The 64,050-nt window shown below is 44.2% G+C and overlaps 3 protein-coding genes, 1 non-coding gene and 1 pseudogene across 8 annotated transcripts; 1 reads left to right on the top strand and 4 right to left on the bottom strand.

The window, feature by feature from the left end:
- The first annotated feature begins 17,471 nt into the window (after window positions 1-17,471).
- Window positions 17,472-24,906, top strand: LOC133909267 (uncharacterized). The gene is made up of 2 exons (XM_062351627.1): window positions 17,472-17,678; window positions 24,256-24,906. Exon 2 carries the CDS (start codon window positions 24,284-24,286, stop codon window positions 24,578-24,580), a length of 297 nt encoding a protein of 98 aa, XP_062207611.1. The 5' UTR covers window positions 17,472-17,678; window positions 24,256-24,283; the 3' UTR covers window positions 24,581-24,906.
- Window positions 24,907-25,477: 571 nt separating this feature from the next.
- LOC133908240 (bifunctional aspartate aminotransferase and glutamate/aspartate-prephenate aminotransferase-like) lies at window positions 25,478-33,395 on the bottom strand (annotated as a pseudogene).
- Window positions 33,396-33,536: 141 nt separating this feature from the next.
- LOC133909266 (zinc finger protein STOP1 homolog) lies at window positions 33,537-36,653 on the bottom strand. Of its 4 annotated transcripts, none has more exons than XM_062351626.1 (2): window positions 36,546-36,653; window positions 33,537-35,402 (listed from the first exon to the last, which is right to left on the bottom strand). In XM_062351626.1, the coding sequence occupies exon 2, from the start codon at window positions 35,299-35,301 to the stop codon at window positions 33,775-33,777; it is 1,527 nt and encodes a 508-aa protein (XP_062207610.1). In that variant the 5' UTR covers window positions 35,302-35,402; window positions 36,546-36,653; the 3' UTR covers window positions 33,537-33,774. The 4 variants fall into 4 exon arrangements, with proteins under 4 accessions (XP_062207610.1, XP_062207608.1, XP_062207607.1 ...); XM_062351624.1 differs by having other exon boundaries at window positions 36,372-36,622; XM_062351623.1 differs by having other exon boundaries at window positions 36,455-36,621.
- Window positions 36,654-38,833: 2,180 nt separating this feature from the next.
- Window positions 38,834-45,131, bottom strand: LOC133909265 (uncharacterized). Of its 2 annotated transcripts, XM_062351622.1 has the most exons (14): window positions 44,563-45,129; window positions 44,232-44,321; window positions 43,596-43,663; window positions 43,444-43,526; window positions 43,032-43,121; window positions 42,637-42,759; window positions 41,724-41,801; window positions 41,265-41,350; window positions 40,492-40,540; window positions 40,129-40,185; window positions 39,862-39,992; window positions 39,698-39,781; window positions 39,502-39,568; window positions 38,834-39,416 (listed from the first exon to the last, which is right to left on the bottom strand). In XM_062351622.1, exons 1-14 carry the CDS (start codon window positions 44,811-44,813, stop codon window positions 38,958-38,960), a joined length of 1,716 nt encoding a protein of 571 aa, XP_062207606.1. In that variant the 5' UTR covers window positions 44,814-45,129; the 3' UTR covers window positions 38,834-38,957. The 2 variants fall into 2 exon arrangements, with proteins under 2 accessions (XP_062207606.1, XP_062207605.1); XM_062351621.1 differs by having other exon boundaries at window positions 43,444-43,663; window positions 44,563-45,131.
- Window positions 45,132-46,768: 1,637 nt separating this feature from the next.
- On the bottom strand, window positions 46,769-46,928 carry LOC133910327 (U1 spliceosomal RNA). Its single transcript, XR_009908499.1, has one exon. It is a non-coding gene; the product is annotated as a U1 spliceosomal RNA (small nuclear RNA).
- Between the last annotated feature and the right edge of the window lie 17,122 nt (window positions 46,929-64,050).

Here is a 64,050-nt window from a genome sequence, read left to right as displayed (position 1 = left end):
CCCCCCCGCCCCGCCCGGGCGTGCTGTCCTTGTGATCTTGTCCCTGTGCAATGACCGGCGCAGGCTCGCGGCGTCGCCTCGCACGGACGGGAAGGACGACGTTGCCGTGGACGCGCGTCCTTGTCCGGAGCAGTGCGCACGCACGGTTCACCGTGCTCTGCCTTGGATGTGGCCAGCGGGCCGGTGGACACGGAAGCGCGGACCGCGCACAGGTGCCACTGTGCCCATGTGCACATACTGGGCTTGGGGGTTGCCACCGCCGCGCCCGAGGCGCTTGCCTTTGCCCATGCACGAGGGGAAGCACTCCGTCGGTGCATGTATACACGCATGAATAAGTGGCCGTCATAGCTGACGAATCTTACTAGAGATATGATGATCGGTGAGAATATTTTCTGAACTCTGATTTATTGTGCGACTAGATAAAGCTCAGTTTATGCAATCAGCCTTTTTACGGTATATCGTGACCCAACTATCAATCCTGGTTGGTCACGAGATGTCTATATCTAATCTGTCTAATCACATTTATTGATTTTTCTACTTAATTATTTTTCTTCTCGAGACACATTCTTTAGCGAACAAAGTCGTAGCTGGCGCAGATTAGCAGTGCCCTGTCTCATAGCATTAAATGCTATGAAGTGAGATTTTGCGGATTGACTTGACGCTACACGATAGATGGGACAACATCTGCAAAATAATTAGATAAGTGGATGAGTTCACAAGCTAGTTCATTGAAAATTGGGACAGAATAGCTTGATAGATAAGCATGCGGTTCACAGCGAAGGGACAAATAGAGCTAATGAGGTAAAGTAAAAGTGGAGGCATCTGAGATGATGGGATGGGCCCCGTAATACGACCAGCGCGAGGAGCAGCATGCACGCTCTATGTGGTGATAGCCTGAGAAAAGAATATCTAGCTAGCTATAAATCTGCTGAAAGATGTTCATTTATAAATTCTTTTTTATATATAAAAGAGAGAAACAGGTCTAGATTGAAAGAAAAACTCATCTATAACAGTTCATAAATACTCATAATAAAATATGCAGGACGTAGTGCTGTTATCATTCAAGAGGGTTGAACTTAGATAACATCTGATGTTCTTGAATTCATTACAGTGTAAATATCGTTTGAGATTATCGTTTGAGATTAACCCCGATACACGTCCATTGAACACGACGCCTCTCAATCAGAAGCCAGGACTTATTGGGAAGCTTAATCAGATCGAGTAGGAGCTTGCTTCCACGACAAGTGCCTTATGCCACATAGACTAGTAGAAGTCAGATGAAGTGATTGTTCCCAAGCAACAGAACATGTGACAATTTGGAGACTACACGTTCTGCATTGATTAACATCATTAAGAGAAAACAAATGTTGTGAGCTATCGAGGGTTAATTCTAGACAATAATTTTAAGTGTATCGGTCGATGAATGTATGAATAACGTTTACGGTGTGATGAACTCAAGAACATCAGGAGCTATCCAGGTTCAGACCTTCTGAAGAATAACAATCCTACGTCCTGTGTATTTTGTTATGAGTGTTTGCAAACTAGTTACAGACGAGTCCCCTTTCTTACTAGACTCGTTCCTCTCTCCTTTATATACAATAGAAGAACTTCAAGTGAGTCCCTTTCAGTATACTCATACCTAGCTAGATATTATTTTCTCAGACCATCACCACACAGAGCGTACGCGCTGCACCCTGCGTCGGTGGTACTATGGGGTCCATCCCATTCTCTTGGATGCCTTCACTTTTACTTTACCTCGGTAGCTCTACCTGTCCACTCCCCGTGGCTGCAAACTTATCTACCAAGTCATTCCATCCCAACCTTCCGTGAGCCCGCGACGGAAGATCACAATATATCGCAAGGAGGTTGGTCGCACAAGCCTCGCGCTGGTCGAGCGAGCCTTGACCTGGTTGCACGATGGGCTAGGGTTCAGGAAATATCCCCTGTCGGTCGCTATATCCCTCGTGGGACCTGTTAGCTAGGACGTCCCTTTACTCAATACTTTGACAGTAGCCCTTAAGCTCCCTCGCGGATGTGATGGCCTGAGCGGTTTGCTGCGTGGTCATTGGTGGACCTGATCGTACCACCTGAGCCCTAGGTGATCATGAGTTCACCTCGAGAGTGGACATCGACGTAGTCCACTTTCGTGGTGGGCCTATAAAACCTCATCCTGAGGGGCGGTTTTAAACTTCCAGAGAGAGAGAAACATCATGGAAGAGAGAGATTGATTTTCATTGGACCTGAGGGAATTTCAGTTCTCCAAATGTGACCTTTCGAATCACGAGACGACTGGGCTCCGTGTGACGGTTGGGATATCGCGTAGGCCCTATAAATTGCAAAGCTTGCCCATGAATCTTTTCGTCATCCCCCACAGTCCCCAGGCCCTTGCGCTCAGAGCCCATCGTCTCCATCTTCACCTGTGCTCCTGCAGCAACTCCTATGGCATCGCGCACTGGAAAATAACCTGACTTTCCCAAGTCCAGTGCACTGTTGTGAAGCTGAAGCTGATATACGAGAGTCGTCTGTTCCTGCGCTACCTGTCTTTCGGGTATTGCCCTGGAGGACGTCCCTGCTCCCTGCCAGGGGGAGATTGTAATATTCGCCTCATTCTTCCTGGCCGGCCTCGTTCATTCTTTTCTCCGAATTCTTCACCATCGTCATCTTGTACTATGATATCTGTCATCTCCACCTTAACCCTAATTCCATTATTATGCTGAGCATCTTTGCTCATTTGTGCGAGAATTTCATCGGGTTCGAGCCATATCTTGACCTTTTCAGGTACTTCTACACAGCCAGTTTACAGACCGAACCGGCTACCGGATGGTGTTGTGGGCTCCACATTAAGATGGACCTCAAGTCATCATGGTCGGGTTGAAGGGAGGAATGGTTCTACCTCTCGGCCGAAGATTCCTTGGACAACCTCTACACGCTGGACGCGCCTCAATGAGAACTAGGGGAACTCCCCTATGTCAACTCTGGAATTGCTGGCCCTCGCCAGGCTGTCGGGATCAGACGTCGTCCGCGACTTCATCAAGCGTTGGCTGTGCCCCTTGCAGAGGAGAGCACATCCGGCCAATCAGTACACTAGGAGTGATGACGCCACTCGGGAGAGCCCCACAGGTAACGTCATAACCATCCTCATGGTGCTCAATGCTGTTCATGCGGTGTCTTAATATTCCCGTCATCCAGATCTCCCTGATGACGGCATTGATTTGCGGGTCAAATTACTAATGGCGGTGATCGCGAGGAATGGTGGCCCTCCGCGCGTTGCTCCTTCGTTGTGCAATCTCCTTTCGCCTGAGAGGGCTCAGATCATAATGGTATACTTGGTATTTTCTCAGGATTTATATCTCCAAATCTTCTCCTGGGTCAGGGTTTCACAGTTTGTGTCACCGCAGAATCTTCCTGATGTTGATCTATTGCGTGTGGTAATCGATGAGGTTACAGAAGTTTCCTGGGAGAGATATCTTGCTGCTCGCATGCCCTATCCACCGCCCAACACCGCCTTGGCCAGCCACCACTCTGTTCGCAACGTCAGCCCCGTTGGCCACAGACTTGACTAGACTGCATAGAGCAGGGTAGCGACTGCGAGCGACACCTTTCAACCGAGGGTCAGCCAGCATCATCCCGGCCAGACTCCTTTAGACCAGGCATGCCTTGACTAGAACTGCCCCGACTAGACTTGGAGCGGGGCTGTCGCTGGCCAAGCATCCATGGGGAAGAGACCGACGGAGGATTCATCAACCGCAAAAGACATCCAAACGTGTTCATGGGACACCAAGCACCGGCGGCTCGTTGGCAGGTTTGTCTTCCCTGACTTGCCGGTCCAACGTCTTTGCAAGGAACATACTCGTGCTCAGATCTTCGCTACCACGGTAAGTTCTCTGATTAGGCGCAGACCCTTCGAGTTTTCTTTTCCTTCTTGATTCCATAATTTTGTTGTTGATCCAGTTCCTCGACCACACCTACGGCCTCGATCGTAACTTTCCCATTGACGCCTCAGCATGGTGTTCCGGTTCCCCCGTCCGCAACAGCATCGACACCAGGAGCACCGGTCGTGGCTCCCATGCCTGCGAAGCTGGTCATCAAGCCCTTTTCAGCCTCTAACATTCTTTCCCTGGTCACCCGCTTCCCGACCTCTGTCCACAAGTTGATCAAGGACAAGGAAGAGGCGGCCAGCCGATGCACAGAATTGGAGAGGCAGGGCTCCTCCTTCAGCAGAAATATAGTGAGCTTTAGCGGGAAAAGGCCACGCTTGCTGTCGAGCAGTCTCAATTTAAGGAGGACTAGTGCACGAACCACGGTATTCTCCAAGAGGCCTTTAAGGCGCTGAAGGATCCCTTGGAGAGCCTCGTGTTGGGGGCCATCAAGCTGAAGGACTAGCGCACAACCCAGGTCTGGGCCTATGCTATTAAGGTTCTCTCGAAGAAGTTTTCTGAGCTCCTGGGTATTCTGTCAACGAGAGGTGTAAAGGATGTGGCACAGGCGGTGAGGGATGTGGCGGGTATGTTCTCCAGTGCTACCGCAACCGTGATCCTAACTTTAGCCTCGACCTCATTTGGGAGGGGGCCACTGTCATTGGACCAGAAGCAGAGGAGAGGTTACATGAGGAGTGCTGAGGGGCGGTGGATTACGTGGAGTTCGTCTTTCCGATGGAGGCCACCGAGGAGTAAAGACTAAACTGTAACTTAGGTTTTGTAATATATTTGAATGACGCTTTTCACTTCTCTGATGAGACTGCACCGGTGTTGTGGTAGTAGAATCCCTGAGTCGACCAAGACTCATCCTCGCTCTGAGTCCCCGACCACGCCTGTAGATGGAGTGCGGTCAGAACCGACCGGCCTACCTACCCGCATGGAGCCCACGACCATGTCGACCGATGACCTTGTTGACCAGTGTAGTCTGAAAGCTGTGGCCAAGTGAGAGCTTGGGTTTGCGGTCGAGTGAGAGATCTTGCAGAGTGATCTCAGAGGTGTCCCAATCCTACCATTCTTTAGTCATATGTAGTCTTCGGTTGACCAAGTGAGGCTCAATCAACTGATTCCTGCATAGCTTGCGACTTGTTTTCTTGACCAGCTTATCGAGAGGAGCTACTCGTGGCATAGAGAGACCTAGAGCAGATAACCCAAGACAACGACCAGCGGTGGGTATATTTCTACGATCACCTCAGCTGTGCTTTTGTACCCTTCGACTCGCTGCTATGAACCGCCGATGTTTAGGCTCGCCCTACTCCTAGAGACACTGTGACCGGTCACATCGACTGGTTTTTGGCAGCCTCCAAGGAGGCGAGTGGCCTTGAGGACAGGCTACACATGACAGTGGCCGACCACTTACTGAATCTCAGAACCACCGATGCCTGTCTTGCCCTAGACTATGTCCACAAGCACCTTCCAGATATTGACCTTATCCCGACGATCTCTAGGGGTTTTGGCGGATCCATGAAGACCACGGAGGAGCTCCACGACCTCGCCGATTCATATATGCCCACAGTACGCTCCCTTCTTTTGTCTGTTTGGTTCAAACCATTGCCCTATGTTTTTTTGCCCTGTGTGTACTAAATAGATTGTTTAGAAATAGTCTCCGGGAGCTGCTCGGGTGGTCGCTTTATAATGAAAGGACCAGTCTTCATGTAAATTTCTCATGTGTATGAGTGGCGAGTAGGTTCAGGGTGCTCGCTAGTAAAGTTTCTAACGCTTATGATGGTGTCAGAGAATGAACTCCATAAGCGGGGATCCGGTGGGACCCCCTTTGAGATTCGGCCAGGGGGATGATTCTGAGTTCGCCTCGTATGTGAAATAAATGGGAGTAAATGAGATGCAGGTGGAATGGATGATCGGATGCAGGAGGAAATAAATGCTCAGGGGATTTTAGACAGGTTCGGGCCGCACGGAGCGTAATACCCTACTCCTGTGTGTATGCTATAAATGCTCAGGGAATGTCTTTCTGAGGATCTCTCGTGTTACAAGGATATTTGTCTAAGTCTAGAGCTTCGTGCTTCTTCCATCGTCGTCGTCCAGAGTTCATTTCGTGTGTTTGGTCCTTTTTCCCCGGGGAGCCCGCCCCTCTTTTATACACCGTCAGGGCGGGTAGCGTGCCCAGAAAGGATGGCGTGAATTCTAAGGCGCCATAAATGGAAAGCAACTATCATGGGCTGCTGCTTGAGGTGACGGGAGGGTTGAAAACGCGCCCCCGTCTGGTCCTATCGTTATCATCCCGCTTTTTAGCGGGTGCTGCAAGGACGGTCCGCTGGGCAGCCACCGAGCAGCCCCGCGTGGCAGCCCGGTCAGAGTGAGTCTGACACAGTAGGGCGGCAGGCGTTACGTCTCGAGCCCTGCGACGTTATCCCGAGGCACGCCGGATGACGCGCGATGGGACCCGCACATTAAATGTCCCCACGCCTCCCTACTAGACCGTGGCAGGGACTGACAGCAGGCGTGGGGGAGTGGTTGGAAGTGACAGTCCACGCGCCCTCTTAAATGCAGCATCGGGCCTCTCACCAATTGACACCTCACCGCTGAGCCCTTGTGGGGACCACCGGCGAAAGACTTCTCAGGCCCTCGGGGAACTGTGAGTGCTTGGGGACTACTGTTCACAGCCCCGAGCACTCTTTCCCGGATATGCCATTTCTTGGTCCTCAGGGAACTCAGGTGCTCGGGGACCACTGTTCATGGCCCCGAGCGCCCTCTCCCGGAACTTGACTGCTCGGGTCCTGGGGGAACTCAGGTACTCGGGGACCACTGTTCATGGCCCCGAGCACCCTCTCCTGGAACATGACTTCTTTTGTCATCGGGGAACTCGGGTGCTCGGGGACCATTATTCATGGCCCCGAACATCCTCTCTCGGAACTTGGCCTTCTCGGGTCATCAGGGAACTCAGGTACTCGGGGACCACTGTGCATAGCCCCGAGCACCCTCTCCCGGGACTTGGTCTTCTCGGACCTCGGGAGATAACCCCCGATGGAGGGCGCCACGTGGCACTCTGCTGTCCTGGCCTCGGGACTCGGGGACCCCTGTTTCCCATGTCACCGACAGATGGCCCTTAGCACAACAAGCCCGAACTCAACACGATATAGGACTTGTGGCCTCATGGTTGTCATCCCTCGGATGCCCATACCTTTGACATTGCGCGAATAACAATTTTGACTCCCACTCAATCGATATGATCAATCGGGTAGAACAAAACCTGTACGCTGCATAAAAACAAACTACCGATCCTAAAAGCTCTAGTCCCTGATCGTCTGGTCAGCCAGAAAACTACCGACCAGACGGTCAATCCTATGAACCGAAAAAACTTACAATTTGGTGAGACCGTTCATACCCGAGTTATCCTGCAAAACATAGTCTGGTTTTTGAATTTGTAAAAACTTATAAGCCATGTTCCACGCTCGTCTGGAATATTATGCAAAATAGAAAAATAGGCTTGTCTTCAAGCTATTGGAGACTTCATCTATCTCAAGGTCTCTCCTCTCAGAGATATGTCGACCGTCGTCGGTGTGAGCTTATATTCAATATTGGAGACATCATCTATCTCAAGATCTCTCCTCTTAGAGGAACGCAGGATTTTCAGATAAAAGGAAACTTGGCTCTTCGTTATGTGGGCCCACTCCAAATTATTGCCTGGTGTGGTGAGGTTGCTTATCAGCTGGAGCTACTTCCACCTCTCTCTGTCGTGCACAATGTATTCCATATCTCGCAGTTGAAGAAATGTATTCGAGTTCCAACCGAAGTCATTGAAGTGGCAAATCAAGAGTTGCAACCGGACCTTTCTTATTGCGAACATCCAATTCGCATCCTTGGTGAAGTCGAATAGAAGACGCGACGCAACACATTCAAATTTCTCAAGGTGCAATGGAGTAATCACTCTGAAGATGAAGCGACATGGGAACGGGAAGATCGACTTTGTGCCTGCTATCTTGAGTTTTTCTCCGATCTGTGAGTGTTACTTTAGTTTCTAATTCCCACAGTGTGGTTGTCGCGTAAGCCATGAAGCTCCTAGTTTCGCCATACTCTCCCCTTTTCTCACCCAAATCTTGGGACGAGATTTCTTTAGGGGGGGGGGGGGGTTTGTCACATCCTAATTCCTAATCATGTCATTAAGCATAATTTAGCATCATAATCATCATGTTCAATTGTTAAGCATTTTGTATTTGCTTGTTAAATTGATTTGGTGGTTTGGCTAGTGCTATGTGTTATCAAATTGACCGACGTTAGAATTTTCGTTAATTTTTGTCTCGTCTAAGTTTTTGGGTGAATCGAATTTAAAATTAGGTTCATCTTGTTTTGTATTTTGTGACACAAAAATTCGTAGAATTTTTCGAGCTCTAGATCACCTTTTGGGTTGGGGGGGGGGGGGATAGACATTAGAATGCAGCTGAACTTTTCTTGCTACTCTTCCACATGGGCCCACCTAGCCGGCCCCACACCTCACCCTCTCTCCCTTGGCTGCACAAGGCAGCAACTCCACCCTCTCCCTCCCTCTCCCTTAGCTCACTCCCTTCTCTCAGTTGTAGCAGCTCTCTCACTCTCTCCCCTCCCACCCGAGCTGCCTAAGAAAAGCAAGGCAGCAGCTCCTTCTTCCCCCTCTCCCTCAAACTCTCTCTCTCTTTCACCCAAAATCTCCCTCAATCACTTGAAAGCAAGGTATGCATGTGTTGTCATGGTGTTCACCACCTCTCTAGCTTCCCATCCATCTAAGAATCACTCACATGCATGAAGATTTGAAGGATTTGCAAAGCAATTTTGTCACACTTGTTTTTCTAAAATTTCACCAGTTGTTCATCTTTTCTCCAAGCCTAGTTCCCTCCTATTCTTCCTCAAACCAATGCCCACCGACCTCCACGAGTCTTTGGGTGAGTCTCCTAGGTTTTATTGCTGTGAATGCATGTTTTTGCTTGGTTAGATTTTGAGTTTTAGAGCTACAAATCGAGTAGTGCGAAACACCTCATGTTCTTGATGAAATGGATATGGTAGGAGGAGAATGGATGAGATAGCTAGCGAATCAAGTGTGGAGAGCGAGTAAATTAGGTTTAGAACCATTGTATTAGTGACATTACATGTTTATGCGGTTTAGATTTTAACATGCAAATCAAATCGACCCAAAACTTTGCTTCGCGAAGTGCTCTTTAGAACAACCCCGAGTGTCTGTGTAGAACTCGAATAGTCCGGGTGAGCCCAGTTGAGTTTACCCAAAAATAGTGTTATTTAGCGAGCATTTTGAGTCTAGAATCCTTGAATTAGTGCTTATACATGCACGTTACATGTACGCTGAATTGACCGAGAAAAATAGTCGGGAAGTTCAAGTCTGCCCGAACCTAAAGTATCTGGGTAACCCAGAGGTTCCAGATAATTCGGTTTAAAATTAATCGAGCACCTCCCTCGGAGTAAAACACGAACAATCCAGCCCAACCCGGAGGTTCAGGCCTAACCCAGAGGTTTCGGGCGACTCTAGCCAATAATACCCGAGGACCCCCACCTGTAGGTTCACCTAGAGACTCCGGAACCCGGAGTGTCCGGATTACACTATGCATCAGGTGTTTTTTTTTTCTTTACTGAAGCTTGTAAAATTCATAATAAATTCTTTATACCTCCAAAAATTATGAAACCAATTTTATTTGTTTCATAATAACCTCTTCTGCCCACTAAAAATATCCCCAGCCATAAAATAATTAATTAAAATTTTGAGATAAATTAATTAGGTTAAGGCTTTATTAATTCATCGTTAATTCTTTTTCAGGTGTAAAATTAGTGAAACTAATTTTGCTAGTCTTGTTATGTCTTGTTACAACTAGGAAAAAAATATTTTTTCATGCATTATAAAGCATATTTTATGGCATTTCATCATATGCTTATTGTGATGCAGAAAGGCAAAAAACTAAGCATATTGCATCATTTGTTCAAATTAAATGGAGCCTTAATTGATAAATTATGCTTTAGGTATGTTTGCATGTTTAGCGAGTCGATGTTTAGCTTTGTGGGTAGAACCTATATTGTTGCATTAACTCTATCTTGATGTGTTGATGATTCTTATTCCTTGTAACCTAGGATGATATTCTCGGTGTCTAACTACAATAGTTAATCAAAATGCTTATCAATGCTTAGGCTCTCGGTAGAAGTTGAGCGACGATGCAGCCGTTGTTCACAAGTTTAGGGCTTACTTACTATTGTTCACATTTATAATTATGATGTCGGGTTGGATGAGATGTGAGAATAAGGCGAGATGTGGGCGGTGCTAAGGGTAGGTCGGGAGAAGAGCCCAGATGCTATAGACCACTTGCATCGTTTAAGCATCGTTTGTCGGTACCGTTAGCTTTAGCACTTTTTCGTGCTCACCACATACCCGAATATGGGACGAATAAGCCAAGTATCGTAAGTCATCGTATCCATTTGACTCATGCGCTCGAGGTGTGAGCAAGGGCTTGTAGAGGTACCTAAGATACGCCAGTAGGACGTCGTGCGCATGGGGTCTAGGTGGCCTCTACATGCGTCTGGCATGGGAAGAAAGGTTTGGGATGGGTACGTGAATGGTTGGTACGTGAATCATCACTCGCAACTAATGGGTTGTGTGGGCGATGACCTCATATCAGGTGGGTTTAGGAGTACTTCCTTACAGGGTGTAAAATCCATTCGAATTATCGCACTATCAGTTATGAGCAAGCCTTTATCCATCCGCATCGGTCCTAGAGTTACGAATGCGGGATGTTTGGTATGGAGGGTATGTTGGGTATGGTTGTTGGTGATCCTTGGTTATATGAGATGGATCTTTTACATTTATGTGCAGGTTGGTGTTTACAGTGTAGATTGGATATGTGTTTTGGTTAAGTATAGGTGTTCACACATAGATATTAGGTTGCTTACATATATGAATATTTACTTAACTTTGTGGCCTTTTTCTTGCTAATAACTCAAATGCATAACCCTTGGAGTTGAGCTATTTATACGTGCCTTATATGGTTTAAGTCTCGCGAGTACCTTTGTACTCACGCTGCTCTTTCAGGTTGACAGGTGAGGAAATGTTAGCTTCTAGCTACTTCATGTCCTTCGGTGCCGACGGCGGGCAAGAGTAGTGTCGTCTTCTCATGCGGCGAGGGTTAGGTGGAGCCTAAGGGCATATGGCTCCACCAGTCTTTTTGTTGTTGTTAGGTTTTAAATCTTCTGCTGCGTAGTTTTATCTCTTTTGATGTAAATTATTGTGAATCTATTTTTGCTTAAGAACTTGTAATATAATGTTAATTACCCGCTCTTTGTTAAGCTGTATTGTGATGTTGAATATTGGAAAGATATGTGTTCCGATCTTAAGCACAAAACACGTGCCGGGACTACCGGGTTGATATTTTGATTGATCGTTGTAGTCGTAATTACCCAAATGATCAACTTAATTATTAATTCCTCACAACGTGGCATCAGAGCTTGGTTTAATGAAGTAGCCTAAATATAATTAGGATCTAACCCAAAACTCGACATAAGAATCATTGACATGCAAACATATATAAGGCATAACTTATCAATTGACTCAATATATGATCCAAAGTAATTGGATAAAAATGTTTAGATACAAGCAAGTGAAACAACTAAGAAGAACGCATGCAATGATGAGCATGAAAGAGATACTATGAAAATACTACAAAATTTTAATGGGGATATTGTACTACGTACTGGACATAATGCAGCAAAAAAAGACTCGAATTGAAGCACATAGGCTCATGGTATACTTAACCATGATTTAATTAAGCTGAAACATAATTAATTAATTAATTATCAAAAGTATTTTCTTGAGTTCTAAATTTTTAACATATAATTATACTCATACAAAGCTAACGCAACTAGTTTCATGATTTTTGGACTTTGCATGAATTAATTATGAAATTTACAAGCTATTAACAAAGTAAACGAAAAAGAAAAATACCTGATAAACAGTACAATCCAGATGCTCCGGGTTAAACTTGGACCCTTCGGGTTCCAAAGTATCTAGGTGAACCTTCGGGTGGAGGTCCTTGGGTATGTTTGGTTAGGATCACTCGGAACCTTTGGGTTGAACTTAGACTCTTAGGGTTTCAGAGTATCCGATAAACCTCCGGGTGGGGGTCCTAGGGTATGTTTTGTTAGGATCACCCGTAACCTCCGGGTTGTGACTCGGAGTCTCCGGGTTCCTACATAATGTGAGTTTTTTTTATGATTCTTCGACCGATTCGACTTGCATATTAAAGTCTAACCCACATAAACATGTATAAGCACTAAAACATGGATTCTAAACCTAATTTATCCCCTCTATCAATTCGAATCATTAGCTCTACTCATCCAAACCTTCCTTCTATCTCTAATGCCTCAAGAACACGATGCTACTTCGTCATTCCTCAATTGCAGCTCACAAATCACATCCAAAAGCCAACTAATTCATGCATCCTCACATGGAAAATCTAGGAGACTTACCTAAGGTGTTTTCCCAAGGTTTGTGGCCGTCGATTTTGGGAAGAATCAACATGAAAGCTTGGAGAAGAGGGATGCCAAGCTGCTGAAATTGCAGTGAGGACCAAGTGACAAAAATGGATTGAACTCCTCCAAATCTTAATGCATGCGAACAAGAATTAGATGGATGGGAAGCTAATGAGCTAGAGAACACCATGGTGTGACATGCATACCTCAGATCTTGTTCTTGAGGGCAGATTTTTGAGGGAAAGTGAGAGAGAGTTTGAGAGAGGAGAGGGAGCTGCTGCCCTTTCTTACTCTTTGACTGGTTGGAGTGAGTAAGAGAGTGTTTGAGAGAGGGGGGGGGGGGCACGTGAGGGAGTGAGGAAGTGAGGTGGAGCTGCTGGTCTTGCACCCAAGTAAGAGAGAAAGATGTGGTGGGGCTGGCTAGTGGGTCCCACGCTGTAGAGTAATGATATATTTTTGCTGAAACTCTATTCATTCTCTCCCATTTTCCCCCTCTTTTCTATTTACCCAAAAAGATGCTCTAATACTCTGTAAATTCTAAGAATTCTTATGTAGCGATAACGAATGAGATGAGCCCAATTTAAATTGGACTCACCCACCATACCTATGCGGGATATAAACTAAAAGAAAGTTTAGCGTCGGGTACTTTCGTAACTCTAAACATAAGTTAAACCAAATTTTTTTTAACAAGCACTTAACAAATAAAAGGATGCTCATGATGTATGCTTATTCTTAATGACATGATTACGGTTTTAGGGATATGACCCGAGGTGTACCGGTCGATGGACGCGCGAACGATGCTTACGGTGTGATGAACTCAAGAACACCAGTGGCTATTCGGATTCAAGCCTCTCGAAGAATAACAACCCCATGTCCTGTATATTTTATTATGATTATTTGCGAACTGGTTACAGATGAGTCCTCCCTCCCTCATTAGACCCGTTCCTCTCTCCTTTATATACATGAGAACTTACAAGTGAGCCTCATTCAGTAGATCCATATCTAGCTAGGTATTTTTTTTCTCATGTCATCATCACGCAGAGCGTGCGTGCTGCACCTTACGCCAGTGGTACTGCAGGGCCCATCCCTTCCTTTTGGCCGTCTCCACTTTTACCTTACTTCGTAGCTCTGTCTGTCCCCTCATTTTGAGCCGCAAGCTTATTTGCCAAACCGTTCCGTTCTAGCCTTCCGTGAGCCCGCCGACGAACTCATCCACTTGTATGGTTGTTCTGTAGACTCTACCATATCTGTCGCGCAGTGCCAAGACGATCCACAAAAACCCACTCTATAGCATTTAATGCCACAGGACGGGACACTGCTCATCTGCATTGGTCATAACTTTGTTCGCTGAAGGAGGTGTCTCAGGAAGGAAAACACTTAAGTAGAAATCAATAAATACGATTAGACAGATTAAATATGAACGTCCCACGACTAGTAAGGGCTGGTCGCGGGATCACAATATATCATAAAGAGGCTAGTCGTATAAGTCTCACGCTGGTTGAGCGAGTCTGGACCTTATCGCATGATAGATCAGTGTTTAAAAAATATCCTCGGTCGATAGTTATATCCATCGGACCGCTAGACATTACCTTATATAATACTCCGATATGACCTGTGAGAGATAGGAGTAGGGGTGTGCATGAAAATCTCGGATCTCATGAGCAAGCTGAAGAGTTGGGAATCAGATCTATTCTCTAGATATTCGTCCAAAATTGAAGAGGCGACATTTCCTCGTTCCGTTTCTTTTGTCTTTGTTAATTGCTCGTACGGTTATCTACGCATTGTGGAACTGACAGTGCATGAAAACTCGTTCGCTCCATACAGAGACAGGTTTGGTAAAAAATGCGAAGCCATGACCATTGACTTTGCAATTTTTTAACCAGCTGTAGAATCAGTTGTAACCCAAAATAATTCTTGGACCAAAGAAGACATTAATCATGCCACGAGAGTGGGACACACAAGAGACAGCTCTAGGAAGATCTTAGCTGGACCCATGAGGCTTGTATAATGGTTGAAGATGCTATAAAATATTTGCTAAAGACGTATAAAATATCTTCATCTGATTTTTTAAAAAAGTAGTATCTGCAGAGGGCTTAGAAAAAGAACCCCCCTGAAATTCTGTTTCGAGCACGCCTGCTTTACCCAGAAGTTGATGATTTCATAAATACCACAATAATTGGTCCAAATAACGAAATTTTAAGTTATTCCCTACATTTCAAGTTTGTATACATTATGTGGCAGGGACTTTTAAAGCATATCTTTTTCATCAGAAGTTTCTCATGCACCTTTTTTTTTCTTATATCATATTTGCACAATTGTTTGTATTTCATAATTTGTTTTTTGTTGTACATGAAACAAATATGGACATGAGCAACTTTGAATCATACAATATTGATGATTCGTTGTACTCGTCATCTGTTATGACTGAAAGCAAGGAGGTATATAAATATGACTTGTGCTTTTGTTTTCTTGTTCAGTGTATGCGGTTGTCATTCTTCTGATATACTTTTTTCTTTTTGGGATTTATTTCCTTGCAACAGAAAATTTTCAAGTTAGAGATCAGCTACACAAAAGCTTTCAAGACATGTGCATTGGATGTCTGAAATAACATCTTCCTATATTCTTTTTTTATTTGTTACGGCGCAGAATGTGGTGTTTTAAATATGTGATTTCTAACAATGTCATTTATCAAGAGGAAAGACACATTGTTCAGAAACTCATACAAATGTGTCTATATTGTATTTTTGTTCTTTATTTCTCTAACAAAGTTATCCTGAATAAGGTATATTTTCTAGGTATTGTTACAAAATTATCCTAATAAGGTATATTTCTCTAACAAAGTTATCCTAAATAATTTCTAGGTAATATTTGTATAGATAAGTTATCCGACAAACTTATACAAATAAGTTATATCGAATAAGTTATCAACTTTTAAGGTTTATGAATAACTTTTTTTAGTAGACGTTATATCTAATAAGGTATATTTTGAAAAGTTATCCTGAATAAGTTTCCTAGGTAATGTTTACCTAAATAAGTTATTTGACAAATTTATTTAAATAAGTTATCGACTTTAGGGTATGTACAAGGTTTTCTAGATAACTTATATCGATTAAGTTTTCTAGATAACTTTCTTTGTAAAACTTATCCTATTAACTTTGTATTTAAAACGATATGCTGAATAAGTTATGTTCAAACATATTTGAAATAAGGTATGTCAAATAAGTTATATCATTCTTTTTGAATAAGTTCTCTCTGAATAAGTTTCCTATATAACTTATAGTGAATGAGTTAATCATATTTTATAAGTTTTCATTTTTGTTTTTTTTACTTCTGTATGTAAGTTATATTTTTTTTGTTCCCATACAGGTTTTAGAGAAAAACGTAGATCAAGAAGACATTATTTTCATTTAAACTATGTTCTGGCTTGAAATAGAAATTTCGCATGTTGTGTTTTTTTGTTTTAATTTTTAATTTAATGCACACTGAATATTATTTGTAATATGAAAGTAAATATACAAATCAGTTAAAAGTATAATTTTACTCCCTGCCCTTTTCTTACCCTCGTATCCACGTCCCAAAAATGATTCGTGCTTCACATGAAAAGAGAAACGCCTGTTGCTGCAAAAAGGAAATTAATTAGTCTTAATCACATCTAGCTATAAATACATTTTGCCAGGTAGCTGTCTAATCGTTTGCGCGCGTCTGCGAATTAGCGTCGCCCCCCCGCCCGGCCCGACATGCATGTTGCCGTTGTTGCAAGCTGGTATTGAGAAACATCGTCCTGTATCTGAGTCTGAGTAGCTTGTCTGGTTCAGCGTCTGACTCTGACGGCAGCACAACGTGCTCACCACGACTCGCTGCTTCTGGCATGTCGTGTATGTTTTCCTAGTTCCATATGGCGTGTATGTGCATCAATGAACAGACAGTTAAGCATAGGGGAACTTAAAAAGAAGTTCATATATACAGCAAAATAAGGGAAGCAAAGTCGTATGGCAAACCCAACAGAAAATTCGGTCTTGTACAGGATGGTTGCAAATTTGCAATGACATCTTAACTATCTACGTTTTGGTTTCCAGTGCAGAGATTAAAATCCATGGTCTGAAGATGAATCATGCCACCAAATATAACAATTGAAATAGCTAAGTAAACTTTTAGATTAACTATGACCTACGCCCAATGGACCCACTAATTCTATTTTTAGATGCAGGCCAGTGCATGTTAAAAATCCTAGTTTTATTTCGTATAAACAAAATTAAACAATAGTGAAGCACCCTCATTATATCCACATTTACGTATTTATATTTTATGTCCTCGAGTCCCAAGTATTCACCCAAAACCTCCGTTTCGCTTTCAGGGATTTGCCTAAGCAACATCAATGCCAGAAAAAAAATGAGATTTTATTTATTTATTTGCTCCTCCTCGTTTCAATTTGCATTCCAAGATTTGATTTTTACAACCTATTGTTGTAGCTTGCTTTTGTGATTTAGTTTCTTAGAGACGACTCTTTTTTGATAGGGTTGGAAAACCTTTTGGTCAAATCTTTTTAGAAATGACCAGGTTTTATTGAATTAGTTTTCTCAAACTAAGGGGCGCTTCCTTCTTGTGGTACTTCATTTTACAATGGAACAAAATTTTATTTTTAATTAATTTATATATATTATATTTTTTGTTTGAGTATTTTAAAAATGAAAAGGTAAAAGAAAAATGGAAGTGTAAAGTGGTTCATGCGATATGGCCGTGTTTGTTTTAGATTTAGACTGTGGCTTTCAGCTTTTACAGTTCAAAACTGAAATAAACTGATAGTTTTTTTTAAAGCTTTTTATAATCCATTTGTTAGATCTTAGAAATCTAAGAAGCCGGTTTCTCTAAATTTTTTATAGATTGTGAAAATTTATTTTACTAAACTATTCATAATTTTTTTAATCTACCATATAAAAACTTCTCATAATCCAATTTTTTACACCTACAATTTACGAACGATTTTTCAAAATCACCGGCTGAAACAAACAGCCTCCCGCAGCAGCTGCATTCGGCCTCCGAGAGTTCCACAGTACTTCCGCTCGCTCCTCCACGAACTTCCGCCCAGGATTTCAACCCAGGCCTCCCTCACTCTCTCTTCCAACGCATCTCCTCCGAGCACAACGCCGCCGGTCCCTCCTCTCCCTGCCGGATCCTCCACCCGCCACTCCTCTTCCGGTCCAGTGGGAAGAGGAGATCCATTCGAGCGAGGACTGATTCCTTCTTATGTTGGTAAGTGATCTTTGCTTGTTTGGATGAATTCCTTTGTTCTGAAAGTTGGTTTTCCTGTTTACTCCCTGATGTGGATGGCAGGAAGTTTGTAATGCCTTTTCGGCCAACAAATTGTGTGAATTCCGTTAATAAAAGGAGACACAGGGGACTACCCTTAATCGAAGAAAAAGAGAAATTGTTTTGCTCTCGATCATACTCAGCTTCCTGTTAGTAGTGGATTTATGTGCTGCGTCGTGCTCTACTGTTCCAATGGACCTATCCATGGTTCGATTAGGCTACTCTTGAGTTTTGAGTGCACAAGACCGAGATTAGTTACACATTACAGCACTTCTTGGTACCTAATTGAGGTGCGGGTGTATTTTATTTTACAAAAAAATCGGGGTTCAATGGAATCCCCATGACCCAAGTGAAGTCCACCCTGGTCTCAAGTTGCTTCCAGAAAATCTTTTGTCATGGACAACTGCACCTACACGTCTTATGGTTCTTCAATGAGGATTTTGTTGTTAATTTTCAAGAGTGCGCAAGTGAATCGCCCATAATATGGATAGAAGTAAGATTAAAGGCACGAAAAGACCAATTACGCAGGCACTCTAAGGAAAGGATCATTAGGACTTGCACCAGAATATCATATTCAGTTTAGAGATTTTATTCTTAGTCCCAATTTTTTCCTCGTGTAACAGTGTAACACTGCGCTGATTATGTCATGCATGTTGACGTGAAAATATTTTTTGGGTTGATCTGATACTTGTTTTCACAGAATTCAGATAAGTTTTATCGCACTCTCCTATTCTATTTTTGTCATCTTGACTCTTGGGAATGGGATAGTTTATAAACGTGTGACATCTCTTCTGTTCATTGTTATGTGGGGCAACAAGTATACAAGGCGCAACAGGAGGTCCAGCACGGCGTGATCATCTGATGGAAGATGTTTGCCATAGCTTTGCACTTAGTTAGGAGTTTGTTCAGAGGTTAGGTTTGTTAGGCTTAAATCTAAGAGTCTGTTAGGGAGTTGTTTAGAACCGCATCTATATAAGGTGCCGGCACCCATGAAATAAAGGCAAGCAAGAACTTTGTTATCTCCTTCCTCTCTCTCGCTCTCTTTCGGTTCCAGCCACCCCAGCTCCGGGGAGACGAGGTGGCCATAGCCTCGCCTTCCCGTCGAGCGACACGCGCAGCCCCCACCCACAACATCTGGTATCAGATTCAGACGATCCTCTACTCATCATCACCATGCCGGGCAACACCTCCGCTGCCACCGATGACAAGGTCGACACCTAGGCGCTTATGCAGGCCATCCTTGACAAACTTGATCGCCTGGAGACCGTGGAAGGCTAGCTCCGCAACATTGATCAACAACAGTGTGCACACAACCTCGCCATCAGCCGACTCGAGCTCGATCAACGCGAAATCGTGCCCCTCGACCGTGGCGGAGATCCCCTTCAGCGAGCGCGTGGTCGTATGGGCCACACGTGTTTTCACAAGCTGGACTTCCCCAAGTTCGATGGCCAGGGCGACCTGCTGCCGTGTCTCAACCGTTGCAAACACTACTTCCGCGGCCAGCGTACCATCGAGGAGGAGAAAGTATGGCTCGTCGCATTCCACCTCACCGACGCCGCGCAATAGTGGTATATGCGAGTCGAACGGGAAGAGGGCACACCGTTGTGGAATCGCTTCGCCGAGCTCGTCAATCTGTGCTTCGGCCCGCCGCTTCGCTCGAATCCTCTCGGCGAACTGGTGGCGTACTGCCGCATCAGCATAGTGGTTGACTACCAGGAACGCTTCCTAGCACTCCTTCCCCGGGCAGGGCCGCTAACCGAGAGCCAACAAGTACAACTCTTCACCGTGGGCCTCCTGGAACCCATGAGCCTCGACATTCAAATGTAGGCGCCGCAAACACTGGAGATCGCCGTGAATCTTGCTCGCTCTTTTGAACGCAACGAACAGGCCGTGCCCACAGCTTCTCACGGTCAGCAATCCTTGTCCGCCCGGTCCGCGCCGCCATTGCTGCCAAACCCTCTGTCGTCCGCGACACATGAGCCTTCACCAGCGCAAACAACCACACCAGGCGCGGTACTAGTGGCAACTGGGATAGTCTAGGTGGCGGGCCGCACCGTCAAGCGCTTGAACCCGGGCGAGATTGAGGAACGACGCTGCTTGGGACATTGCTTCAACTGCGACGAGCGTTATGTCCGGGGTCACAACCGCTCCTACAAGCGCCATTTCCTCCTCGAGATGGCGGACGATGACGAGGACGCCGACTCAGCAACCGAGAACGACACAGAGGCGTCGCAGATCTCCCTTCACGCCATCGCGGGCATCCGAATGGGGGACATGATGCAAGTTTGATGCCACATAGGCGCAACCACGATGACGTTGCTCCTCGATTCGAGTTCAACGCACAATTTCGTCTCCGAGTCCGTGGCGACGTAGTCCCGGCTACAATTTTGTCTATGAAACAACCTCTACATCACGGTGGCAGACGACGAGCATGTTCCCTATGCTGGAGTATTTAGACGCACGCGCTTCGCCATCAACACCGAGCATTTTGTGGCTGATTTCTACATCATTCCCCTGGGCGGCGTCGACATGGTGCTCGGGACACAATGGTTGGCCACACTAAGGCCAATCTTGTGGGACTTCGACCGGTAGACAATGTCATTTTGGCATCAAGATCGTCGTGTCCAATGGCTAGGCGTGCCAGGATCGGTCAGTCCACAGCTGCGATCCTGCACGGGCCGCGAACTGCTCGATACGCTTCTTGATGAGTTCCAGGACACGTTCGCCGAGCCCACGGGGTTGCCACCGGCTAGGGCTCAAGACCACCATATCCATCTGCGCCCAGGAACCGATCCAGTAGCTGTACGCCCCTACCGCTGCCCAGCGCTGTAGAAAGATGAGCTAGAAAGACAATGGCGCACGCTGGAAGAACAAGGGCAGATTCGGCGCAGCACGTCGGCGTTCTCCTTGCCGGTGCTATGGGTAAAGAAGGCGGACGGGTTCTGGCGCATGTGCGTGGGCTACCGAGCCCTCAATGAGCGAACAGTAAAGGACACCTTCCCGATTCCGGTGGTTGACGAGCTCCTCGACGAACTATACGGCGCCATCATATTCACCAAGCTCGATTTGCGTTCAGGGTACCTCCAGGTGCGCATGTACCTGGAGGATGTGGCGAAAACAGCGTTTCGCACCCACGAGGGACTCTATGAGTTCTTTGTTATGCCATTTGGGTTGTCGAACACGCCAGCAACATTTCAAGCATTGATGAATGATGTCCTACGGCCGTACCTTCGTCAGTTCGTACTGTTGTTCTTCGATTGGTTCGACCATCTTCGACATGTTCGTGCTATTTTCAGCACTTTGCGCTCCAACCACCTTTTCGTCAAGCGATCCAAGTGCTCTTTCGGCGAGCCATCGGTCACATATCTTGGACACATGATGTCGGCTGCCGGTGTGGCGATGGATGCCAGCAAGGTGCTGGCCGTGGTCGACTGGCCAACGCCACAATCACCTCGAGCGCTTCGGGTTTCCTCGGGCTCGCCGGCTACTACAAGAAGTTTATAAAGGATTTCGGCGCAATCGCGGCACCACTGACGCAGCTACTCGAGAAGGAAAGCTTTAGCTGGCAATCTCAGGCGGAGGTTGCTTTTCAGGCACTCAAACGTGCCCTCACGACGACTCCGATCTTGACATCGCCAGACTTTATGCGGCCATTCACAGTCGAGTGTGACGCGTTGGGATCGGGGTTCGGCGCGGTGCTTCACCAAGGCGGTGGACCGATCGCCTACTTTAGCTGCACCATAGCTCCACAACATCGCGCATTAACGGCTTACGAGCACGAGCTCATTGGGATGGTCCAAGCAGTCAGGCATTGGCGGTCATATCTATAGGGGCGCCAATTTGTTGTCAAGAGGGACCATTACAGTCTCAATTTGTTGGCTATGATCCTTTAACACCACTGGGTCAACAAGTTGCTTGGCTTCGATTTCTCGGTCGAATACATGCCAGGGCGCCCCAACCAAGCTGCCGATGCTATCCCTCGCCGCGATGAGGACACATCCGCTCTTCTGGCAATCTCAGCACCCAGCTTCACCATCATGAAAGAACTCACAGCAGCAGTAGCCGTGGATCCGGCCATCACCATGCTGCGCGAGAATATTGAAGCAGACGAGTTGCGCCTGCCGTGGGAGTTAAAGGACAGCTTGGTCACCTTGAACCACCGGGTGTATGTGCCGCTGTCCTCACCATTGTTTCCGACACTGATCGCAGCTGCTCATAAAGAGGTCCAATAAGGGATCCAGAAAACACTTCACAGGTTTCACAGGGATTTCCACACACCAAATGCTCGTCAGGTGGTATAGGAGCATATCAAGGGCTACCTTACATGCCAGCGCAACAAGACGGATCGTCTCCACCCCGCGACCTTCTGCTTCCTCTGCCTGTGTCGTCGGGGATTTAGGCGGATATTGCGCTTGATTTCATCGAAGGATTGCCGAAAGTGGGAGGTAAATCGGTAATACTCACCGTCGTGGACAAGTTTTCAAAGTACGCACATTTTATCCCTCTTGCGCATCCATATTCGACGAAAACAGTGGCAACAACCTTCTTCGCAGAAATCATCCGATTGCACGGGTTACTAGCCTCCAATGTCTCGGACCGAGACCCGGTGTTCACGTCTACATTTTGGCAGGCGTTGTTCCACTCCATGGGGACCAAGTTGAATATGAGCACGGCATTTCATCCTCAATCGGATGGGCAATCGGAGGCAGTTAACAAGGTCATCACAATGTATCTTCGTTGCTTCATTGGTGACCGCCCACGCAATTGGGTTAGATGGTTACCTTGGGCCGAGTTCATCTACAATTCTTCATATCACACAGCTCTCAGGAACACACCATTCTGCGTGGTGTACGGGCGTGATCCTCCAACATTACGCTCGTATGAGGTTGGAGACTGCAGAGTTCCTGTAGTAGCGCAAGCCATGGAGGCACGGGATGAATTCCTTGAAGAGGTGCGGCATCGTTTGGAGCAGGCTCAGTCTTTTGCAAAGAAAGCTTACGACCGTATTCACATGGAGCCGTCCTTCAAGGTGGGTGACTGGGTTTGGCTTCGGCTCCGCCATCGCAATCCAGCGACCCTCCAGCAAGCCACCAAAGGGAAACTTGGTCTCAGGTTCTATGGACCATATCAATGAGGCCGCTTTCTGTTTGGACTTGCCGCGAGAAGCCGCCTTCACAATGTGTTCCATGTCGGGCTACTGAAGAAATTTGTGGGCACACCACCGGCTACTCCACCGCCTCTGCCCCCAACTCACAATGGAATGGTATTACCCACTCCGGAGCAGGCTTTGAAGGTGCGTCTTTCTAGGTGTGTACACCAAGTATTGATCAAATGGCTTGGCCAACCTGACTCATCAGCGTCCTGGGAAGACCTCGACAAATTCCAGCAGAGCTATCTGGCTTTCCAGCTCGCGAACAAGCTGCTCATCGAGGGGGGGGGGGGGAGATGTTATGTGGGGCAACAAGTATACAAGGCGCAACAAGAGGTCCAGCACGACGCGATCATCGGATGGAAAACGCTTGCCGTAGCTTTGCACTTAGTTAGGAGTTTGTTCAGAGGTTAGGTTTGTTAGGCTTAAATCTGGGAGTCTGTTAGGGAGTTGTTTAGAACCGCATCTATGTAAGGTGCCGGCACCCATGAAATAAAGGTAAGCAAGAACTTTGTTATCTCCTTCCTCTCTCTCTCGGTTCCAGCCACCTCATCCCCGGGGAGATGAGGCGGCCACGGCCTTGCCTTCCCGTCGAGCGATGTGATCAGCCCCCACCCACAACATTCATAGACATGGAAATGTTGTTTATTTTGAATAACTCTGCTTTTATTACTTTCTTTCTTAATTAAAGGGTATATCTCAAGTTTTTCTGTAGACACTGAGGTATTCATGTTTTTTTTCCTCGGGTTAATTTGTCCAGGGCTACTGTGTGTGCTGGGATTGCTTTCTGAAATTTTCCAATGTAGTGTGTGCACGATTACTGATTGCATAACTATAACTTATTAATTGCTTATTTGGTACGAATTTGGTCATGGACTACCACTCTGCAATTGTTGGGCTCATGCAATCTGGAACCGGTGCTGACACCTATGCTGCATAAGAAGCATAAGTTTCATTTCGGGGAAATAATGTAAAATCATGTGTTTTGCTTGCTTATTTAAGTAACAATGTTGCTAAAGGAAGATCTTGAAGTCGCTCCTTTTAGCTGGCTCTGTCTGTTTCACGGCTAATCCCTGCATATTGCAGTGCTGGAGCTTCTGTAAAGAAAGAAAAAAGAAAAGAAAAGGAAGAGTTAAGCCATTTAGAATAATGAAATTTTAGTCATGAGGAGAGGATCATTTTCAAATTATTTACTATATTCTTCAATAAAGACTAATAAATTATTGATGAATTTTGCTACTGTACAGAGCATATCTTGTTTTCATGAATATATCTCCATCTACAAAAAAAAAAGTTTATTATGGCTTGCTTTGATAGAATTTGTTCCTTTTACTCAAATCTTTTTCCTAAGAATTACCCCCTTTTTTGCAGTAACTGGCAATTCAGCTAGACCATAATTATGAGTCTAGCTTGTCTAGTATGCTATGGCATGAACAGCCCCTCACACTCCTTCAGAAGCTATTCGGTCTCAAGCTCAGAGGAGGAAACCAGGTGTGGAGCTGTGGTTGCCTGCCTATCTTGGAAAGCAATGGCTACTGGAACTGCTAATGGTGTTGGGACATCAAAGGTGACCCCTTTTCCCCTAATGGCTGCTGGTAAGAGCACCGAGGGTGCTCCTCGCCTTCAAAGGAGCCATGCTGTTTCGAGGGACCTCGTCAGAAACTGGAACTTCGATGAGATTGTTGTTGGAAACTAGATCAGGGTGCCAGCGGTTCGTTCCAGGTTGGACATCAAGCTATCATCTGGCAGGAGAGTCAGCACTTGTTGTAAATTTCCTAGTATACATCTGGGTATCCATGTACTATATCAGTACCTACTCAATTGATGAGGAAATATTAGAAGTGTACCGGTACTTCAAGAAACAATATCTTGTTTGTTATATAACTGCTAACTTGTGTAGTTACATCATTTTTTAGTGTGTTCTTTTGCTGTTACCAGACATGAACAATAAGCTAAGATTATTTATGTACCTCTGGATAATACCTATTTAGATGGTGCCATATCAAGTCAAGTTTCAGGGAAGTTGAATTGTGCGGCTTTTTTATGTGTTGGCGTCAATTGTCAACCTATGAGAGCCACGAGGCACCTAGGTGTTCTGATTTTAAGCTAGTTCTCAGAGGCATCTATAGCTCTGTTTGTTTCTACGTATCAGTAACTTATACTTCTCATAAAAGCTAATAAGCTAAAATAAACGCTAAATTTATTATTGGCTTATGCTTTTTTTATAAGCTAGCTTGTAGTGAAATGATCTAAAAGTTAATAAGCTGATTGAACTAGGTTTTTTGAAAAACTGATGTGCTGAGAACCTAAAAATTAAACCTATAAACTAACAGCTTTTCTCAGAAACTATAAACAACTTTTCAGATAAACAATTTTTCAAAAAAAAGCTCATAAGTTTTAGTTGAGTCAAACAGGGGCTATGTTCATAATGTTAATATGATTACATGTTGGCTTGCTTAAATAAAAGATTCCTGGTTGAGAAGCAATTGATGACTTGATACGTTCCTGCTGCTCTTTTCCATCAAAATGTTGCAAAACTGAACAGACTCCTGCTCCTGCAACCAAACTTCTGCACAGGAGGTAACTCATCATAGGTTCACCAATCTTGCTTTATTACCCAGAAAGGAGCAAATAGTTTCATTTGGTTGAAGTTACACGTAATAAATCCTTAATACTGAAGATACAAACAATATGATCAAGTCTTTTTCAAAAACAATGCAAAATTGTGCGTTTAGCCTTTTGATCACTCCGCACTGCAATTTAGTTATCCCACTAAGCCGCAACACAGGGCTTCAGCAGAGCAATCGCTTCTATTTTCGCCATAGCAGTTTGAAGTGTAGATAACGATGCAGCATACGAAATGCCGAATGCAGCTGTCATCCCCAAACGCATCACATGGGAGAAGTGCGACCTACAGTGCAATCCACAAATAGCCGTTATGGTACTTCAATAATCTTAACCAAAGAATATACAAAATTAACCGATGGTTCATACCTGTGCTTTCTCTAATAGGAACATGCAGAGGGACTCAGAGTCCTTGATAATGCCAAAACCCTCTACTTCGGACCCATAGTAGGAGCTGAAGTCAATAAACAAATAAAAGGCGCCCTACAAATTTAAAATTTAGCCATGTTCCTGGAATGTAGGACTAGGTTTCAGCACAACTACTGTAATCTCAATCGCTACCTGAGGCTCTGATATTTTCACAATTGGCAGTTCCTTGAAGCTTTGCACAAGGTAATCACGACGCTCCTGGAATGCTTTGACCATAGTTGATACTGCTTCACCACAAGCATAGCTGAGGTTCAGAGCTGCGAGCCCTGCCTTCTGCGATATGCTACTGGCACCTGAGGTGAACTGTAGTAAACATAGAAGGCATTGATGTCAAGACAATCAGAAAACAAGATTGACATTGTTTCTCCAGGATGCTAAGTTTGCAGACGTGAAAAGTACCTGCGCAGCAAAGACTACAACATGAAAAGGTTTGCAGACTTAAGTCACTTAAGGTGATAGTTTTACTAACATGCAGTATCGCATACCTTAGATATTAGACATACAAGAACAAGGAAGATGAAGTGTTCACATGGCTTTGGATCTTTCCGCATGCTGCAATCAAATGTTTAGGGGCTGCCAGGTATCCAAGCCACCAGCCCGTCATAGCAAAAGCCTATAAAATTTACATCACCAAATATTTCAGCCAGCTTGATTGTACACCCAAATGACCAACTTTTGATATTGAGCTTGATTGTATACCCAAATGACCAACTTTTGATATTGAACATTCGATGTTGCATATAACTAAATTAGGCACGTCTATTGCTGCTATGGTTCTGAAGAACAGCACATTTTACAATTATGGAAGATCCATAAAGCTAAAAAAAGTTACTATTTTTGAAGAGTGAATAACACTAGTTTACCCTAGAAAAACCATTCACAGTTAATGTTCTTTCCCACATTCCAGGAAGTGTGTGTTGCAGGCTGATAGATAATATCATGGTTATCATGGCGTCGCCATATCGTCGCCATAACGACGATATGGCGGCATGGCGGTATTTTGGCCCTCGCCACGGCGACGCCACGGCGCCGGCGTCTATGGCGTCCGCCATATCGGCATGGCGTCGCCGTGGCGCCGATATGGCATCGTGTGGTGTCCATTTTTCATGTGGCGGGCGCCATACTGGCTAGGCGGAGGGGATTAGAAGGGGAGGAGAGATCGAGTGGGTCTGAGAGGGAGGCAGACTTCCATACTTTTTTCTTGCCGCCGCTGCCGAGATCGCGCGTCATCCGCCGTCTCCGAGACCGCGCGCTGTCCGTGCTCCTCGCCGCCCTCAGATTCGTCCGCCTGCCCGTCTCCGTCGACCCGCTTGGAAGTCCGCCGCCCCGCCTGGAAGTCCGTCGACCCGCTTGGAAGCCGTCGACCTGCCCGTCTCTGCCGCCCCCGCATGGAAGCCGTCGGCCTACCCCTCTCCGCCGCCTCCGCTTGGAAGTCCGCCGACACCCCTCTGCTCCAGCTGCCCTCCGCCACCCCTGCGTCTGGTTGGTCGCTGCTCTCTCTCCTCTCACTTCTCTCTGCTGTGTGCTGACTGCTGATGTGCACTGTACATGTGTGTTGATGTGCTCTGTACATGTGCTCTCTCCTCTCACTTGCACTTGCACTGCTGGTAGCTGATCAGTGATAACACATTGCACTAGCAGAAGTGTTGAAGTAGATATGTCAGCACTTGCACTTTGCACTTTGCACTTGGCACTTGCAGAAGTAGATAAGTTTGCTCTAGCTCTTGTACTCTTGCTGCTCTAGTACACGTGTGGGATGACCGGGATCTTGCTGCTTCTGTAGTGTTGGCTTGCTGCTCTAGTACATGTGTGGGATGCCTTGCTCAAGTGTTGGCTTTGCATCTTGCTCGCTGGGAAGCTAATATTCACTTGAAGCATGATATCCTGTTAGTGTTAGCACTTAGCAGTGGCACATATCCAGTATAGCACAATGGCTTTGCATCTTGCTCTAGTACATGTGTCATGTGTGGGATGCCTTGACTTTTCAGCTAGACTTTTAAGAGCTGTCTAAGAGCGTCTTTGTTGCACAAACTCAATCATGTTATGGTGCATTTCCTTGGGGGGTTTGGTGCGGAGAACGTGGATGCTTCTAACATCTCGATGAGTTTATATTGGATGACTTTTGAGAGATGAGAGATTTGAAACTTTGAAAGATGAGAGAGTTCTATGTCTTTTATACTACATTTATATTTCCTAATATCCTAGATTATAACTGTCGAGCTACATTTACATTGTCATTTGCTAATATCCTAGACTATAATGTGTGTATTCACCACGTGTGTATGGCATCGCCACGCCACGCGCCACGTCGCTGTAAAGTTGTGAAGGTCGTGGGTCGCCACGCCTCGCCACGCCGTCGTAACAACCATGGATAATATGCTCATAAATCTCATCAGATAAAACCTGAAAAAATAAATAAAGAAAATATGTCATAATCACCATGCGGTGAAAATAGAAATCGTAACAACAGATCTCAACTTGCTAAAAAACCATATAATCAAAAGCACTTACCAGAAGCCTAGGATGCCTCTTGACTATATCAACTATTTCTTCAAGCAACTTCTTTGGATATACCGACCCTGTTGGATTAGATGGAGAGCAGAGAATCAAAAGCCTCGATTTCTCATTGATCTTCTCGGCAAGCAACTCTGGCCTTAACAGGAAATTCTCTAAGGATCACTGAAGTTGCATCAGCCAATCTAGCCATCTCAGAATAACTGACCCAGTATGGTGCTGGTATCAAAACCTAAAACAAGGGGAGCCCTTACTTTGTTCAGACTTACGAGAGACAGCAGCACTGTGTATTTTTATTGTAAGTGCAAGTATCCATGAGCACTGAGTATTTTCAGAGACACACACACACAGCAACATTCTTGCGAAATCAACAACCTTAGTCACTAGGCACTGTGTTTTTAAGACACGGTTTGATCTGGATATTCAGCATCCCAATATAGGCTGCAAAAACACAATCCTAAAGTATACCACAATTGATGACTAAAAATAAAGAGAAGCACAGAAAACCAGTGCTCTTACTCTCGCGGATGCTAACTATTAGAAGTTTTATACATTACAGTGTAGCAAATCAAGAGGACTGTGACGCCTATTTTCTAGCCAGCCCGGCCCAGCTCCCCGTGCAGCCCAGCCAGCCCGCTCCTCCCTCCCTCTCTCTCCCGGACACGCCAGGCCCACCTATCAGTCCCTTTCCCCAATCTCCCGCGCTCGCTCTCGCAACCGCTGACCGAAACCACGCCCACGTTCCGCCTCCGCGCTCCATGACTCCGCAATAGCCCCGCTCCCTCTCCGCGCTATAAAATGGCCTCCGCGGCACCCCGCCACCCTCCCATTCTCCCTCACCCTGTCGCCCAAACGTGCCGAGCGCCATTGCCGACGCACAAAGCACTGTTGCGCGTTGTCCGCCGCACCCGAGCCCTCCCCGTTGCGTTTGAGGACACCGTCGGCATCGCAGGAAGCCTTCTTCGCCGCTCCTCAATGTCGTACCACCATCGCAAGCTGTCTCTCTTCGAGCTCCGGTAAGCATTACCATCATCTCGCCGTCGCCGGACTTCTCCGTTGTGCCCCGAGGCCCACTGACCGGCTCTCTAGCACTGCAGGACCCCCAGAAGCCTTCCCACCCCTCGGATTCCTCTTCCCGTCGCCGTAGCCAAGTTCCCGTTGAGCTCCTACCTCTGTCGCTGCTTTTCTCTCCGCCATCATCTCTTTCAATTGCACTGTTCTCGTCATGTTTGGTAGCTTGTAGCGCTAGATCATGTGTCGTCAGCGATGCTCCGGCCATTCCTACGGTGGTGGCACCGTTTTCCTGTCGCCGACGGCTGCCAAACCCTCCCCAATCGCCCTCGGTGGTCCGATCATAGATGAACAGCCAAGATTAGAAGCCACGTATCCCTTCGCCCGGTTAGATCATGACCGTCGAATTTGGGGTCGGCGGTGTAGATTTAAATAGATGTATCCTAGTTAACGTTGTCACGTGTGCATGCCACGCGTGCACCTTCGTCCCACGTGGCACGACCACGTTAGCCCGTGTAGCCAAGTTTGTATGCTAACGTCATTAATTAGGATTTTCAATACAAAAACAAATTTTTTTGTTCTCTGAAATTAGGTCTTATTACAATTTAACCCCTAGGTTTTCTGTTTTCACAAAAGGACCCTATCAGTACTGTTTATTTTACATTTAGCCCCCTAAAGTTTTACAAATTACATACAGGCTCCTAAACTTTTACAAATAAATCCCTGAAACCTTTCTGTTTTTACCAAAAAACCTTCATTCTTTTTACAGAATGACCCCTGTAACTTCAAATCTTTATAACTTTTTTCATACGAGCTCCGTTTTAGGTAATTCTTGCGCTCACACGATCGTAGTAACGAATACTTTCCGTTAGTAGGCTTTTAAAGTGTTTTGCTACTATTTGGTGTACTGTTCTTATATGTTTGTACTTACTTGTTTTCGGTGTTCACGAATGCGATAAGAGACGAGCAGTTCGTGAACCTGCAAGACCAGACTTTTGAAGAGTTTGAGCAACCCACTATTGAAGGCAAGTGTCATTGATCACATTGACCCTATTGTTGGAAAGTGTGTCTTTTACTTTTAGTTGCCTACTTGTCAATATGAATCATATTGCTAGGGTTTACTAGATTCTTTCATGATTATCCTTGTCGCTTGTGTTGTAGTTTGGGTGTCAATGGTAGAAATACTTAGTTATGTTGTCGAGTCGGGTGATTTAAATGTTAATCTATTAAATAGTCTATACAACATAAACCAGTTTAGGTAATCTTTTATAGCAACATGGATCATAGGGATCTAGGCAGGTTGGTTTGGTTGGTATGGCTGCTGTGTGCGCATTGGGTGATGTGCAAGTACCTGCTTTAGATTCTAAGGATCGGTTCATGGACATGTAACCCAGCACAAGAGCACGACGACGAGGCTTATATAGGTACGGCCTGATCAAATAATTAGATGTCCTACTCATTCTGTACGCGCCAGTTAGTTGTTGAGTGGCACAAGAGGGGCCCTCTGCAGTGGATGGAATCTCTGTTAGCGATGAAACCTTAGTGAGTGTACATAGATTTGGAGACGCTTTGTAAAGGTCTTAGTGAGACCCCGGCTCTACAGCTCCAAAGTGTGAAGCAACACGGAAATCACGACTCGTGAGTAAAGTATGCAACATCTGCAGAATGTAAAACTGATATATCAGTCGTTCTCACTATCAAGAGCGAGCTTGGACTTCTTCATGATTAGAGGGGGATTTTGGATGGTTGGTTCTGGTAGTCGGGTGGGGGTAACCCGATGAGTTGGTAGCTAGATACGGAATATCTAATGAGTTTGGTAATCGGATGGAATCCGATAAGCTGTATCTTATAAAGTCTTAGTGTCACACATATTAAATAGGACTGCTAAGTCTTTTTGAGTTATAGGATAGGATGACATAGAAGCAGTAGACATGAGTTAAGTTTTTCTTGATTTAAGCCCCCACGTCATACCTTCCCACACTTGCAGGGTACTCTATGTACTCACGCTTGCTTTCTCCCGACCACTTGTTACTACTCAGAAGGTGAAGACTTCAAGGATCTCCCGGGCGATGGAACTGAGTTTAGAGACGATGTTTTAGGCTGATGCTCCCCTGTACAACGTTTGTGGATTGATGAAAGACCTACTACTGTTGGTTTATCTTAGTGTTCTTCTTTAAGATCTACAAGTCCTTTCGTATTGAACCTTATCGTTATGTAATGACACTATAATAATTTCACTTATGACGTCACCGTATGTATGGAAACTAGATCCTGACATACATATGGAATGCATCTGGTTTGTTTCTTTTGAAACCGGGTGTAACAATGACTCGCCTCATCACCAGGTGAGCAAACTGCAAGCACAGCTTGTGTAATGCACTGCTTAGCTCCATTGCTCACTAGCACCTGATCTGGGCTGTAGGATATCCCATTCTCCTCTGCACAGTCATAGTCATAACAAACAGGGTCAATCAATCTTCTCAACCTAAGTGGTAACTCTGCAAACAAAGAAATCCATGCATACATCCACACACCCTGGAGTTTAGCGCAAATAGCCTTTCTCAGCTCCAAAGTCCCGGCATTAGGAGTGTACCTTGTATGACCATCCCTAATTGCATTCATCCCAGGCTGGATCAAAGCAAGCAACCAGATTGCTTATGTGAAAAGATCCCAATTTGTTAATAACAATGTTCGTATTTTCATCCAGATCAATCATAATGTGATCAAGTCTAATTGCACAACGCTTTTGCAAACTCATAGTAATGCGGAACTGACTAAATAGCAAGAGCACGCACCCCCACCTCGGCGATCACGGGCGGCGTGTCGAAGTCTGGCTCCCCCGCGGCGAGGCCAATGACCGGCACGCCGGCCTGCCGCAGCGCCGTGGCCTGGTCGGTGATGGCCATGGTCTTGGACGGCCGCAGCGCGCTCACCCTCGGGCTGATGGACGTGTCCACCGCCTCCGCCCTCACCACCGCCATCCTCGCCCTCGCCGCGGGCCTCTTCCCACACGCCCTGCGAGGCAGCAAGAAAATGATCCGGCGAGAAACGAGGAGAGGTGCTTCCGATCGAAGCTTTGCAGAGGCCGGTTGCTCACCTGGCGAAGCAGACGGAGTTGCGACCGGAGGAAGCGGGTTTGGCGAGGGTGGAGAAGGACGGGGCCGAAGAGGAGGTGGTGGTGGTGGTGGTGGCGGCGGCGGCCATCGAAGAAGGTGGTTGCACTTAGCTTAACAGCAGCCTGAGCAGTGGGCCTGCCGTTGTGTGGGGTGATTTGTTGTGACCCCTACTAGTTCGCACTTCGCAGTCGAGCAGGGGAAGGTGGTGCGGCAATGGTGGTGGTAGGTGGGCGCGTCATTGGCGCGGTTTGGTAGGTGTTGGAGCCTCGGGGGTCGGAAGAATAGGCTTCGATTTCTTCTTCAACGTGCCACCGCAGTTCCAACTACCCACTCAAGCTCCATTCTCACTGTAGATTTGCAGTGTTTGGTATTCAGAGAGGGAGACGTCAGAGAAAGAGCAACACGCATTTTTGTTATCGATTGTCATTGTCAGGTGCCGGTTTGGCTACCTTACCTTGTGTGCTCGCTGTGTCAATCAGTTCGAACTTCAATTTGTTATCATCTGGTAGACTGAAATGCAGCGAGTGACCCCTGTTAGGCTGTTACTCATGTTCCACAGCACAGTTCTAGACTTCCAGAATTTCCTCGGTTAATCGGTCAGTAACACCATGTATTCATAAAATGCATATCTAGTACACTGATGTTTTGGGAGAAATGCAGATCACTTGCTAGTAATTGATGCAACTTCTTACAAGTAATACTAGTATGTGGCTGTTATATGTGAGAACAAGATAACAGCTGAGCTTGCTTTCTCACCGTCTAGGGGTTTCACTCAACTTGTAATATGTGGGAACCCTTACATTGTTTCATGTAAAGAAAAGGCATTACTTGGAAAGAATTTTTCATTGTGACAGCTAAATACTATAGTGTCCATTTGTCCTGTTACCATAACTTCTTGGCGCTGCTACAATCATAGCGCCAATTTAGATAAAAATGAATACGTTATTCTTGCATATGTAACACAATTGGGGCTATCTCATTCTATATGGAATGATAAAAGTGCTTGATCATTATTGATGACCACCAAATGGAGTACACTTTAGAAAAAGGCATAACCTAACATGACTCCTTGAACAGAGGACAAACGAGACTAGCATCGTCCATAAACATACATAAAGGTCGCCAAGGCCATTGTCGTCGTCATCAGCGGAGACCTCCATCAGCTGCCTCTGTTTTGTTGCCCAAAACTGCATGATCATGATGGAAGGAAGGAGAAGGGATTCTCGGAGATGTCAAATCCAGGGCGAGTGAAGTCATCAAGCGCACCAAAGCAAGGATCGAAGCTCAATGGTGAGAAATAACCACGTGGATCATCAGCCACTTTCATGTCGAGGTTCGAGATACCATCAGACGAGCTGCAGGAGATGTTATACCCCATGGTCCTTGCTATTTCATTCATCGGCTCGCTGCCCTGAGGTTGCTCCGATGCCTCTGTTACTTTGACATCATCCATTGGGAGTGCAGGTGTGTGGCCTTGGAAAAGAGCAACATGCCCAAAAAGCTTGTCTTTCCTTGAGAAGGTTGTGCCACAGGAACAGAGCCACTTGTCTCGCCCACAGTGCTTCTCATGAGTCTTCAAGTCTGCGATGACAGAAAACTTTTTGGTGTTGCACCGGCTGCAAGTGTAGCTCTTGTCGCAGTGGCTCCTCTTGTAGTGGTTCTTCACACACAAGATTGTCTTGAGAGGCTGGAACTTCTTGTGCTCTTTGTTCCGCTTGCAACCCACAAATGGGCACGAGTACCTTGTTACCGGTGCATGCTCTGAACCAGAATCTTTGGTGGGTTTGGCCAGGGCTGCGGCAGTCTTGTACTCGTCTCCATGTCCTCTCATGTGCATCCTTAAGTTAGCATCTCTTTTGAAACCCTTGCCACAAATCAAGCAGAAATGAGTATGTGGTGCTAAAATCTCCTCCTTTTCCAGTTGCAAGACTACATACGAACCAGGCGGGAGATTCTCTCCCTCACCACCATCATCACTCTCCTTCACATCATGGTCATCCATCGGAGTCGGTTCAGACCCTTCCCCACCACAAGGATTTGGGCATTTGATCAGCTCATCTCTTTCATCTTGATTAGTATCAAGGCTATTCATCAGTTCCTCATAATCAGTGGTCTTGCCAATGTCAGGAATAGTGGTCTTGCTGTCTGTGCTTGGTCGCTGATTAGCATTCATGCCGAAGCCCATTGGAGAACCAAGAGAGTTGCCAAGCTGCCTGATTGCTAGATTGCTGCTAAGAAGCGGGTTTTTCATTGAAGGGAGCAGGGAACCAGCTGTTGAGATAAGCTGGATTATAATGCTGGTGAGATCAGCAGTTATGAGCTGCTGCTTTGCTGCTAGCTCACAGGAACCGCCAGCAACTTGGTTCTCTCGACTACTCATGGACAGTACAATATCTTTTACCTGCTTGATCTTCTGCTCAAGGAAGGATAGGTTGCTCACCATTGCCTGAGGGTCCCAATCTGTTAGAAAATTATTTAGTGAAGGATTTGATTCAAACTGGTTCCCAACTTTAGCTTCGTTGTCATTAGGAAGATACAAACTAGAAGATGGAGCCCCAAAGAATGGAGGGAAGCCTGGGAAAGATTGACTAGGCCTTGAAAAATAAAACTGCTCCATGGGATTGGACCTAGCAATCTGTTGGTCAGGGGCCGATGTGCCGCTTGCCATTGATGAAGAAGCTTTCATGGCGGTTTCCAAAGTTCTTCTCATTTCACCTTCCATTCAGATTCAACACTGCCCGGATTCTACTTCAATATGGCCTTCTATCTGATGGAACTATCATCATCCAACGAGGAATTGATCTATGGGACAACCATGAAACCCTGCAACAGAAAGATTCAGATAGGTCAATTTGACGTGTCATAGCTGGAACGTTTTCATGACTGTTCTCCTAAAGAAAGGACCTTTCTTGTTAAAAAAAAAAAAGAAACAAACAAGGTGTCTATTTCTAGTTCCATAAGACGCATAAATTCTGCCTCTTTTTCACACGTAATAATAAAAGCCCCATCCTTTAATAAGAAACTTATATCCTGAAGCAATAGATTAGATACAAGGTACTAGCTTTCGAAATCAACTGAGAAGATAGATGCATGGCGAGGAGTTAAAACGATGAGTTCACCAACCAACCAACCTTACTAGTGGAAATCAGAGAAATATTTCACACATCATCTCCTAGACTCCTACTATTTCACCCAACCCAATATATTGTTCTCACTGAATTTCTATTTTACTACTAGGTAACTTCTCGAAATCTTCACTATGATAATCTAATCTGCACGCACCAACAGATCTGTAGCCAGAAGGGTAGGTGCTTACTAAAATCAGACCTTACCGATATCTAGCAAAAGACCAGAAGCAATCAAAAGGATGGACGAAAAGCTCGATACAATCAACCTAAAATTCGATTGAAAAGAACTACAGAAGAATCAAGAGGGAATCAAGTTTGCTGGTTCGTTTCAACCAAAGATCCTAGACAGGTTAAATCGAAGATCCCAAATCTCCTAATCAGAGAATAATCCATCACGCAGCTTCCTTCGTTCGTCGTCCCCTTAAGAACCTCAAGAATACGGAGCAAAGCAACTCCATGAACAAAGATTGCAGAACGAGATCTCAAATTCCTCATATACCAACCTTTTCTTATGCCTCAAGATCCTCCTCAACAAAACAAAACAAAAAAAAACTTTTACTGCTCCCGGGTCTGGGCTCAGATCAGACAAAACAGGGGGGGGGGGGGGATCAAGACAAAGAAAGCACCCAGATTATCTTTTCCCCTTGTTTTTCATTGCCTTTACCTCAAATGGTGTTCTTGTTTCAACGAATATGATAGAACTCGGGAAGAAAAGGTCGTAAATGAACAATTCAAAGCTGGACTTACGAAGCAGGTAGAAATTGCAGCTCCCGGGTGAGAAAATGGGATTCCGGAAGGCGGGTGCGGTGGGTTTATAGGAGGAGGAAGGAGACCTCACCCTTCCTTCCTGCTGCTCCTCGTTGACCTCTCGAGCTCCTCTCCTTTGTTCCTTCGCTGTGCGAGCTCCGGTGCGGTGCGCCCTACCCAGCGCGGCGCCTTAACATGATCCAGCTGCCCCTCTACGCCAATAGCTCATATCAGAAAACCCGGGTGGTGTGGGGCCGTCAGGTCAGCGGCTACTGCGCGAGGAGCAGGCGAGTCTCCGCGTAGGCTGCTCCAGCGGCGCACGGCAACCAGGATAGGCAAGACGGGGGTTGGCTTGGCGGCATCAGCATCGTCGGGAGACGGACGGGACGGGACGCGATGCGAGGGAGATGCGTGAGCAAAAGGAAGAGAAGTCAGGTGCTGAGCGCTGGGCCCACCCCGACCAAAAAAAAATCATTAGATACCTAGTAAAAATCATAAAAGTTAGAAAATATTATTAACGTAAGGATAGTATATAGATCTTAGTCTATATATATCATCTTTATAGCGATGATATTTTTTTAATATAGATACCGATAGTATCTACTAATTTTGTTAAAAAAAAGTTCAATTCGAACGTGGGCCCACAGCCTCACGTCGTTCTCTTCTGTACTGTGGCAGCGCTTGGCTCTTGCCTGCTCCTCATCCTGCCTTCCCATTGTGCTTTTGTCGAGGATGAAGCCATGGCCCTAAATGGCTAAAAGAAAAGTCGTCGCAAATAAAATATGCTAAAACTGTGGAGGATAACTGGGAGTATGCTGCCTTTTCAGTTGATATTTGTATCGATCGATGCCATTTCACAGGATTTGTGCTGGACCTGCTTGATTTGCTCGTATGGATCAGAGAATATGTACTCCAGTTCAATGACAAAGAAGTAATAATATATGCAGCTGGTGCTCAATGAGTCAATCCTTTTTTTTTAAAAAAAAAGAGAAAGTAAATCCTGTTTTTTTTTTCTGTCTTCTACCACACCGAATACCTGATGTCCAAGTGCGGAGTGTATAGCACCAAACTCCCCGTTTGGAAAGCGAGAATTTCGCGGGATTCATGTGGGAGTAATGTGTTTCCTAGTCTCCTGGAAAGCTCTCGTGCTTATGCTAGTGTCCAAATTTGAAATCCTAATTACTTTGATAGGTGTCATGAACGCTTCCCGCGCACCTACTATCTCCTACAGGTGTGCTTTGTTATGCTCCTCAAGAGAGAATTGAGAAGATTTCTAGGAGCTCAAGCATGAGGCTGCGATACAACGGTGCAGATCATGCTACCCAGTCTCCTTGACGGCACAGCGTGCACCACAATGGCCATAGCCCCAGAAGAACCACTCCAGCCCCGCCTTCTTTTGACATCATCAGTGAGGTCAGATGGAACAAAACAGACAGTGTAGAGGCACACTGGGCCCTGCTCCTGCAGTGCAAATCATTATCGGGTCGTTGGGGAATCCTCCTCTGCTTAAAGAAGGATTATCATGCAAGCTCCAATCTCACTTGTCTTGCGAAACTCAACGTGTGATCTAACATGTTTATAATTGGCCATTTGAGCTATGGTGTCAACATTGTTGGAATTTTTTTATACAGAGCAGGACAATTGCATCATGGATCTTACTTGGGCATAATATTTAATAATCTTCTGAAAGTAGTACAAATTGCAAGAGGAAAATGATTTAATGTAGTAGTAAGACAGGGAATCACCAGTTGAGCAACATGTTCTCAAAAAAGTCCAACTGACTTGCGTAACCCACAAATAAAAAAGACTTTTTCTTGCAAAGACATATCAAGTTGATCTCCTAAACAAATTGAAAATAGAGCTCAGCCATCAAGGGAAAAGAATTAGCATCTTGTCGAGAATAGAAGGCACAAAATAAATTCAATCAATATCGTGCATGACCAAGAATATAAGTTTAATATGGAAAGCTGATAGAGATATCCTAGTGGCACAGAAACGTGCACGTACCACGCATCAAACAATTACAAGTAAATCATTACGAAAGGGTTCGTTGCTGTTGGGACCATAATGCCATCGCCACATGAAAAGATACTTCAGAACCGTTCATGCTGCACCACACACCATCAGGGCCCAGCATCCTTTTCGCCTTCAACTGGATGGCAATTTTAACATCCATGTACCACAACTTTCTCATCCTAAACGCGGATCAAAAAGTTACAAGCTCCCCACACCAGGCCACCATCCACAAGTTTCTTACACCAATGTCCAATGAGCAAACCAAGACAAACTTTGTTTCGCGAAGGTGATATTGATGCAGTGATATTATATGAATGTGTACATGTACCACCAGCATGACAGCTCGTATCCTGGACATAGGTGGGTGACGAAAGTGTACACATGAACTGTGGGGCTGAAGAAATCAAATGGCTGTACAGGCCTTCAAGTACTTCTAAGGTTTTACATGATGCAATTGTAATAAATACAAGTATGGTTTATTTATTCATTAAGCTCGCAACAGATTCCTGAACTTTTTCCTAAACGTGATAAAAGCTAGAGAGCCGAGGAGCGGCCATGATGTTACAAAAGCAATGTAGGCAAGCAACCAGACCGACCTCCCTTGGTATCGAGTCAGTTGGTTTATGGATCTCTTGACAGGAGTGATGACCTCATGGAGCTTATTACTGTAGGTGTCCTCTCCTTGATGATTTGCAGATCCTGCAGGGCTTTTGCTCTCCACTCCGCTGGCGTGTTCATTATGCTTTTCGATGGATTCTTCATTCTGTTGTTTAACACCCATCTTGTCACTTAATTCTACTTCATCGACTGTATGGTTAGAAGGTGAATCATCATTGCCAGGGCCATCATTTGTTACTGGAGCTACCATTCCATCTTCCATGAAATTAATATATGGGCTCTTATCAATAGATGATTCCAAGGAAGAGTGCAAAACATGATCTTGCGCCTGTATTCAATTATGAGATGAAATAATATAGTCAGCATAAAATCAATTTGAGCGCCCTATTTCATTAATGAATTAGTGACCACACCTTTTGCTGATGCATGTAGGAGCTGTCATGCAGAGTGCAGATGAACTCAGAAACTGCTCCGACCCACCTACAAAATATATCAGAACACCCTATATTATGAATATTCACCAATAGCGGATACATATACTGAAATACAAAATTAGAGAATTCACAGCATAGATAAAATAGAACTTTAAGAATTATACAGACACCATACCATAGTCTTCGAGCAGTTAGTCCTTGAAAAAACGCAAGATGACCACCATTCTGAGTAGTTGCCAAAACAATGTTTTTGTTGGCCCTAAATCAAATTAAGATGCTTATGATTAAGACATAAAATAGAATCGTTCAGGAGAACGACTTTCACAAGGCAAAAGTCACCTGCACTCATCCCAAGGAATAGCCTCCCTTGTACAAAGGGGATCATCTAAAGCGCTGATACAAAGCAATGGAACTGACACGTTACCAACGTAACTAGCACTGCTGCACCGGCGGTAGTAGGAATCAACCGTCTGTAAAAAGAACAACTCGGAACATTATTTATTTATAATAGAGCAGTGACTGCCATGCAATCCACAGCAGCAGTTAAACATAAATTCTTATCTGATTGAAGATAAAATCAGCAAAGGTAGGTGCATTGGAGGTTACCTCAAATTTTGCAACAATGCAAGTCGCATGGTGGTCAAATTCCCGGATAGAGCGTGACTGCCAAAATACAAAGGAATAAAATCAAGCAGTGGATTATCACAAGTCATAGAAAGCCCATCTATAGAAGTGTATGAGTAAAGAATTAGTCAAACAGTTGGCAGCTTGGATATAAAGACTGTTCTTTGATAGTTCTTTACAACGACACAAATCAGCAATTACAAATACAAATAAAGAGAAAATGGAACTTTTCTATCTTAAAAATTAAAGAGTATAAATTTATAAAAATCATCACTTCAATGTTAACATCGTGTATAAACATTAAGTTCAGTGCCAACAAAAAATTTACGTCAGAGTGAGTCAAACCTTTTTGATACCTTCCCAATTTGCAAGTCGGGCCAAGACAGGTTGATGTCTACAAAAGCAAAAGGTTAATAACTATCATGCTAGTATTACTTTTTTAGTGTGTGTGGGTGGGATTCACCCAAGATTGTATACATCCAATCACAATTGACATCTCTACAGGCTACAACTCAAATCTATTGTCATGATATATGTGACTGTTGTGCAAGAATTACTACCATAGTGAGGCAGAATAGCAAGCAAAGGATGGCCAATAGATAAAACATGCACTTCATGCAAGCAATAAGTGAAAAGCATTGAACACATCTCTTGGCCAAGGTCAAGCTCCAGAAAGGTAATCACTACACTTGCATAGAGCAAGAAACCAAGTATACTGAAGAACTTATTTGGTCATGGAAATATAGTTGCCTGCACATCACTTTACAAAACTCTGGTTAAGACCCTTGTACATCTTTATCAACTGCTACCCAATACAAGCTTTTTCCAAACATCCATGTACTACCAAACTGTAAAAGCATTAACACAACAAAAAAGACTACCATGAGATTGCATATACAAGGGTTATTTAACAATTGTCAAGTGAGATTTTTTTTTTTTTTAAAATAACTTTATGAGAGGTAAACAGCAGATATATAAAGGGGGAATATATGGCATCACAACTGGCAATAAAATTACTAGAATAACATTACTGTAGCACTAAAGATGGAGATTATGTAAGATAAAAGTAAGAGTCTTGGACAAATGCTTAGACAGATTAGTGAGGAATGGATACTTACAGCTTTGCATATCCTTTCAGACCAATTGCAAGGGCAATGTCATAACACCGTTGCACAAGCTTGCGGGAGATAAATCTGTCACAAACCTACAAAAATGGAAGTGAAACGACAAAACAGAATGAGTTTAAGGGCTAGTTTGGTGTTGTGGTCCTGTGCTGTGGAAGCAACTGTACAAACTTCGTTATAAGAATTCTTGGCAGTTATAGTAAGATTTTTGCTATAGTTCTCAAGAGGGCAGCAGAAAGCTGACAATTAAACTGAAGCACTTTTCCTGATCTGAAACGAACCCTAGATTGGCAATAAATCAAAACTTGGACGAACTTGTAACCAAGATATATCAGTGAGCACTACAATGGATTGTGTTTGGAAAGGTGTCGAAGGTGAATTGAAAATTATTGAGACACAACTTGGACAAATTTCTACATAAGAAGCATGCGAGTTTTTCATCCAGCAACTAACCACCAGATCCCATGGAGAGCAAATAGATGCGGCACCAGCCAAGGGAGTATTTTCACCTTCTTCTCCAAGGTACTTGACCTGTACAAAGAAGAGGAATAAACATGTACTGTTACCACATCAATTGCATTACGCTCTGATATATAGTGACACACTTTAACTCTTATTATATTCTTTTTTGGTAAAAGACCATGGGCTGGGGGTAGGAATAGGGATAATGAGCAACACCACCATGGGAATTGGTGCATACACAACATTATAAAGTACACATCGTTTAAATGATGGATTTGACCACGATCTTCAAATGAATGACCATCAGAAGTGGATGGCAAATTGGCAATGTACTATCATGCACGCACCAAAACCCGACCAAAATAACAACCAACATAGGTACAACAGTGAGCTCAAAGAAAGTAAGAAAGTGAAGGATTAAGCAGGTGAATGAATGGCGTGGAGATATTAAGTTCCAACTGCTTCATTACAGCTTTCTGTAATATATTTGCAGCAATACTGGATAACAATAAAACGAGTCTAACCAAGTTATAATACTTTCTTAAAAGAATCATAATTAAATAATGTATGAAGAGAAATATTACTTTGGGGAATGGCTTTTTTTACAGCCAGTTTCCTGCCCAATTGGTCATCATGGTTCGTACCATAGTTACAAACAAATTGTGGCTAAACAAACTGCACCAAACTAACATACTATGAATAGTATATGACTGTGTTGAGCAAAAAAGGCCAACCTTAAAATTAGGAAAGGGTAGTGCCAATTTTTAAAGCTATTGATACAAGTAAAACTCTAAGCAGCTAGCACTTCAATAGGCAGTGGCAGAAAATTGCAGCCTAACATTATTATATCTTCAGCAAGCAGAATTTGATAAGTTTAGATTAAGGCAAGGTGAAAGTTGTTTACCAGAATATTGGCACCTATGCTTGTGCCGACACAGAACAGTGGAGCCTTTGGATATTTGTGATGCAGGTACTCAATGACTTCTCGGATATCTTCTGTCCACCCGCCACTGTAGAAGCAATCTGACTGCCATAGGAAATATAAATTACGAATTCAGTGATGATGCATGCTTACTGAACGAATCATTTGGTGCCTCTGAAACTTTTTGTTGCAGTGTCGTTAGATGAATTCTGAATTAATATCATAATTTGGCAGTAATCAGATATATGATAATTTTCCCAAAAAACAGATATTAGGTGAAAGTAACATTAAGAAATCCTGTGCACCAATAATATGTTACAGTGTACAATGAATGAAATTTAAATTTAAATACTTGAAATTTCAATTAGATAACTTACAGTGATGGACACACCACCAAGACCCCTGTGGTTGCTTACAACAACATTCCACCCTTTACTCGCCATGGAATAAGCCAAGTGTTTTACATACTGCAACGGAATACTGAACCTTTAGAACGACAACAAATATAGTGTTCCCTCCGTTTCAAAATATAAGGCATTGTTCGACACGGTGTGGTCTCCAACACTATATTTTGACCATTATTCTCTCCTATAATACATTGTTCATAACAACAAAATCATAGTCAGCAGAAATTACTTCCAGATATGAATCCAGCGGTACCATTTTTGTATCACACTCTACCATAAAAAGAAACGGATGGAGTAATAAGCTATGCAATGGAATAATCAAGAGATCTTCAAATATGCAACCCGAAGATAAGCCAACATCAGAAATAAGTTAGGGACTAACAGCAGCAGCAGAATCACTAGTCAATCCAGGAACCACAACTACAAGCGGTGTTGAAGAATCTTTAGAAATGAAACCATCTGCATCTGAAACATATCTAAAAAGGTTAGACATCACCATGTAAGCATAAAATTTTACAGCCTGTGAGCCTCTACCTTCCAAATCAGATGCCAGCAGCCAATCCAAAGCAATGGTTCCACCATCGCGAACTGTGTACAACTGTCTGCAGTGAAGAGAATGTAATCAGAGCATTGTCAACTAAAAAACCAAGAAAGTGCCTTCTTCATTCCACTAAAAAATAAACATAGGTCCTGAAGAACTGAGTTGAGCGACTAATCTACAGAAAATCATTTGTAATAATAAATGCATTAGTAGGATTTGTATTGTGCTCCATGTAGGAAAACGTAGAATAACTTTTCAGTAAGAAAAGTAACCTCTTACTATTCAGCTTATTTATTTATTCTTTTCCACCTTCATGCAAGGTCCAGATTTAATTATCAAGGCATAAATTAATTCCCAGAACTGAAAAGGAGCGCACAAGAATGCCCATAAATTCTTGCAGAGCTCGCATAGGCTGATTGAGACATGCATCTACAGCCCACTTCACAGAAAAATAGAAGCAGCGTGGATTTATTGCCAGATTAAATCACTGGTGATGTATAATAGAGAAGAATAAACTCTTGATGGCGTCCACTGTAGTCAGTTTTACAAAGAGCCATCTAAATGGCTAAATTGAATGAGGAAATCTAGAAGACTGCAAGGTAAATTTCTCCACGTGGATCGAATCTAACCTCTTGTAGGTGAATGAAGGCGGCTTCCCAGAGATGCCCAGGAACAATGTCTGCAAATGTGGGCTCGCCAGCCAAGGCGTCGCCAGGTACCTGCAAAATTGTACCGCAAATCCATCATCACTCTCAACTTAAACAGTCAATCATCACACAATGCAGGTAACCCCTCGCACGATGCAGAGACCCAGCTCGCAAGTTCCATCACAAGTTCACAACCGACCAGGCACGCCCAATGCTGCTGCTACCACAAAATTGCAGCGGCTAAATGTGAAGGCGAAATACTGATACCAAAATCACTCTCGGGCGATCAGGCCGAGAGAGCACATAACCATACCTTTCGTGGAGGGAGCGGCACTTCGAGGCAACGCGGTGGTAGATCTCCGAGTCGGGGTGGAAGGTGAGGTCTACGCGCCCGCCCCGGAAGCCTCGGAGGAGGTCGCCGAGGACGTGCAGCTCGAGGAAGCGGTACGCGATGACCGAGACTACGACAAGGGCGGCGACGGCGTAGCGTTCCGGGGGCACCATCGCTGCCGCGCGGAGCAGCAGCTCGCCGGCCGATTCGCCGCCGGCGATGGCCGCCGACATCCTGCGCTGCGCTGGGGAAGCTACGCCTTGGGGTCCAAGATTCAGGTCCGACGGTGGGGGAGGATAAGATGCGGCCGCCCGCCCAAGTCGCCGTCGCGCGCACCTCGAGCTCTCTCCCTCCTCGCCGCGGCGACGAGACCGGATGGCGAGACTATGAAGCGGTTTGAACGGCAACTTCGAGGAGCGGCGGAGCACGCGATTCACACGGTTGACGGAGATGCATAGAGCGCTCGACGGCTCGAGGCTCCCAGGAGTCCCTGGGGCAGCACGCCTTTGTCGTTTGAAGTAAAACCGTCGCGCCAGCGTGTCAGAGACGATGCGGGTTCGGTGGTGGCGTCGGACTTTACGCCGTGACAGAAAACGTCATCGAATAAATACATCGAAAACGAGGTTAAAGTTTGATTTTAATAGAATTAAAAATATTATCAGCTAAGTTTTCTTCTATTATTTATTTATTTTTATTAATCAAATGGTTCATATATTTATAACAGTAACAAGATACGATAAAGAATAGCTAGCAAAATTAAATAAATTATTTAAATTGTAAGAGATTTTATTAAATAAGAGAATGATAAGAGAAAAAGATAACATGAGAATTAACTTGTATTTTATATAGTAGAATAAGATAGATATCGTCAGCAGCTGGGAGAACCGAGGACCCACCTTCCAGAGAGATGGCTTTCCTTATCCACTTGTGCGACCTATAAGACTGGTTGAATAACCGTCCACGTGGGCTTGAAAACGTCCTTTCGGAGAAAGGACATGCCTGAACAGGAGTCCAATTTGTGTACGGTTTTGGCGCTGATTTTTGTGGCCCTGTGCTTCCAAAACTTGGCATACATGCTACGAAAATCTTGGGACACATGCTTCTAGTAACTGCACGCACGACGCATATGGTTTGTTAGTCTTGTCTTCCGAAACTTGACGTACATGCTTCCCAAACAAAGAAACTCGAGACACATGCTCGTAGGAATGTTGCACCGGCAATGCATGTTTCTTTTTTTTTTTCCAAAACATACGATATATATATGACATCGACAGGGTCTTTATTATAAAACTTTGGCTAATAATATATATATATATGAAAATAGATTATTTCAAATAAAAAGAGGTGTATATTATTAGAGCATTTTTATAATAAATTTAATAATATCAACCTTATATTATCAATCTATATAATTTTTAATTATTGATGATCAAACCTAAAAAATAAGCTATAATTGATCTAATTCGGATAAATGCAGAACTCTCAGCCGAGCGAAACAGCCATGTCCAGTCTTACGAGCTTGTAATTATAGCTTTGAAGGGCTAAAGAGTCGGTCCAATTGAGATTGTGTGCTTGAGCCCATGTAAGAAAACATCTGTCACCCTTTTGACCCGTCCATCTCCTTAGACGTCGATAGTGCTAACAATCGGCTATATGTATGAACATGTCTAGGTCTAGATAGTGCCATTTCACGACTGGAGGTCTCTATGGATGCCTCTTAAGAGCGAGTTATGTTATAGACACTCTCTATGAAAAAAAGAAAAAACTATCTAGACCGTCCATCCCAGATCATGTGAAGCACAACTATCATATTAGTACCACACCGGTAAGCGAGTCTCACTCAAACCGTCGTTAAAACTCACCTCCCGCTTGTTACTACTCCAACTTTGGAGGGCCGAAGAGTTCGTTCGGTGTCAGAAAAGACTCATGCACCTCAAAATGGGATCCTGTCATCAGGAACTAACCATTCTTTCGTTCTGCAGAGTATCGATTGGACGGCAGGTCAGAGGAGCATGTGCATGATCCTTCCTGTTCGTGCTCGTCGTGCGGTTGGTATGGCGCGTTGGCCCCTTGTGTTTTGAGTGGTCTGGACAGGTAGCTTTCTATTAATTCTAGGTATAACAAGATAGAATGAGAAGAAACATACATCATCCGATCCAAGGACCAAAATTTAATTTGCGAGAACTGGCAGGGGCCGCGCGAACGCGTACCCCCTCTACCACAAATTACGACGCCCACTCTCCCGCTTGGGGAGATGGCAGACCAACACGCACACCAAGTGCAATGTGAGCCATTGATCTAGGCCACGGCCCTTCATGATCGGCCGTCGACCCCGTCCAGGTAAGTATGTTGAAACGGCGCCCCAAGCTGTTATCATATGGCCGGCTCTCCCTCGCAATGCTTCCCCCCTAGGCGAGGTGGTACTAAACAAGAGATCGTGAGGTAGCAGTGGGACGCCAAACGCCATACTATGGATGGGCTGAATTGGAGTAGACTTCCAATTCATAATGGGACGTGCATGTTGGGCCCAGTTAGTCGGACAGGAACTCAGAGAGTTCACACGGTTAACTCGACCTATCTTGAACAATTAAGGGCTTTCTATCTTTCTACATGTCGTTTGTGTGTGCTTAGATTATCTTCGATCATATTTTTTTTTATTTCGTTTTCTTTCTAATTCTTTTTCTCGTTCTTATTTCCTTTATTTTCTCTCATCTCCAACAGCTTACTTTCGAGGGGAATCGTGAAGGGAAATGAGAGATAATCCCGTCCTGAAGAGAATGATACTGGAAATCCTGCCGTGAAGAGAACCATGAAGGAAAAATATTGGAGCGCTGAAGGGAACGAAAATCCATTCACGACGGAAATATCATCCCTGAAGGAAAGCTGTTGGGGCTAGTCTTATCCTGCGGGATGTTCCTTTATTTCCTGTCAGGCTTGGCCGCCTGGTGTTTTAAAGTTCATACCAATGCGTTACAATAAAAATATAAATATTAAATATAATAATATTAATGACAAACTTAGGTATAAGATGTGGATGTCTCATACGAGTGCCGTCGAATGAATATATCATTGAGCAATGCTATAGTTTGATTTTAGATACGGCAAAAAAGGAGGAAGAGCTTATTTGCTAATTTTTTTTATTTTTATTAGTAAAATAGGTTTTATATCTGTAGTTAGTAACGAGACTGGAGCTTAGAAGAGAGACTCGATGAAAAAAATAGATAAATTATTTAAATTTTAATTTTTTTATTAGATATAAAAGGAGGAGAAAAGATAACATAAAATTAGCCCATATTTTATATAATAGAGGCTCGACCGCAGTCCCTAGTTGGAGTTGGAAGTGTTTCAGCTAAGCAGCATGGCTACTAGTATAAACAAGCTACGGTATACCAGTATATGTACTTCCTGTCGAATGATCAAAATCAAAGTATCATGAACCTGTTGCTCCTCACAATAGGGAAATGCAAGTTCACGTGGACTTGTGGATTTATAGTTTATCTTAGTCGTATATCTATTCTATATGATATTAATATATCTGTTAATTTTTTTATCTATCTTATAATTTTTTTACCTATTTTTTTGATACAAATTTTAATATAAATGAATGGTTTAACAAACTATATGTACCCAAAGGATGGTGGAAATTTCCACTTGCAACACAACACCACGTTATTCCATAGTGCATGCATGCACGCACGCACGTGTGCGACAATGATCAAACTTTAGAAAAAAGGGAAATCAAGTTTTTTCAACGGTCACTACGATAGAACAACATATTAGTGATATGTGATAACTGTTATTAGTGAGGATTACCATACCCGTTACTTTTATTGTGTCACTAATGATAAAATATTAATAACGAATGATAACTATCATTAGTGATAGCTTGAGACCCGTCATTAATGACTGTCACTAATAATGGATCAAGTTGAGACACGTCACTAAAGTGCGTCTCCTATGCCCTGAGAAGATATGTTGCTCATCATTGTGACCATCATTAGTGATGGCCGTCACTAATGATCAAGTCCCAGTGACGGGTAACTTTCCAACGTCATTAATGATCGAGTCCCTGTGACGGGTAGCTTTCCAACCTGTCTCAGGAACTCGGTCATTAATGACGGGTGTATTTACTATCTGTCACTAATTATCGAATCCTAGTGACAGATAGCTTTCCAACCCGTCTCAGGGACTCGGTCATTAGTGACGGGTAGTAACTATAACCCGTCACTATTGAGCGAGTTATCAATGACGGGTCTATTTACCACCCGTCACTAATGATCCAGATAGTAGTGACGGGTCCATTACCACCCATCACTAATAATCGAGTCAGACTGAGTGATTAAAAAACTACTCGTCACTGGGGCTCGATCATCAGTGATGGGTAAATTTACCACCCACCACTGGTGGGCTCTATAGTGACGGGTAAAGTTTTCACCCATCACTAATGGTCCCGTCCCCCGAAAGAATTTACCTATTTTCTGGCTGCATTATGATTGGGATTTGGCAGCCGTCTTCTCGTGCAAACAAGACACATCTAGATACCCATATCGAAATCAATCAAAACATTCATGCCACACCATGCATTTCAAGATACCCATATTGTAGGGATCAAGTCACGAGATATGCACATATACATAATCAAAACATACAACGATGCAAGTCTATATCAAGATAACTACAAATTACATAAGTCGAAAGTGCAACCACAAATTACATAAGTCAGGACACCGTGTCCCTACAATAGAACTCGCCTTTCGAAGAGATGACTTCGGTCATTATGAACGCAACGATCCATCATCGAATGTTGGCGAGTGCAGACTCCTCGATGTTGTTGTTCGGTAAGCTAAAAGAAAGTAGTTATGGAAAAAAGTATGCAATTAGAAATTAGTTAGATTGGAGAATTAATAGTAATAATTAATAAATGTCTAGTTTGAAAGGGTTTACAATGTAAAACATCGCAATAACCCTATGTCTAGGCCATGAGGTTGAAGAGGTCATATAAGTCGTTGAAACCCATGAGGAAGTAGTCGTCCCCTTGCAAGAAGTGATGATTTTTGTAATAGACGACAATGGAAATCTTCTTCTCTCTACAACCTTACAGGTAGTAATTATGCAACTGGACACAAGGTTGTCCCGCCCTTCAAAGTGGATCTACCTGCAGCAAGGGTTCCCAAGCTTGAATTTTGGGTTGTCCTAAGTCCAAGTTGTCGCCATCTAGCACTTCTCGGCGATTGAGTCCTTACCAGAGGACTTAAATTTCTTCTACAGCTACTTCTTGGACTCTGGCTTGGACTTCTTCTTCTTCTCTGGATTACCCTCATGTTGCTTAAATGGAGATGGCAGAGTGGACAAAGGTGATGCAACTATCGCATCTCGAGGCTAAGGTTGGGGTAGGGAACTCGGTGTAATTGAACGTCTAGGCGAATCGCTCCTAGATTGTTCTGTGTGCACCACGATGTCCCCCCTCTTTCATTGGATCCTTTGAAGATGAGCTTGATCCAATTTTTGGATCTCATCATTGGAGGGGACAAGCAAATCTGTGTTCATGGTATTGGTATGTACAAAATCCACGAAGACCACGGTATAGTCAAGACGTATCGGGACCGTATGTAACACCTGGACCTCTGGATGCACCTAGCCCTTTGCAACCTCAATATAGTAGCCACCAAGTCTTATGACCAACAAGCATGGTGTGGGTTTATTGAGAAGGTCTATAGTATCGAGCCACATGGATGGAAAGATAGGTTGTTCAGCCTCCCTGGAGGCTTAACTACTCTTGTGTCCAACAATAGGGATATCACCCGCTAGTGCACTAGGAATTACGACTCCATATGTTGCAAACCTTTGTAGGACGTCTCGATAAATGCTCTCCATGATTGACTGGATTAATGCTTAAACATCAATTGGGATCGACCTTTTCCTCTTCTTATACATCCCGACATGTTCGAGGAAGCTTAACTTCCAGCTCTGGGAACTGGACACGCTTTGAACGTGACCTGAGTGCTCAGGGTTTCCCAGCACAGTGGAGAGCACGTCATGTTCCCTGATCCCGGTGAATGAACCTTCAGAGGAGTGGGCTGCTATTTATTTCACCTTTCAGCATCTGACTCGATTTCACTGGATTTGAAGTTGATTTCTCCACTATCTGATAGTGAACCCCTCGCTTGCAAATACAATTGCGATCGTCCTGGGAATTGCAACCAAGGATTCGTTGCGACCTTCGTTGGCTAACTTTACATCCTCCACCTGCCATTTATCCTTTTCCCCCACGTACCTGCCTATGCACAGGTTGTGATTCTGCTTGTTCTTTATCCGAAGCTGCTTCTTTGCTGAACTTTTCGTATGGGGCGCCTCTGAGCTCTTCAACCTCACAAAAGATTCACAATCCTCCCTTTTAATATATGGGTACTTGCTTAAGGGCTCCAACCCTTTTGTCATATACTCGTTCACAAGCTTGCTCTTGTGGCTTCTCCAAAGTTTGGCGATCGTTTTCATAGCAGCCCTACAAGCCTTCTCCTTCATGTTCTCTGGGAACTCCATAAACATATTGATACCATCATTGAACAAGGCATTCTTTTGATCCACAGTGAGTTCATCGAACTTCGGAAGGGTCAATGGCACCCTCCCCCGAGCATTAAGGCATGCGAGCTTCCGCAATATCTGTAAGACCTTCTTCTCCGTAGGCACACTGTCATCATCAATTTTCATGACGGTAATCTTGATCATCGACCACTTTGCTTGTGCCCTTGTCCTTCGTATTGTTGATCCACTGGGACCTAGTTGCGTAGACGTCTGATTGGGAGCTTGTGCTTCGTCAGAGGATCCTGATGAAGACTGGTTTGCAACCATCTAATAGATATGAATATGCATTTACAATTGATCCAGGATTAGCAACTATATTCACTTTTATATGAATTTATGAAAATAGTATGTATTTCTTATCTAAAGCGAATGATCATAGATAATTTATAATAGGCAAAGATAGGTCATAATCCCATTTGATGATATGTGGCACGAGTAGGTTTCCATGCTCTTGTACGGTTCTAGAGAAAATTTCAGCAGCACCTCCCTGTTGTTCTCCAAATACACGTCTTGACAACTAGCCGAGAGGGTGTGTATCCAAAGAACAATAGGGAGACGTCACTGAAATTCTCTCTAGAACCATACAAGAGCATAGAAACCTACTACTTGAGCCACATATTCTCGAACTATCCAAAGTACGTGGATAATTCTGGAGCATCTTTGTCACACCCGGTTTTAAGATCAAAACCAGATGTAAACTATATGTATGCCAGGATCAGTTTATTCATACATATAGCGACGTCATTAGTGCGTAACAGACATAGTGCTTCTTATTACAAAATGACCACACACGGGTCTAAAGAAAATACACCATAGCGGAAAAGAACAACGCAGCTCCAAGCCAACAGGCAGCCGACCGGGAGTTCCACAAGCCTAGAACTCAGCATCATCTTCAGGGAAGTCATCCTCAGGGAATTCTTCAAAAGTTTCACCTTCTGAAACAGCAAGCGTGAGTAATTCCAATACTCAACAAGTGGGGGGAAATTAAATTTGATATGGTGGCTTGAAACAAGGTTTCCTATTCTCTAGGGTTTCATTTGCATAAAAGCCGATTTTATCCCTGAACTATGGAAAAGCAAATTTTATTTTAAACAGGAAAAGATGTACAAAAGATTTTCTTTAACCTCCGAGAATTCAACCAATTCTCAACCAAAAAAAACAATCACCCGACTAATCATGTGAGGGTCCATGCTGCTCATAACCGTGAGCACGGCTGAATATTCAGTTTGACACTCTGCAGAGTTTGTACACTTTACCCACGAGTCGTGATCTTCTCTGTTGCCGGTACCTGCCGGTACCTTACACACTTCCGGGGTGTGCGCCAAGAGATCACTACGAGGCTTTTCTAAAGAGTCTCCCAGTATGCACTTGCCCACTGAGGTTTCACCGCCGTACATAAGTGGAGTAACCCTCCACCCCAGAAGCCCCCTCTTGTGCTAGGTAGAATCGGGAAGTAACCCTTCGTTATCTACACATCCAATTGGCTCATACAACACTGGGAGAACATCTAATTACTAGGCCAAGCCATACCATATTGGTCTCGTGGTTGTTCTGTTTGCCATGGATGGTCGCTCCACGAACTGGTCCTTAAAATGGTCTGGGCAAGACCACCAATAACCTCATAAGGGTAGATTATCAAATATTTCCAAACAACCAACCATGCCGGGAAAAATAGCCCTTTCTTGCCCAAAACCCCAATTATCTTTGTTGTTAACTCCCTTAACAACATCAGTTTTCATGACATACTTCCTATATCAACTTTTAGTTCATAACTCATGATTCATCACCTACACGCTACATGTTCATCTAAAAGCATGGCTAAGCATAAACATGATGTTATTTTAAGGATAAAACATCTACAACTAACACTAGTATTTGCTATACTACCCATTTTGTAAAATAGCATGCATATTGGATAAAGACTATTTTTATATAAAAATTGGGTTTGCAACATGGTAAAGACACTTTCCTTCGTCGAAGTGATGCACAGGTCCTTCAAAATCTTCTCCCTGAAAGTTTCCGAACTCCTGGACTGAATCGTCTACACAAGCACACAATCATACATAAGAACAGTACACCAAACAGACCTAAAACTAGGGAAAAACCCTATAAACAGAATCTACACGTTGCTACGAGAATATGAGCGCAAAGATCGTCTAAATCGGAGCTACGAGCAAAAAGTTGTGAGCGTTTGAAGTTCCAGGGGTGTTTCTGCAATTTTTCTTATTATCAGAGAAAATCCGAATTGTTTTATACTGGAAATTGGATTTATGATGTCATAAACATTATTGATTTATTCTTCTATTAGAAAAGGATGTGAAATGGGTTCATGAGCCCATTGTACCAGGGCCGGATGGTCGGTCCACGAGTCCACGGTGGACCGAACTTCAAAAACGAAGGGGTTCGGTATGGCGGCGCGAACGGCGGCCGACGGCGGCGGGGTGGTTGAAATGCGGCCGGAGTTGACCGAATCGGGCTCCGGCGGCCGGGCTGCTCCGACGAGCGGCGGAAAGGAGTGAGGGGAGTCCGGCAAACTCACCTCGAGCAAAAGGATGGCCGCAGGGGCGTCGGGGTGACCCGGCGATGATGAGGGCGGCGGCGGTGGTCGGTGCAGCGGCGGAAGGGAAGCTCCGGCGCTCGAACGACGACGGTGAACCGCGAAATCGGCTCTGGATGGTCCTGCAAGTCCAAAGGAGCGGTTAGCTCGGTCAGAGATGGCGTGCACGCGAAGGACGACGGCGGCGGCGCATCCCATCGGAGCCGAAGAAGAAAACGGGCGGCGACGGTGTTCCGAGATAAAAAAAATGAGGCGTGAGTGGGTGGGTGGCGTGCGGGGCCTCGCCGAGGTGGTAGAGGGCGGTTTAAATAGGGGAATGAGCGAGCGGGGTGGCCGGAATTCGAAAGGGAAGGGGCGGTGCCCATGGCCTTAATGCCCGGCGGTTTCTTGCAATCACCGCGCAATAGAAAGGGGGAAAAGAGAGGGAACAGCCGGGGAACACTTGGTGGAGCTTAAGGGTTGAATTCGGCGGTTACAGGGAGAGGAGAGGGCACCGGGGAAACGGATCGGCCGACGGCCATTGAAGCTCGGGCGCGGCCGGAGGAAGGAGAAGAGGAGCCGTCGGCTCGGCTCAGCGCAGTGGGCTTGAGCCGGGCCCTGCGGGCAGTGAGAGCGGGGGCGGCAGCCAGCTGGAGTGGTCAGCTCGGGCGGGCGCTCGACCGACTTGGGCTGGCGCTGGGAGAGAGGTCGGCCCACGCGGGAGGGGAAAGAAGGGAGGGGAGGAAGGAAAATTGGGCCGGAAGAAAGAATTCGGCCCAAGCGCAATTTCTTAATTTCCAAAACTTTTTCCATTTGATTTTTCAACATATTTCAAAATGAGGTATTAAAACGGCGAAATCTAGCGAAATTTGCGAACTTTTTCCACCCAATAAAACCTTATTGCATCTATAATGGCATGAATGCAATCAAACATTTTTTCTAGGCCAAGTTAAATTTAGAAATTAATTTCCTATTGAGCTAAGTTGCAGCACCTGATTAATTTCTAGCAAAATTTTAAATTATTGCAAATATTGAATTTTTGGGTGTTACAATCTTTCTTATAAATATGACGAGTTGTCAAGTCATATTTATAATCAAACACTCTCAAACGGGAGACGACATAATAAGTTACACAACCTAAATTCATTTTTGGGATTTTCTTACAAATTTAATTTTAATTTCCTAAATGTCATCATCAAAGCAAAAATGGGTAACAACATGTGTATTGAAGCAAAATTATTCTAATAACATGATCTTACATAACTGAAAGTAACTGGTAAAGAGCAACATAAAAGAATCTAAAATAATAGTCACAAAGATTCGTCATAACAGTCACAAAGAAGGAACAAAAACTGTGAGCTTTGTATAATAGAAATCACAAAGAGAAATAAACTATATAAAGATAGCTTGACATACTCTTAATCTTCGGCTAACAAAAAACAAGATGTCGTAGGAACAAGAATGATCTAATACAATTTATAAATATCAGTAGACATTATGGTCCACAAGATCATGTATAAACTAGCAGCATAAGAAGTTAAGAACATAATATGCTTAAGCATGAACCATATTCACCTCGACCTAGTATACAAGAATTGACACTCAGATCGCTAAATAGTGTTAACTTCCTAGCCTTTAATCTAAAACTAAACACTAAAAATCAATGAAGCTAGAGTGCTCAAGCAAGCAAGTAAGCATATACGTGTTGCCTCACACAAATAATTGGTTACAGTAAGTGAGACAGGAGGCCTACCTCGACGGATGAGGACGATGGTGGCAAGCGTTGGTGAGGAGGGGATGGTTGGAGGCCTACCTTGATGGATGTGCACAATGGTGACGTAGAGCACGATGGTGTGGGCTCCTCAACATCGGGGTGCTCGTTAGAGAGGAGGCGATGGGCTCCTCGGCGTCGAGCTGCTCGTCAGGGAGGAGGCGGCAGGCTCCTCAGCGTCGGGGTGGTGGTCCTCGACAACGGCGATGTGGGCTCCTCGGCATTGGGCTAGTCAGGGATGAGAGCCCTGGGGAAGATGGCATCAGAGGAGGATAGGGATGGCAGGGAGACGGCGACGGCCTCAGGGGCAGCCGGGAGAAGGAGGCGAGGTGGAGCGGGCAGCAGACACTGCGGTGAAGAGGAGGGCTACGAGCATCGAGGAGGGAGCTTAGGTGTCAAGACTTAGGCAAAATTAGAGGCCATACAATTACGGCAATCAAGGTGTATACAACTTCGGTCCACCATCTATAAATTGAAAAAATATTCATTTTTAATAGAAACGACATAGTAGCTAGAATAAGTATAAAAATTCTAACTCAATTTAACTAAATTAAGTGTGTGTACTATTCTAGTGATATTCAACCTAACAATTAACATCCAAATATGATACATGTTATCTATGGTGAATAATCCTAGCTAATTTCTAATAGTCAAAGATAGGTCCTAATCCCATTTGAGGATATGTGACCCGAGTAAGTTTTCATGCTCCTGTACAGTTCTAGAGAAAATTTCGGCAGCACCTCCCTGCTATTCTCTAAATACACGTCTGAACAACGAGCCAAGAGGGTGTGTATCTAGAGAATAACAGGGAGACACCACCAAAATTCTCTCTAAAACCATAAAATAGCACAAAAACCTACTATTTGGGTCATATATCCTTGAACTATCCAAAGTACGTTGGCAATTCGGGAGCATCTTCTTATAAATATGATGAGTTACCAAATCATATTTATAATCAAACACTCTCGAACGAGAAACGTAGGTTTCACATATACACTAAGGGGGACAATCCACATATATCGAGATTAGGGAGAAGGAGCAAAAATAATGATTTCAAGTACTCAAACCCTAGAATCCACCATGTATATATGAGCAAGAGGAGGAGGAGAGGGGGAGGCAAACCTTCAAAGGCCAGGGACAATCCCAACTTCAAATCACTGAGATTTGATTTGGTCTCAACAGAATCGCCAAAAAAATTGCCCCTTTGCTACGTAGTCGGTGGACAGGCACTGTCTGGTCGTGCTGCTCGGCGTAGAAAATAACAGTAAACATCAATAATTAGTGATGGGTTAGATGGATACCCATCACTAATTACTTCATATTAGTGACAAGTTGTAAGGAAATCCATCACTAATGACTTTCATGACATATTAGTGACGAGTGAAAACTAAGACTCGTCGGTAATGTCACGTCTCAAAGCCGTAATTACGTAATTAAGCCAAATCGTGCTTCATAAGTATTATGTTTAATTTTGAGGAATTTTGTTTCGAAGCATTAGAGCGCTTGGTTTTAAGTCAATTGGATGAGAGAAGGAAATTCGGGGGAGAAAGAAATAAATTCACAGTTGAACGGACTTATTCTCTAATACATGGGCCCCACCGGTGGGCCAACCACCCTCACTCTGTTGGGCAGTAGCCCACCTGCCCTCTCTCTCTCTCCCTCACTCCCACCCGAGCTCCCTCTCCTCTCCAACCGGCCAAGCCAAAGGAGCCCCTCCCTCTCTCAATCACTCTCTCCTTCTTCCCAAAAACCTCAAGAGAAGGAATCGAGATATGCATGTGTTACTAATGCGATCCTTAGCTAAGCTCCTCATCCATCCAATTCATTTTCATTTTCCTGAAGGATTCGAGCCGGTTTTGATGTTCTTGGTTGAAGCACGAGGAGTACCGGCGTTTTTCCTCTTCCCGAGCTTTTCCACTTTCCACCGACAGTCACTAATCTCGTCAAAGCATCTTGGGTGAGTCTCCTAGGCTCCCGTGGAAAGTATGCGCATTTTGGTGGGTCGATTTCGAGTTTGGAGCTAAGTTCATGAAGTTCTCGAGTTCTTGAGCTTTGGAGCAAAGAGAGAGGATCTAGATGAGTTTTGTGCTAGGAATCGTGTTGCTAGGTTGGTGAGTGAGTTCTAGACTCCACGAACTATCTCAAACATGTTTACCTTTGGTTTGGAGAGGCTCGCAAGTCAAATTGACTGAGTTTTCCCTCTTGAAGCAACCTCTCTCGACAACCCGGATAGTCCGGATAGCCTAGTGAAAACCCGATGAATTGTGCTAAAAAATAGTTAGGGTTTAGGGTGTAAGTTGAGTATAGAACCCTTTGTATAGTATATATGTATGCTTATGTAGGATAGATTTAACATACAAGTTGAATCAGTCAAAAAAAATGTCACAAAATATGTATTCTGCAGGAACCCGAAGATTCCGGGTCATAGCTCGGAGGTTTCAGTGATCCTAACCAAAAATACCCGAGGACCCTCACCCGGAAGTTCACCTGGAGACTCCGGAACTCGAAGGATCCGAGTTCAACCTGGAAGTTCTAGGTGATCCTTACCAAAAATACCCGGAGGTTCACCCGGAGACTCCGAAACCCGGAGGTTCCGCGTTCAACCCAGAGTCTCCAGCCTCCTGTTAACTTTCTAAAGTCATTTAGATCGCAAAGTTTGCTATTATTTCGCATGTCTTGCATTGTTAGGTTGTTGTTATGCATATAGTAGCATATATTATTGCACTTCATTCATACTTATCATTGCATGCGTTCTTCTTTAATGAACGTGGATCAGTAGCATGACGCCGGTGTGATTAATAGTGACCCGAGCCACACGAGTTGTGAATTTTGTGTGGATAGCATCAAACTGTCGTCTGAGCAGTAAGGCAAGCATCTAAGCATATTTCTCCTATTAATTTGGATCATATGTGTTTAATATGATAAAATATGTTTTATGTGCATTATGCATGTTATTGAGTTGGTGTCGGGTCTTGTATGAGTAGAACATATGTTGATGCATTACACCCCGTCTTGAGTCATTGGTGATCCATCTCCTTGTAACTAGGGTTTAACTTGATGATGGTCTAGTTTAAAAGTTAACCGAAATGCTTAGTCATGCATAGATTCTTCAGTAGAAGCCGAGCGGTGGTTCAACCCCGTTCGCGAGCTATTGGATTTAATTACTGTCACATTGATAACAATGTTGGGTTGATGGTGTTGTTTGGTTGAGTAGTGAGGATGAGGTGAGATGTGGACGGTATTAGGGGTATTTCTCCTACCTGATGTGGAGTTCTCCGGGGTAGGTCGGGAGAGGATTCCAGACACCGTAAACCACTTGCGTCGCTTAAGCATCGATCGTTGTTGCAGTTGGCTCTAGCACTTACCGTACTTACCACATATCAATCTAATGGTAAGATAAGCCGAATACCTCTATGGTTGTAATCATTTGAGCTTGCTCGACGGTATGAGCGAGCGGGCTTGTAAAAGACACTTGAGGTTGCTTCGGGAGTTAACCTAAGTGGGCTACGCACCGAGCGATGCCTGATTCAAATGGTTGGAGCATATTTGTAAAGGTTGGCACGTGTACCCCTTGGGTGGACCTGTGTGGTCACTCAAGACGATTCTCGAGTCTTGTGGGTAAAATTGTATCACCTGTAGGGTGTAAAAACATTTAAAATATCACGCTCTCAGTCATGGGCATGCTTTTGTCCATTTGTAGCAGTCGTAGAGTTACGAGTTTGGTTTGAGGTGGTTGTTGGGCTTAGATAGTTCTTTACATATGTTTTTACTACAGTTCCTTTTACATATATGTTCAGTTGATGGTTATGGGTTAGGTGGTTTTATTGGTTAAGTCTAGATGCTCACACATATTTTTATCAAATTTTACTTTTGGATATAAATTTACTTAACCATGTGGTTGTATTCTTGCTAACATCCCAATTCATAAGCCTTGGAGTTGGGTTATCTATAAGTACCTGATATGGATTAAGTCTTACGAGTAACTTTGTACTCACGCTGCTCTTTCAGGTGCTACCAGCCGAAAAGAGCTGGTCTTTGACTACTTCACGCCTGCCGAGGGTGGTGGTGGGTATGAGTAGGCAACTACTCGAAGGTCATGCTTTTGTGATGGGGCCTAAGAGTATATGGCTCCATCCTCCTTTTGTTGTTTATAGTTTTAGCTTTCGTTGCATAGTTCTCTTTGGTCTAGGAGTTGTTTAGTTTCGGTCTCCTTCTAGCTCTCTTTTGCTGTAAGTTGTAAGAGATTGTGGATACCTAAGAACTTGTAATATAATTTAATTACTCGCTCTTGTTAAGTTTTGTTGTGATGTGATATGTTGGAAAGACATGTGTTCCGATCTTGAGCACAAAACACATGTCGTGACTACCAGAGCGGTATTCTGATTAATTATTGAAGTCATGATTAAGTAAATGATTGATTTAATGATTAATTAGAATATTGTTTGGATGGTCCCTTACAAGTAATGAATTCTACAAGAAGAGATCGACTTTCAGAATAGAGGCATATATACAAATAGAGAGTACTTCAACAGATCCTATTCAACAGAACAGAACAGAACTCCGATGGACGACACCCTGAAGCAATGTCAGGATTTGACAGTTGTCTTCACATTCAAGAACACAGATATACATCCATAAACTTCAATTTAGGTTAAGTCAGTCATACAATATAGTTATGCATATATTATGTACTTATCCAAATATCCATACATCATTACACTTGAGCATTTGCCAGAGCACATAACCTGAGATATTTAATATAGTTGAAATCTACAATATTGTATCCTAGTACTTCATCGATATACATTAGTGCATGAATTAGTACACTCTCTTTCACTTGACATGAATGACCCGATGCTTTACCATAGCCAGTAAACAATATCTTATTAGCTGGTTCATTTCCTCTTAAATGAAACCTTATATCAGCCTAGAAGTTGCCTTCAGTAGTAAAGTCCACTCTGGGGCCATAAAAGCTTAACCGAAGATGCTCCATAGCTTGATCTAAGATAGCATGAAAGCTAATTGATGCAATGGTGTCACCAAAAATATCCTAGAAACAAAGAAAATAAAATTATGAAAATAATACATGCTAATAGCCATCTATATCAAAACAACCAGATTATATATTATTGTACCATATCATATTCATTGAACTGAGCAAGCCTCTCATTGATCAAAGTCAAATCCTATTCTCCCTCCTCAAGCGCTTTTATTCAAAAATAGTTGTAGTCAGGCAAAAGGAACACATGCTTCTCAAGCGCTTTCAGCACCCTTCCAAGGTGGTTTTTTGGGCATGCAACACAATCAATGATGCATTGCCATATGCCCTAATAGTGATATCCCCACTACTTTCTCCCCTTGAACGTATGTCAAAAGACATAGATAGCTACACAAAATTCCTTCCATCTACCATGGATTGCACCATAGGTACAATACCACCTATCGTAAGGATTACCTCTTTGAGCCATACGATCGGTTTCAACACCTACATGATAGGATGATATGAATTGAGCATAATGTACTATAAACTCAATTAAATTGTTGTGTCCTAATGAATGTTACTATGAGCCTAACAATGAGGGAGAAAAGTAAAGAGGTTATGTACTATGCTCGAGCTCGATCCTAGCAATCATGGGGTCATCGCCGGGGACGTTGCTAGTGGGCAAACACCTAGAGGGTAGTGGACACCTGGTGCGCGAGCCGATGGAGTTTTCGGGATCCATCCAAGGCCGCCACAGCCACTACTCCTATCGCTACCTTGATCCATCGCCTTAACCCTAGCGGGTAGACGGGGGCAACGACGTTAGGCTATGGTGGAGGCGGGAGGATGACGGTAGCGTTGGGCGACACGGTGTTAACAGCAGTGGCGGCAGGAGGAAGAGGTGAGCAGATGTGAGCGGAGATGAGAGTGGTCATGTCGGAGTATTGAGTAGGGGGCATTCTGACTAACAGGCCCCACGAGGGATGTGACGACCGGTGGGGGATATTTCATGAACCTTGGCCCATCAAGCGACCATCCCTTGGCTCGCACGACCAACACGAGGCTTACGTGACCAGCCTCCTTGTGATATAATATGGTCCCACGATCAGCCCTTGTTGGTCACGGGATATCCATAACTAACCTATCTAATCACATTTATTGATGTCTAGTCAAGTATTTTTCTTCCCGAAGCACCTCCTCCAGCGGACAAAGTCATGGCCGACACAGATGGGCAATGCCCCATCTCATAGCATTAATTGATATGGAGTGGGGTGTTGCATACCAGCTTGCGCCACACGACGATGTGATAGGATCTGTAGAACGACCATACAGGTGGATGATTTTCCAGGTAGACTCGCGAGGCGCAGGGACAGGACAGCTTGGTAGACGATCCTGCGGCGCACGGCGATGGGACAGGCTGGGCGGTCGGGGGAGGCAGGTACGATGGTGTGCCATGGATGGGACAGGAGTGCAGAGCTCTCAGGGCAAGTTGGGTTCACCAGGTTCTCCATGATGATGATCCAAGAGAAGAATATCTAGCTAGGCATAGGTCTACTAAATAGGACTCACTTGTAAGTTCTTTTTTTCTCTAGTATATAAAGAGAGGAGCCAATTTATAGGAAGAGAGGGGAAAGAGCTGGAAAAACTCATATGTAACAAGTTCACAAACTCTGATAACAAAATACACGGAATGTAGGGTTGTTATCATGGACACACCCCTCGTGTTCTTTAGTCCATCATAAGCACACAAACGCCACAAACATTGTTCACGCGTCCACCGACTGGTACACATTGGAATCATTGTCAGGGATTAACCCTTGACAGTTGACGCGCTGGATAGGGGGACGCGTTTCTGCATTTCGGTAGGTGTTAAGATTAGATTGGGCTACCCATGGTTGGATCCACGGTAATAGCTGAGTCCCGTTCCGAGGACCCCAGTCACCACGAGATGTTTGTCATGGGGATACGACCTAGATGAGCCCGATGTGCTCCAGGAATGGGACACCGAATCAGACTTGGAGGGCTACGAGGTTCAACAGGAAGTTTGCATGACAGTTTATGCAACCGGGGGCAGCGGAGGCTCTCGTATTCTGGGTACCGACGATGATCTCTAGGCCACGTGCTGAGAGGGGAACCAGGACGGTGTCGGATATAGAGACGCTCTGGCATAGCCCCAACTACCACAGCGTCACTCGGGGGAGCTACCGTAGAGGATTCGGTCTTTGGCAGTGGCATCACCAAGATTGTCATGCTGCACGTATGCCGAGGGTTCCCCCCCCCCCCCCCCTTGCGATGTGTCGCCACTTCGAGCTCGTTAGCTCGATTACGAGGCCATGATGCCTGCACAGTATAACACCCTGAGTTTTAGCATTTTAGAAAATAGCAAATTTTGCTCCAAATTAAACCTTTTTCTAATTATTAAACGAGTATAAAATTAAGAAAATATATATTTGAATATGTATATACTTTTATGTGTGTATTCAAATATATTATTTGGCTAAGTATTCCAAAGAGCACTAAATTAATTTCTAAACAAATCGTGTCCCAGATGCTCAATCAGAACCTCCTATTCAGTGGGTCTATGAGTGACAAGATCCTGAGTTTTATGCCAAATTGCAAGGACAATGGCCAACCACTTCTGCATGGATGGGATAAACTTGGGCAGAATTTAAGGCAGAGTTACTATCTACATGATGGATAATGCTCATATCCACTGAGGAGTACAATACAGTCGAATTTAATCATCCCCCAAGCTGGTGGTTCTGAAGGTGATGATAATTTACTTTTTGCAACTACTTTATTTCCATACCATGATATTATACTAATTTTTTTCCATCTCATAGGTTGCACGTGGCATGGATACTATGCAAACTATGTTTTAAGCATCGATCATCACTTTGGTAAGTACTGATGGATGACATGTGATTGTGTTTTTAACTTTTGTATGGACAATTCGACATATTTATTAATTTGAGGTGCTACATATGTAATGTATGCATATATTCGATGAAACAATTATATGGTCATGCTCGTATTACTATTAGTATCTATTTGTTTCCTTGAAAATATCTAAAATACAGTAAAGGTCATGCCAAAAAAATTTCTGATTAAAGAAAACATAGCAAATCTCATGTCATATTTGTTACTATTTTTTTGATTTTTTGGTGATCTTTTGTGTTTTTTTATTTTCCTAGAAATTCATAGATTAGGAGTTAATTCGGTCGGTTACCGCTTCAAATTGCTCGGTTTTCAATCAAAATCGCTCGGTTATTGAGCGTTCGGTTATCTTAAAAAACCATTTGATTTATCACAAAATCGCTCGGTAATCAGTCCAATTCGACCGGTTACCGAACGACGAATCTAGCATTTTTTATCCAAATTTTAAATTTGACTGAATGAATTTTGAGCGAATTTTAGTTGAATTTCGAGCGGTTATCGCGATAAACACGATTTTCGGTAACCGCCCAGGTCCGGTTACCGTTGGCAAAACAATTTTAAAAACCTTGCTCATGTGACATGAAGTTTAGAGTCAAATCTGAAAGCTAAACGGTATCGATGACCACTCTCTGGGCGGACTATGTTCCCATGGGATCCAAGTGG

This window comes from Phragmites australis, chromosome 2, assembly GCF_958298935.1.
Source record: "Phragmites australis chromosome 2, lpPhrAust1.1, whole genome shotgun sequence".
Taxonomy (NCBI): Eukaryota; Viridiplantae; Streptophyta; class Magnoliopsida; order Poales; family Poaceae; genus Phragmites; species Phragmites australis.
This window is presented reverse-complemented; position numbering and strand designations above follow the sequence as displayed.

Bases quoted from the DNA above. Each gene is read 5' to 3' on its own strand.
- LOC133909267 (XM_062351627.1), top strand. From the start codon at position 24,284: ATGAGTCTAGCTTGTCTAGTATGCTATGGCATGAACAGCCCCTCACAC.
- LOC133909266 (XM_062351626.1), bottom strand. From the start codon at position 35,301: ATGGAAGGTGAAATGAGAAGAACTTTGGAAACCGCCATGAAAGCTTCT.
- LOC133909265 (XM_062351621.1), bottom strand. From the start codon at position 44,813: ATGTCGGCGGCCATCGCCGGCGGCGAATCGGCCGGCGAGCTGCTGCTC. The intron at 42,760-43,031 runs GTAAGTTATCTA...TTCCTATGGCAG, and splicing joins TTGGTGGTGTGTCCATCACT to TCAGATTGCTTCTACAGTGG. The intron at 41,802-42,636 runs GTAAACAACTTT...TTCTTTGTACAG, and splicing joins GCATAGGTGCCAATATTCTG to GTCAAGTACCTTGGAGAAGA.